Source organism: Podarcis erhardii (assembly GCF_964252035.2).
Source record: "Podarcis erhardii genome assembly, chromosome: 8".
Classification (NCBI taxonomy): domain Eukaryota; kingdom Metazoa; phylum Chordata; class Lepidosauria; order Squamata; family Lacertidae; genus Podarcis; species Podarcis erhardii.
In genome coordinates, this window is record NC_138499.1 from 67441740 (window position 1) to 67513828 (window position 72089).

Genomic DNA, 72089 nt, shown 5'->3' on the forward strand with positions numbered 1-72089 from the left:
GTGTGGTGCAAGCTAGTTGGGCCACATTCACCTCCAACAGTGGTCCGCTTGTCAAGTGCGATAGACATATAAACTAGTGTAGCTCTTAAGAAGACAACTGACAGTGAACTAATTGTTGCATCACAGACACCTTTAGAGAATCTTAGTAAGGCTTTGTTTTATGCAAACAAACCAGAACTGCAGATAGATGTGTACAAAAGGTTGCATTGGGTGTGCCAGGTTATGGAATTACTGGCAGACAGCAAATTGGCTCCAAACTCCAAATAATATTTTACTTTCTGATCCTGTACTAAACCCAGGTATTTCTCCCCCTCCCTTCTGTTTAGCATGACGTAAGGGGGATGGCAGCTCTTAAGACTGTGCAACACGGCCCAGAGGCTCTGAGCAGGTGTGGTTAATAGTTATTTAATGATTCTTCACAATTACATGTATCTGTCTGAACATAAAGGCTGTCTGATCATAATCTCTCTCTCTCTCTCATTCTCTCTCTCCCCTGTACACTTTGTGCTGGCATCTTAGCAACAGTTTTTTTTTGCTATTCTCATCCAATGTTCCTATTCTCAAAATGCTTGCCTGAAGGAACTCTTTGGAACTGCAGAGCTGTGCACCGTTTGGTAGCAATTTATTGTTGTCCTCTTGACCGAAGCACAAAATGGGAATTGCAAAAGGGAGAGGGGTTGCCCCCCCCCACACACAAACAAACAGAATTCTTTTTTTTCCTTCCTTCCTTCAAGATCCATGAATGAGCCAAACAACTCAGATCTCACAAAGTTCTAATTTTGTACTTTTCTCTTGCCCCAGCAGTGACTCATCTAAGTCAGATCTCCACCCGTCCGCATGTTTACACAATGAATACAAACACTGTTTAAGTTGCTAAGAATACAGTTATCAGTCAACAGAGCATGAGCTACTTGCTGAAGCACCTGAACATGCCCCTCCACTGCATAAAAGGGACACGAGATTTTCGTTATTGGCAAAAATGATCCAAGTTCTTCTGTCAAGCCATTCCTATGCTGAGATGGCAGAAAGAACGAACGAAAGAAAGAATGTAAGTCGCCATAATCACTCACTTAGCCTGATATGGCACAGACTCCTGGAGTAATCTCAAAAGTTAGATAAAGTTTATCTGCATGCCTCATTGAAATGAGTGCACACACCCTCCCTGCCAATCTGATCTGAATAAAAACCAAGTGCTGATTTTATAATTGCCACAAAATGCCCCATGTAACGTTGATTAGCCGCGTGCCAAGATGGGAGTGCAAAACCCATGTTGGAACCATGCCTGGAACCTCACAGTGCATGCTCAACTGGGCCACCAAACCATTACACCGCCTCTCTCAAAGATGCAATACAGTACAATTTTAGGGAGCGGGTGGCGCTGTGGTCTAACCCACTTAGCCTCTTAGGCTTGCCGATCAGAAGGTCAGTGGTTCAAACCCCTGTGATGTTGTGAGGTCCTGTTGCTCAGTCCCAGCTTCTGCCAACCTAGCAGTTTGAAAGCACACCAGTGCAAGTAGATAAATAGGTACCACTGCGACGGGAAGGTAAACGGTGTTTCCGTACACTCTGGTTTCTGTCGCGGTGTTCCATTGCACCAGAAGCAGTTTAGTCCTGCTGGCCACATGACCAGGAAAGCTATCTGTGGACAAACGCCAGCTCCCTTGGCCTAAAGTGAGATGAGCGCCACACCCCATAGTTGCCGTTGACTGGACGTAACCGTCCAGAGGTACTTTACCTTTACCTTTTTTTTACAGTGCAGTTTTGAAGGCACAGCAAGGCAGGATCCAGTGAATGACCAGCCACATCCTCCCAGTTGTGCAGGAAGCAGTTTTTCACTGTAGGTCAGCTCCTACAGTCAGCCACGCTTTTCGTGTCAAGAGGTGTGTCCTGCACCAACATTACAAGCTGTTTGACACCAGACAAAGACCTTCATATTTGCTCATGAATTTTAAATTAACATCACATCCACAACATACATTTAAAGCACATGGGTACCTCCCCAAAATCCTGAGAACTGTAATTTGTTCAGTGTGCTGGGAACTGTTACCGCTGTCAGGGCTAAATTACAGTTCCCAATATTATTTGGGGAAAACAATGTGCTTTAAGTGAATGGTGCAGGTGTGGCCTTTTAAAAAATCCTATTCTGCTTTGTTCGGTTTCAAGTTCTTGTTTCTATTTGCCTCTTGGCATATTGCATTTTGTTACATTGGTTAGTTTTTAATTCTATTTATATGTTCACAGAATCACAGAAGGGAATATAAGGGTCATCTAGTCCAATATTTTGCCCAACGTGGGGCTCGAACCCACAACCTTGCGATTAAGAGCCTTGTGCTCTACTGACTGAGCTATCCCCTTTGTGTGCATTGGCTAGGCTCAGACTTTTGTACACCCCCAGAATCCTTTGAAGAAAGGTGGTTGAAGTATATTTTAAATAAAATACACATGCAATCCTGTGGTCTCTTGTGAGAACATTCATGGGGTGAGTAAATAGAATGGCTCTCCCCCTCTGCCCATGGCCAAGGAAGTATGTGAATGGAAAGGGGAATCTTCTCTTCCAAACTCCTCCGATTTGGGCACAGCCCTTGGCACTTTGTTGCCATGGCACCAGCAAAAAGAGGCATTCTGATCTGCTGAGGAAAGATCTGGAGAGTTCTTTGGATCTGCTGGATTTGAAGTTGTCCTGTTGCCTTGACGTGTCCCTAGAGTTTGGGGAAGGGTATAAAGAACTACAACAGCACTGATCAATACTGTATATTGATTATCCTTCCACTCAGACCAATGGGAGGAAGCAATTCATAAATGGTGGTACACACACACACGACTGATGGCTTTCAATCTGGTGGTTCCTCTGTCTTAGATTCCTCCCTCCCCAGAGCCTCCTTTGGATAGTTCTGCCCATAAATAAAATATTCCTCAGGCATTCTCCAAAGTTCCAGAAAGAATATAAGAAGAGATTATGTAATATTGCCTAGACATCTTGCTGATCCACATTTAGAAGGCAAGGAGGAACCCTGTGTAACAACACACTTGCTTTAACATGCTTGCAAAAGCAGGCAGGAGGGAGAAATAAGACTATTGTGCTTCATTTCACTGTTTCCTTCTGCATTTGCATAAAGCAAAATCTTACGCAACTATGGAATTCTGCTGTTTGAGCAATTATCAGAGATACGTTGCATTTGCTATGACTACAGTCATAAGCGATACTGTAACTTAATTCAGTAAAATATGTGTAACATACAAGGCATGATTTCACAACCACACGTAGAAATAGAATGTGATTCTATTTCATAGAAAGATCACCAGGTCAAGGGCAATGTGTCATTTCATAACTTTTAAGAAAACAGGCTTCGTGGTTAAAATATTTATTAAAAATTAGTCATTTTTGCTGTCCTATTTCTGTACAGAGAAGAACCAAGTGCTGGTAGCACTTGGCCACATATTCTGAAAAACTAAATTGCAGTATCTGTGTGGAGATGTTTGTTTTCTGCTTGCCTTCGGCTTTTTGGACCTGCCAGTCATGTGACAATGTGTAATTCAAGTTGCACATCTTAATTATATCAGAGAAAAGGGTGTTCCTACAATTCTGTAAGATTGCAAGATAAGGATTCAGCTCCACTGACGCTTTAGGCTGGGCTCTTTTTCCATTTCTATCCCATCTTCCGACTGCATTTCCTTCCATTTCAAGTTAGGTCCAGCAAATGGCTGACACATTATAGTGCAATCTGCAAACTCGGTGGCTTGTTTAGGTCACTCAGGGCTGCTTCCCCATCGACACACTTTGCTTGGTTGCCTAACTTTTGATGATTCACAGATGGCGATGAACTTGTTCCACTGAAAACCATTGAGCTTGAGGTGATGTAACTTGATACAAAGATCTGTTTCTGGTGCTTGATTTGTGAAGACTCGTTCCCATTTTCAACCACCATCAAGTAATAAACACGCAGACATGAAGTGGACCCTGGACTACAGATGGGGCCTTGTGGTCCTCAGATGTTGCTGGACATAATTTTTAAACATTTGCTATGGTGGCTAGGATATGATGAAAATTCAATGTCTAACTACATCTAGAGGGACACCAGCTCTACACCCCTTCTTTAGAGATGACTCGTGATAAAGCTGCCACAGGTCTTTGATCTGATCTGTGGTTTTCATTATTACTACCTTAGCAATTTAGAGTTCTTACAAGTGAGCACAAGGGACGCGGGTGGCGCTGTGGGTTAAACCACAGAGCCTAGGACTTGCCAATCAGAAGGTCAGAGGTTCGAATCCCCATGACGGGGTGAGCTCCCGTTGCTCAGTCCCAGCTTCTGCCAACCTAGCAGTTCGAAAGCATGTCAAAGTGTAAGTAGACAAATAGGTACCGCTCCAGCGGGAAGGTAAACAGCGTTTCCGTGCGCTGCTCTGGTTCGCCAGAAGCGGCTTAGTCATGCTGGCCACATGACCCGGAAGCTGTATGCCGGCTCCCTTGGCCAATAAAGCGAAATGAGCGCCGCAACCCGAGTCGGCCATGACTGGACCCAATGGTCAGGGGTCCCTTTACCTTTACAGGTGAGCACTGGTGTTCCACATACATGCAAATCTTTTGCAGCATCCACATGATGTCATTGTCATGAAAATGCCAGCCCATATTCCACCACCACTACATAATCTATACTTAGCTTTTCTGGGGGAATCCCTTAAATTAAAAGACAGTCCTATTGTCAATACCCATCTATGGTATCCCAGTGATCTGTTTACAGTATTAGGCCTCTGTCTTGAAGCAACTTTGCAAGCCCTTTTGAAAGAGAGCTGAGAGGCATTCCATCTGGACCAGAGGAATATGGTATCAAATAATAATAATAACAGCCAGATGGGCGGGGTATAAATAATTAATAACAAACCAGAGGAAACCAGATGTATCAAATAATAATTATTCTTATTATTATTTGATACCATATTCATCAGGTTTATTATTTATTATTTATACCCCACCCATCTGCCTGGGTTTCCCCAGCCACTCTGGGCGGCTCCCAACAGAATATTAAAAACACGATAAAAGATCAAACATTAAAAGCTTCCCTAAGCAGGGTTGCCTTCAGATGTCTTCTAAAAGTTGGATAGTTGTTTATTTCCTTGACACCTGACGGGAGGGCCCTCTGCCTAGTTCCCTACGCCCTGTCATCTATAGGACTTCTCAGGATTCCAAAAGGTGAAAAAGTATTTTGACTACTCATTGGGAATATCTTTCTATTCACAATCTAGTTCCACAGATGTAACTTTTGTCTGAGCTGCTTCGATGAACTGTTGGGCTGCCATAATACAGTTCAACATAGTACATCCTCTGGATAGTGATGTGTATTACAGATTGATCGTATCTCAAATAAAATGAAGATGTCACTAGAAGTCTTTTGCGCAAATCCTAAGAGCAACCTAAAATGTTGCCGGAGGGGATTGTTGGGCTGATTATGCAAACCTCGATTGTGAAGGAAGATAGAGAAGAAACTTAATGGGATTGTTTTGGAAGACATATTTCCGTTGCAAAGGAATAAACGTGGCATCAATACTAGGCTGTGATCATAAGCCCATCTGCATGGAACTAAGTTCCACTGAAGTCAAGGAGACTTGTTTTCACACATAATGTTCGGAAATGGGGTACCACTTCCTCTTCTTTTACTTGCTTCTCCTTTTATGAATGTTTTTCTCTCCACAATATTCAAGATTGCCGAAAAACCTGGGGCAATTTTCATTTTAGAACAAAGAACTGAAGATACGCACTCCAACATGTTTATTAAAGGGTGTTTTTTTCTAACAAATAAATACTTATACTATAAAATGGGACATCAAAGTGCTTTTGATGTAAAGTTTATTTAGCAGGCTCAGCTTTTTCCTATGATTGTACTAATCCTCATAGATCCAACGGCAATACTATGTCTATTTAAACTATAACAGGAAGAGCCATGGGGTGATCATCTACACAGCTTACATGAAAGAGCCCTGTGCTCTTCACAGCAAGTTATGATACATGATGGGAAAAATTCACGTACTTCAAATATTGTCTGCTGCTTTTATAAAATCAGTAAATAAAAGCACTTACTTCCATGATACAGGATTTCACCAAGGTGAAGTGTATTCGGTTATTCTATGCAGTATTAGTAATGCGGAACATAGGTCTGAGCAAAGAATTCCAAATTTCCCAAGAATATTAACCAGTGGTGTAGCGTGGGGGGTGCAGGGGGGGCCAGCCGCACCAGGTGCAACATTTGGGGGGGCGCTCGCACTCGCAGCTCTCTGCCCCTACCTGGCTCACTCACTCTCTCTCACTGCAGTGCTGGCTGTGCGAATCCGATCCAAGCTGCCGGGTCGCCGCCCACTGTGGAGGGTTAGGGTGCCAGGCGTGCGTTGCGGTGCGGAGCGGGGAGAGAGCGAGGGAGGGGCTATCTGGGGGAGGGACAGTGCAGCGGCTGCCCAGCGCAGTGCTGAGCATGGGAGAGAACCACACCCGACCAGCCCAGGCAGCAGCAAGAAGAAGCTGGCAGCGGCGGCAGGTTAGGGGTTAGGGGCGCAAATTACTTGCCTTGTCCTGGGTTAGGGGGCGCAAATTACTTGCCTTGCCCCGGGTGCTGACAACCCACGCTACGCCGCTGATATTAACTGTCTGCCATGTAGATGAAGAGAGGAGATATCTAGTCCACAAAAGTCTCATTGAGTTCAATTGGGCTTCCTTATCTAGGATTGCAGCCTTAATTGTGACTTTGTTGTATTTAGATGAGCTGGTGATAAGCAGGTTTTGAGCTTGATTGTTTTAGTGGGACTATAAAAAATAATAACTAAACTATGCAAGAAATTCTTGGCTATAATATACAGTCATACCTTGGATGTGGAACGGAATCCATTCTGGAAGTCCATTCAACTTCCAAAATGTTCAGAAACCAGGGCATGGCTTCTGATTGGCTGCAGGAAGCTCCTGCAGCCAATCTGAAGCCGCGGAACCCGTGCCAGACATTTGGTTTCCAAAAATAGTTCACAAACTGAAACAGTCACTTCCAGGTTTGCGGTGTTCGGGAGCCAAAACGTTCAAGAACTAAGCTGCTCAAAAACCAAGGTACGACTGTACTATAAAAATCTATGGGCTACAGTACAGTTCATATAGCAGAGAAGGATGCTGAACTGGGGACGGGGGCTGAGACTGTGAAAAGGGGGTGGAATGCCATAAACCCCAGCAACAACAAAAAGTCTGTGGTAATTATGGGCTGTGTAGTAGATCAGAAATAGAATAGGAAGGAAGGATGATTTTGAAGGGAAAGGAGAACAATTTTCCCCATTTGGAGGAGATACAGTGGTACCTCTGATTACGTACTTAATTCGTTCCAGAGGTCCGTTCTTAACCTGAAACTGTTCTTAACCTGGAGCACCACTTTAGCTTATGGGGACTCCTGTTTCTGTTGCGCCGCTGCCGTGCGATTTCTGTTCTCATCCTAAGCAAAGTTCTTAACCCGAGGTACTATTTCTGGGTTAGCGGAGTCTGTAACCTGAAGCGTATGTAACCTGAAGCATATGTAACCTGAGGTACCACTGTATATGAATAAATACAAAAAAAATCAGCAAGAAATACTATCCCCAAGTCCTTATGCCGCAGGAAGGTTACTGTTTATGATTTTATTGCAGGTTGTACTTTTATCGTTCAAAATGTGGCTTATTGAATATGGCCAATGTAAATAGTGTGGCCTATTAATCATAATTAAACAATGTGGGGGTAGGAGGGAGAAGGGAATGGAAAAGAGAGAGAAATCTGGAGATGTTTCCGAATGTCAGTTGCCAGGGAACTGCCAAGGGAGATATGGTGATTGCCCTCCTGGTGTCCCTCTTGTGGGCTTCACAGAGGCGTCCGAGTGGCTGGGCTCTGTGGGCTTTTGGTCTGATCTAGGAAGACGTGGCTTACAGGGTAGGAGGAGGGCAGTCAATGGGGGCAAAGGAGCAGAAGGGGAGAGTGAGTGTCTGCTTGTTTGCTGACAACATGGGGTGGACTTTTAGATCCTTTACACAAAAGCTCAGAAGCCAAAGGGGGTGGTGGGAAGTGTACGCTTTAGTCACAAAAGGTGGAAAGGTAATAAAATAAACATCAAAAGGTAGCCTTGCCAGGTTCTCACTTCTCCACTACCACTTACAACAAAAGCAGGAAAGAGGAGGAAACCTACCCTCTCGGCCCCGCCGTCGGGGTTTGAGCACACAAGACTGGGGGCAGGAAGCCTTTCCCTGAAACTTTAACACAAACACAGGCACTTGTGAAGGCAACTGGCGGGGGAGTGGAGGAAAAATCAGATCTCGCTCGGCGAAGTTTAAAAGAAAATGGCTATGAGATGCAGAGGGGCAAGCTACGTGTTGCACATTGCAAACTACCACAGAGAGAGAGAGAGATCACTCCTCCTTTGCAAAATGCCCTTAGAAGGGGCGATGGAGATGGTAGGGATGTGCTTTGCTCTTCCCCCTGCCAGCCAATTTACCTCTGCCACTGACTGCATCTCTACTAATATTAGTCTAGACCTGCATTTACTTCACAGGGAAAATTAGCTAAGGGTGGTGGGTAAACACTCCCCTTGCTTGTACCCTTTTCGGGGGCTTTGCAAAGGAGAAGGGGTGATTGGAGACTTTGTCACATGCATCATCAGTGTAACATGTAGTTTTCCCCAGAGCAATGTCAGTTGTAGCCTGCCTTCCTTCCTTCCTTCCTTCCTTCCTTCCTTCCTTCCTTCCTTCCTTCCTTCCTTCCTTCCTTCCTTCACTGGTCCACCTATAGTGGTTACTCTAAGACAGTGGTGGCCAAACTTGGCCCTCTGGCTGTTTTGGGACTACAATTCCCATCATCCTTGACCACTGATCCTGTTAGCTAGGGATGATGGGAGTTTAGTCCCAAAACAGCTGGAGGACCAAGTTTGGCCACCACTGCTCTAGGACAAGGATGGGAAAATTAGGTTCTTCCAGTTGTTGTTGGAGTACAACTCCCATCATCCCTGACCATGGTTCATGCTAGCTGGAGTTGGTTCCTGAGTCCAACCACATCTGAAAGGCCACAGGTTTCCCATCCATGGTGTACTGGGTTGGACAACTCTGAAACAAGGCAAATGAAATGCTGACAACCACCAGCTCACAAGACTGCAACAGCATATGCCTCAGAATCATTATCTTGGGTTTACTTCTTGCCATCTTTCTGATTACCCAAGTTTCATGTCATGTTTACATGTCAGTGATGGGCATTTAGGAGGTCTCTTGGGAAGGCTACCCTTATGATGAAGCACAGTGAAGCTTCAACATGTAGAGGTCAAAATTTAATCTGAATTAAAAGTAATGTCCCCTAATCTGCCAAAAGACAGCTGCTTGGGGATGAGGCCATGGCAAGATAGTGCTGCAATCTAGATTGGACACATGTCCTAGATTGGGGTGAGGAATGTGTGGTCATCACTGATCATTGATCATGGAGGCTGGGGCTGGTGAGAGCTGTGGTCCAACAACTTCTATCAGCTCCATGACAACATTTGGAGGGGCACGCACAGTTTTTCCACCCTTGATTTAAGGGATCTCATCTATGATTCTTGAACATCTTCTGCAAATCAGAATAGACAGTAGAGAACTGTCTATTCTGATTTGCAGAAGATGTTAAAGAATCATAGATGAGATCCCTTAAAACTAGACAGTAGAGAACTAGATGAACTAATGGCCTGCTATAGGACAGCTTCATGTTTCCTTAAAAATCAGCAGTTAAGGCCGTCCCTACCATGGGGCAGAGTGAGACTGCTAAGTGTGACTTCCATGGAATAGCACTAGATGCTTAGTTCTTTCGGTTATTGTGTTGGATCCTGCTCTCCGAAGCAGAAATCTGTTGCCACTAGCTGGATGCTGCACAGGAGGCAAAAGGGGGCAGAATTTCAGCAATTCACCCTTTTCTCAACAGCTCTCTGTGCCCCTCCAAAAAAAATCCCCTGTAGGATTGGGAGACCCTCTGGAACAGGTAGAAGATGGCAGAGGGGTTCCCGAGGGAGGCGCAAAATTCCCACCCATTTCTTCCACAGTGAAATCTCCTCTGGATCCTAGTCACTTCCACAAATGGGGATTTGTCCTCCCTTTACATCCAACCTCTTGTTTATTTTTGCTGACAAGGATGGAGTGATATGCTTGGGTACACTATGTGCCTTGACCTGAGGGTAAGGAATCATTTGCCGCTCCATGTCAGGTAGCAAGATGCCTTGGGCCAGCCCTAGCTGTGTTGCAACACGGCTCTTGGTTTTGTTTTTTGCAGAACGTGTAGCAAACTCTCTTTTTCCTAGTCAGATCCCTGAGATCTCTGACTACATGTTGTTTCCTCAGTCATACCGATCAACCCAAGCCGATGAGTCTCACTCTGGCATGCAAACAAGCCACCTTGCAAGAGGAAGGAAATGCAAGGACCGCTGTTTGGAGTTCCTTTCACCATTGCAAGCTTCCGAGTCAAGCTGGTGTTGCTTGCAACCATCAAAGTAAGGCTTGATCGAGATTTCCAATACAGCACCACCTACTCAAACACACCCATAACACATTGGCAAGGTTGTTGCTGCTGATTCTTCTGTGATTGTTCCTACAATGGTTTCTTCCGCCCATGTTGTTCGACTTCCTGGTATTGTTTAAGCAAACCACATATATAACGAAGAGAGCCCTGATGGACCAACCCAAAGGCCAACCTAGTCTCACAACCTGCTTCCCCACAGTAGCCATCCTTGTGGCTATGGGAAGCCACAAACAGAACCTCCCTTCCATGCTGTTTATTCCCCAAAACTATTATTAAGAGACATGGAGCCTCCGAACCTGGTAGCCATCAATACCCTTGTCCTCCATAAATTTGTCTAACTTCCATTTTAAAGCCACCAAGACCCATGGGAATAGCCAGGATTTATGTTAGGGGAGGTCAGGACATCCCCCGGACCTATTCCAGAACCAAGGTACCTGTGACACAATTGTTCAGTTCACGGAAGCCACACCTTTCGCTCAGTCAGGTTGCCAGTTGCGTCGCTAGAATGCACCACAACAACATCCAAGTGACCTCAGAGAGCATTTTCAGTTACAAATATTCCAATCATTTCTACTTTTAGTTACGTATTTTTATATATTTGCTTTATTTAGGGGGACAGCTGCCTGCCCCCCGGCTATGCCCATGCCAAGATGGTTGGTGGCCCTCGCCACAACTTATGGAAGCAAGTTCTGCAGTTTCACTGTAGGGTTCTTGAAGGTGATCAGAATATAAAAGCCATCTTTAAAGTAATATTAATGCCACTGTTTGAATGTTCAAAGTGCTTTGAATGCCTTATCCAGGCACACACAGGTCCCGCTAACCAAACACAATTCATTTCCTGTAAATTGTTTGTTAGATGAGTGTTTGCATAATGAGTCAATGGTTTCCATTGATTCCTATGGGAAACTTTCTAATGCATTCCGGACCATGGAATTAGCCATGTTAAGTACACCAGCTAACAAGAATGTAATATTATATGAAGGGTTTGAGTTTGGGACTTCTTGGCAGAATCTGGTTGGTGATTTAGATTGCTGAGAATCTCAGCTTTTATTTACAAGGGTTACATGCAGCCCAAACCTATGCATGTTTACTTGGAAGCAAGACCCACTATATTCAATGGTGCTTACTCACGGATAGGTGTCTATTGCAATGTAAATGACTCACCCTTCATGCTTATAAATCTCTTGTTAAAAAACAGATTGTAACCTGCACAAGTTGTCTGTTATTCTTGAATGCATTCCAAGCATGTTCTTCCTAACCAATATACCGCTCCTCACTTAGTCATACAGTTGCATTTTAAGATATTGCAAATTGCTGTCAACCTATGTGATTAAGGTGGGGAATGCATTCAAGCAAGTATCTGTCCACAAGTCTTTTTTCCCAGGCAAACACACAGAAATGCACACACCATCTTCTGTCATGCCTAATCTCTTGGAATTATCCCTGGCTTGGGTGAAGCATAAATATATAATCCATAGAAGAAATCCAGGCAAATCTGACACCTGAATTCATGTGTTTACAAAGAAATAGCTGGTTTATTAGCAGCTACCAACTACTTAAGCTTTTTTTTAAAAAAAAAAAAAAAAAAAAGAGTGCTCATATTGCTGGTAGAAAATGTTCATATTTGGGTTTTGGATAACCTCCAGCAGAAGGTTTTAAAGCAGGGGTGCTACTAAGCCCACCTCATATTAAGGTACCGCAGACAAAGGATGCTATGGGGAATGAGTCTAGCATAAAGCATATTTACCTATATGACCAGGTATCGTTTGGAAAACTAGTCACGGTCACAGTTATAAATAATGATGTACCTAACACATTATAAATAATGATGAACCTAACACAATGGATATAGGGACGCGGGTGGCGCTGTGGTTTAACCCACGGACTTGCCGATCAGAAGGTCGGTGGTTTGAATCCCCGCGATGGGGTGAGCTCCCGTTGCTTAGTCCCAGCTCCTGCCAACTTAGCAGTTTGAAAACACATCAAAGTGCAAGTAGATAAATGGGTACTGCTCCGGTGGGAAGGTAAACGGCGTTTCTGTGCACTGTTCTGGTTCGCCAGAAGTGGCTTAGTCATGCTGGCCACGTGACCCGGAAGCTGTACGCCAGCTCCCTCGGCCAATAAAGCAAGATGAGCGCCGCAACCCCAGAGTCGGTCAAGACTGGACCTAATGGTCAGGGGTCCCCTTTACCCCTTTACCTTAACACAATGGATAACTTGATGTATGAAACCTATTTCACATTAGTGCTTCGAAAATATGCAAGAAGTGTAACATTTCACAGTATAATCTTGCAAAGAATGTAGCATCTTTCACCAGCAACTTCAAAAATCAGAGATGAACCATAGCCAGTCTTGGGACATCCATCAGAGTTTGTTGGAAATCCACCAGTACAGCATTTGCAGAAGGATGTGTATGTCATTAATTTTATGATACTACACTTATTTTTTGTCAGGGCATCATTTAATAAATTAATTGCTTTCAAATATAATTGAGATTTACATGCAGCCTAAGGATACAATCCTAAACAAGCACTTCTAAACTCAGGTTTCTGAGATTAAGAATCTGGTCCTGTGCCCATTTACTCCATTGATCCTGTGTAGACATTATAGGATTGCACTGTCAACCTCATTCTACTCAGTGGAATGTACTTCTGAGAAAACACGCCTAGGATTGGGTCACGTGAATACTTACTTGGTTGGAATCTCCCCTGAAATTCGTAGGACTTCCTTTCAAATAAACGCACTTAACAGACATATTGCACATTAGCCACAGGACTATTGAAGATGACATCTTTGTACTTAAGCCAATTTCCTGAAATGACATTGCCACTGACATTCTGAAGTGGCAAAAGGCCAGATTCTCTGCAAGTACAGCGTGCAATCTTTGGTTTGCATTAGCGAACATCGCAGTGTCCCCCAGTTTAAGCAACATTCCAGTCTTAAAATGGGCTGCGCTGAAAATTTATTCTCCAGGGGGCAAATCAAAACCTGCCCAAAAGATCAAGAAAGTGGAGGTAGAAATTTCTCTGAAATTTTCAGGAAGGGGTTTCCACTTACCTTAGTTAACCTCATGAAGAGGCAATTTTCTTCTTGCTTTTAAATTATTTTCATTTTTTAAAAAGCTTTTTTCACAGTTTCCTGACAGGTGCACTTCTTAGAATGCCTTAGGAGTTATACCAACACATAGCATGGTCACAGAATCATAGAACTGTAGAATTCAAAAGGATCCCTAGGTTCATCTAGTCCAACCCCCTGCAATGCAGGAATCTCAACTAAAGCATCCATGACAGACGGATGTTTCTCCCAGGGCATGCTGAGTGGCACAGCCAGTGAGAGGTGTAGCAAGGCTCTTGTGTCCCATAGCTTCCCATGGGCCTTACTTCCTGGCAAGAGACCCATTAATGGAAAAGCAACTATGGGAGTACACCAGGCAGTGGCGTAGCGTGGGGGGTGCAGGGGGGGCCGGCCGCACCGGGCGCAACATCTGGGGTTAGGGCAAATCCACGGGTTAGGGGGTGCAAATTACTTGCCTTGCCCCGGGTGCTGACAACCCACGCTACGCCACTGACACCAGGGCACAAGAAGCTGCCATAACACACACTGCTGTAACTTAAGCCACCAAAAGGAGCGTCTCCACCCCCATCATTCTGCCCGGACACTGAGATCCAGCTCCAAGGGCCTTCTGGCGGTTCCTGACTGCGAGAAGCGAAGTTACAGGGAACCAGACAGAGGGCCTTCTCGGTAGTGGCACCCGCCCTGTGGAACACCCTCCCACCAGATGTCAAAGAGAACAACAACTACCAGATTTTTAGAAGACATCTGAAGGCAGCCCTCTTTAGGGAAGCTTTTAATGTTTAACAGACTACTGTATTTTAATACTTTGTTGGAAGCCGCCCAGAGTGGCTGGGGAAACCAAGCCAGGTGGGCAGGGTATAAATAATAAATTATTATTATTACAGCGGTACCTCGGGTTACATACGCTTCAGGTTACAGACTCCGCTAACCCAGAAATAGTACCTCAGGTTAAAAACTTTGCTTCAGGATGAGAACAGAAATCGTGCTCCGGTGGCACAGCAGCAGCAGGAGGCCCCATTAGCTAAAGTGGTGCTTCAGGTTAAGAACAGTTTCAGGTTAAGAACAGACCTCCAGAACGAATTAAGTACTTAACCCGAGGTACCACTGTATTATAATTATTATAAAGTTACACCAGATCTAAACCCCATTCAGCAGTGGGGCTGCTGCTGCTCTGCCTAAGCCTGGCAAAGAGACAACCCTTTTAAAGAGTGTTTTAGGCCAGGTGGCCAGGTCACATGACTGAGCTGAATAGAGTAAGTGCGCCCTATCTGTTCCAGCCCCTACCACCATTTTGAGTGACTTATACCTTCTTCAGCTCAGCTATCTTTGGCTCAGCCCCAGTTGAGCTGGGACAGGGGTGCCAACTTGGACAAAATATTGGGGGGCCCAGGTAAGCCCTGCCCCACATAATCAGTCACATGGTGTGGTGCATGCACACCATTCAAATGACAATGCCTATCAACTTTGGGGGCCCTGGCCCCCTCAAATATTTTATTGGGAGGGAGATAAAGACCTCTCAGCCCCCGGGAGTTGGCTCCTATGATCCAGGATAAACAAGTATCTTTAGCTAAGCTGAGGTTAGGAACTTAAAACGCTGGCTGAGCTAGAGATGCATGTATCCTAAGCTGCTCATCACAGTGATTCTTGCCATAGCGTTCCCTACTACCTCTCAATATTTTTGGATACATTTCTCCCCCATCCCCACCTCACAGGAAAGTAGTAGCAAAGCAGACACTCTTTTCAGAAGTGTGGGAATGTTCTGGGGTGCAGGAGAGGATATATTGACTAATTATATCCTTATCCAACTTGTACTAACAAGTTCCCAAAATATCAGCAGAGTTTATAGACATTCCCCTTTAAGTTCGCAACGGTAACGCTTGCACAGGTTCGCTAGAACCTCTATAATAATTACTCTGGTAATTTCCCCTTTGTTCCCTCTTAAAATACAAGACACGACACAGTCTTTATAAAAGTATAAAAGAGTTTACTCACGTTCTGTTCACAATATGATCCCAGAAGGTAGGCAGGCTTAAAAAGGTTACATGCACTTAGAAACATGCACTTATAGGAAGATAGTACTGTCCTCTCTTGGCTGAGAGCCAAGAGGGCATGTTGCTCCTTCAGAAGATGAAGATGGCAGAGAGGCAAGAGGCAAGAGGCAAGAGGGCAAGAGAGAGAGTGGCTGCCTGCCCTGTGCTTTTATCATTACCTGCACAGGTGAGGCCACACCCACCTCTGGTCACATGCGGAGGAAGTCCGTCCCCAGGAAGTTTACCTGCTTGCTGGACAGACATCCCTCCCCATGTTCTAACATGTACACTCTAGGAATGTTGTCATTGACTGCTCCTGTGTTTACATCCCACATACCCCTTCTCAGGCAATACAACATTATACAAAACATAAACAACTTTATTCAACCACCCAGAGTCCCAGCTTGACACGTAGATTCTGGAAACTCTCTCTTGGTAGGGGTTTCGTCAGGATGTCAGCAGTCATCTCTTGGGTGCTGCAGTAGGATAGTTCCACAAGTCCATCCTGGATCATCTGGCGTATGTAGTGGTATTTAACCCCAATGTGTTTTGTTCTGGCCAGGAACTTCTCACTCTGCGTCAGCTTCAGGCAACTTTGAATGTCCTCTAGCAAGCTGACAGGCCCTTTTCTCACCAACCCAAAGTCCTTTATGAGTTGATCAAGCCAGGCGATCTCTCTGCAGGCTTCTGTTGCTGCAACGTATTCTGATTCTGTGGAAGATAATGCTACACAGCTCTGTTTATAACTGCCCCATGAAACAGGTCCATCACCAAACATGAAAACATGACCACTTGTTGATTTATAATCAGCATTATCCCCAGCCCAATCCGCATCAGTATACCCAACCAACTTAGGGTCTCTGACGGCTGGTAACCTTAATTTACAATTCATGGTACCCTTCAAATATCGCACCACCCTCTTTACACCTGCCCAATCATGCTCAGTGGGAGAATTCACTTTTCTGCTAAGAATCCCCACAGCATTAGCTAAGTCAGGTCTACATGTGGTAACTAAATACAAAAGTTTACCAATCGCCGACCTGTAGTCATTGTTGTCTGGCAACTGCTTCGAATCCTCCTGATTCTTCAGGAAGTCAGTAGCCATCGGTGTAGCGACTGGATGTGCGTCTTGCATCTGCATGTGCTCAATTAGCTCGTGGATCTTCTGTCTTTGGCTGAGAAGAAATGAGCCGTCCTCTTCTCTTTCCACCTGGATCCCGAGGTAGTACTGGACATCTCCTAGCTCCTTGACCTCCACCTCTTTGCTAAGGTGTTTTACTATCTGTGTATAGTCTTTCTCACTTGCTGTGGCAATAATCAGGTCATCAACAAATGCTAAGATATATGAGAATTGTCCATTATTTGACTTACTGTACAAGCACTTGTCAGCGTCGCCTTGCTTGTACCCAAGTTGCGTCAGCATTTTATGCAACTTCTGGTTCCAGGCTCTAGCAGCCTGTTTAAGTCCATAAAGTCCTTTCTGCAGTTTGCACACTAAATGTGCCTCATGTGGTTTCACAAAACCTTTGGGCTGTTTCATATAGATTTCTTCAGAAATCTGCCCGTGTAGAAAAGCGGTAGCAATGTCTATGTGTTTCACTCTCATTTTCTTGGAGGCTGCAATGCTTAAAAGCATTCTTACGCTGCTGTACCTCACGGTTGGTGCAAAAACTTCATCATAGTCTTCACCAAAACGCTGTGAAAATCCCTGTGCTACAAGTCTAGCTTTGTAGCGCTGCACTTCTCCTTCTGACCCCTTCTTAACCTTGAAAACCCATTTACTGCCAATGGCCTTCTTACCGGGAGGCAGCTCAGTGAGTGTCCAGGTCTTGTTCTGATGCAGTGCATCCATCTCCTCCTGCGCGGCCTTCCTCCAGAGACTGGCTTCTGCAGCTGGCATCTCCTGTATCTCTTCCCAAGTGGAAGGTTCTTGTGGAAACGCCGACCCTGCAAAGTAGGACAACCGTAATGGTGGGACACCTTTGTTGGTTCTGGACGAGCGCCTGACCTCTGGTTCTGCGACCGCATCAGCTTCCTCATCCTCCTCCAACGCAGGCATGTCCCCATCTGAGTCCTCATCTTCGTCTCTGGTGCCGCCAGGGTTCTGGTCCTCTGCGTCTTCTGGTGCGTCGCCTGTAGGGGGCGCTGTAACACTCGAAGGCAGATTAGTACTTTGTGGGGTCTCAAAAGGGAAATATACAAATTCTTGAGTCCTTTCTGACTCATCGGAAGAATCCACAACAGTGTTCTTAGTGTCTACCTTTCCATATTCATCAACATAAACCGCATGGTATGCATTTGTCTTACCAGTTTGTAAGTCCATAATTCTATATCCTTTGCCTCCAGAGGCGTATCCCACCAGGATACCTGCTTTTGCCCTGGAGTCAAGCTTGTGTCTGTGTTCCTTGGGCACGTGGAAGTAACACGGACTTCCAAACACACGTATGTGCGACAGATTGGGAGCTTTCCCATGCCAAAGTTGAAATGGTGTGCGCTCTGCACCTTTAGTTGGCAGTCTATTCTGCAAATAGACCGATGTGTACACTCCTTCGGCCCACAGCTTCTGTGGCAAACATGCATCCTTTAGCATGCACCTTGTCATGTCCATAATGGACCTAAACTTTCTCTCAGCTATGGCATTCTGCTGTGGTGTGTAAGGAATTGTGGTTACGTGTGCAATTCCTTCCTTGGCCAGGAGAGCCTGCATTTCATTTGAGCAGTACTCACCTCCATTGTCGCTCATTAACACAGTTGGAGCTCTCTGGAATTTGTTCTTGACCATGGCAATGTATTCCTGGAGCTTGTCCACTGTCTCACTCTTCTCTTTGAGGAAATACACAACACAAAATCTTGAAAAGTCATCCAGAAATATTAAAATATATCTATTCTTTCCCAGTGAGGGAACACTCATGGGTCCACATATGTCAGTGTGCACTATGTCAAGCACTTTGTTGCTTCTTTGTTCTGCACAACGTGGAAATGAAGGTTTTACAGCCTTCTCAGTAATACAGCTTATGCACTTTGCTGGAGCTTTGTTGCTCTGCTTTACCTGCAAACCTCTTACAAGATCTCTTTTCTGTAGATCCAGAATGACGTTGGTGTCTCTATGTCCAAGCCTTCTGTGCCATAGGTCCAGATCTGCTTCATCCTTCTGGCTGGAATGTGCCACTTTTGCAGACTGATTCTCTGAAAGATCAAGCTCATATACACCATTGATTAGCTCTGCTTGAGCAAACACTTTGCCATTTCTAGTCACCTTGCATTCTCCATTTCCAAATGTGATCTGGAAACCTTTCTTGTCCAAAGTGGACACGCTGATTAAATTGCAGCTCAGCTCTGGTACATACAAAACTCTAGAGATTGTGTTCTCAATGCATTCATTGTTTATATTGCATTTCAGACTCATGGAACCTGTACCTTTTGCTTTAACAATGTTGCCATCTGCAATCTCAATTTCAGATCCTTCTTCATCATTTATCTCATTAATCTCATTAAAATAGTCCTTTTTATATGAAAAATGCGAACTGGCACCTGAATCTAAAATCCATTTATTACGTCTATTTTCACGATTCTGGACAATTAAATTCCTTTCTTGCAGTAGCCATGTGCATTCACATTTCCCCTTCTTTTCTCCTTTTGGCTGAAAGGGGTGGGGTTTCTTGGCTTTAGGAGCCCTGCAATTCTTTGCAATGTGTCCTTCTTTGTTACAGTTGAAACAAATCACTTTCTTAGGCATCTCTTTGGACTTTGTACATTGCCTAGATGCATAACTGCTGTCCTTGCTTCTAGCATTTCTCACTGGAGATTCAGCTCTATCTCTGCATTCTTCTTTTAAATAACCAATCAAGTCTTTAAAAGTCAGACCTTGTCTATGATCCATCAAACTTACAAATGCGCTAAAGCGTGGTCCAAGTGATGATAACAAAAATGCTATCTTTGTGTCTTCATCAAAAGCTTTGGGAGTCAGATCAATTCTTTGAATAATCTCAGTAAACTTGTTGATGTGCTCTGTGAATTCCTCTTTTGAATTCATCCTCACTCTGGTTAATTTACACACCAAGTTTCTGAAGCAGTTTATGCTAGATTCTCCATACACGCGCTCTATATCTCTTAAGATTTGAGATGCATCATCTGTACTATTTATTAATGATAGCTGCTCATCGCGAAGTCCACTCAAAATTATGTGTCTAGCTTCGCTGTTCATGCGTTTCCAAGCACTTATCTTGGCTAAAGCTTCCTCAGACGATCCCGTAGGTTGAGGGTTTAAAGCTTCCAAAATGTGCTTATAATCTAAACATGCTATCAAGCGCTGCTTCCAGTGTATGAAATTGTGTTCATTCAGCACAGGCATTCCTAGCTTTGCATCACTATCAAAAGCTGCTCTAGCCATCTTAAAATCCAAAAATTTCAAAATTCTTCAAAATTCTTCAAAATTTCAAAATTTCTCAAAATTTCAAAATCAAAATCTCAAAAATCTAAAAATGCAAAACAATTCTTCACTGCCTTGGGTCACTGTGAACTCTGAGGGAAGGGGGGGGGTTGCTTAATCCCCACTGCACAATGGAACAAAGGACCATGTGCTTACCAGGAAGTTAACTCAGAAAAATACTACTCAATTCAAAATCACAATCCAATGCAATCCTTCAAAAATACGCAGAAATATGCAATACTGGGCCCATAACCCTTTGTGGGAATGTTCTGGGGTGCAGGAGAGGATATATTGACTAATTATATCCTTATCCAACTTGTACTAACAAGTTCCCAAAATATCAGCAGAGTTTATAGACATTCCCCTTTAAGTTCGCAACGGTAACGCTTGCACAGGTTCGCTAGAACCTCTATAATAATTACTCTGGTAATTTCCCCTTTGTTCCCTCTTAAAATACAAGACACGACACAGTCTTTATAAAAGTATAAAAGAGTTTACTCACGTTCTGTTCACAATATGATCCCAGAAGGTAGGCAGGCTTAAAAAGGTTACATGCACTTAGAAACATGCACTTATAGGAAGATAGTACTGTCCTCTCTTGGCTGAGAGCCAAGAGGGCATGTTGCTCCTTCAGAAGATGAAGATGGCAGAGAGGCAAGAGGCAAGAGGCAAGAGGGCAAGAGAGAGAGTGGCTGCCTGCCCTGTGCTTTTATCATTACCTGCACAGGTGAGGCCACACCCACCTCTGGTCACATGTGGAGGAAGTCCGTCCCCAGGAAGTTTACCTGCTTGCTGGACAGACATCCCTCCCCATGTTCTAACATGTACACTCTAGGAATGTTGTCATTGACTGCTCCTGTGTTTACATCCCACAAGAAGGAGATAATGTTTTGGGAGAAGATTTTGTCCTAGCCTTTGTTTTAAAGCACAAAGTCCAAGTTATGCACCTGGAAAGCCAGACTGATTTCAATGAAAGAACTAAGCACGTGCTAAAATCTCTCATGCTGAAATCCAGTGCAGTTTAAAAGTGATTTAACTTTGGCTGAAATGTATGGATCATTTGGAATATACCACTGAAGTCAACTTCCAAAGAGTGGGCACAATTCACACAAATTTAAGCATTTTTAAGTTCTGATGAAAAATGAAGGAAAGGGGAAAGAGTGCAGGGTTGTGCCCGACATGTTTAAGACCGGAGTTTCATTTTTCACAGCTGTAAGAAATGGAGAAAGTGAAAATAAGTGTGGACAATTCAAATAAAAACAGAAAATGAATTGCGAGTTCAGACAAACCACAACACTCTTTTAATGAATTTTATTTTACTACATGAATACGATTTGTAAATTTAAAATATCATTATTTCACCTTGGCACAAAATGGCAGAACAGCAGTCGTGTGTTCAAGCAGCTTTCACTTACAGACTGGCAGTAATAAAGACAGTCCTGGGGACGCTCTTACACATTTGTGGCTTCCATTGTCACTTTGCTGCACAAAAGGGGGGGGCACACCGAGTGACTTCTAAGAGCATCCTGGTTTTTTGGAATCATTGCACAGCATTTGGCTCTCCTGGCTGAAGATGGTGACTCCAACGGAACTGAAGTACAGTGGTACCTTGGGTTACATATGCTTCAGGTTACATACGCTTCAGGTTACATAAGTTTTAGGTTACAGAGTCCGCTAACCCAGAAATATTACCTCAGGTTAAGAACCTTGCTTCAGGATGAGAACAGAAATCATGCTCCTGTGGCGCGGCAGCAGCAGGAGGCCCCATTAGCTAAAGTGGTGCTTCAGGTTAAGAACAGTTTCAGGTTAAGAACGGACCTCTGGAACGAATTAAGTACTTAACCTGAGGTAGCACTGTATTTATCAATAGCAGGTATTTATTTCACTTTACCCCAATCTTCCTCCAAGGGCCTCAGGGCTGACATACATGGCCCTTGTCTCTCCCTCACTACATTGTCACAATGGTCTTGCAAAGAGGTCACGTGGTGAATTTCACAAACCTGGGTCTTTCCAGCTATAGCTGCTATACCACACAGATATAACTTTCAGCAGGACCACAGTGGATAAAACTGCTCTCCCCATGTACACCCATGATTGGGAAATGAACATTTCTTTAAGAATCCTATGAATATGAATATTAAGTGCATCTATACCGTGTCCTTCCTTGAACTTGGGACTCATATCGCATCGCTCACCCCTCTACCCTGACTGGGCTGCCCCCAGCCACTCCAGGTGACTTCCAACATACATAAAAATGTAATGAAACATTAAACAAAAAACTTCCCTATACAGGGCTGCCTTTAGATGACTCAGGGGTCAGATAAGTCCACACCCTCTAACATTTCTCTGATGCTAATAGGGACGTCCTAAGGAAAAGTGGGACCTTCTGGGATTAAATCAGGGGTTGTCTCTGGAAAATAGGGACAGTTGGAGGGTCTGTGTTAGGTAGTCAGTCATTAGCTCTCAGCCCAGATCCACCAGAGAGGTTCAGGACTGAGTGGGCATTCGAATGGACACTCTAATCGCTCTCAGTTCTAATGAATGGTTGTGAATTCAAAGTTCAGAACTCAAAACCTTAATAGGAAAGTGTTGCAATACCTTCTATAGGAGGCTGCGTGCATTTATTTACTAATTGCAAAGTAATTTCCAAGATAGGGGAGGGGGGAGCACCATCCCTCAACAGGTTGGACTCTGCCACCTATAAATCAATTTGCACTTTACACCTGAGAAGAGTAACCTGCTATGCAAAGTGGGAGGAGAAGGGGTGGGGCCTGACTGAGCTCCTTTCATTGGAGGAACCCCAAGGAGAGGGCGGGACTTGGCCAGAGCCAAACAAACAACCTGCCCGCCCTCGCTTTCCAACAAGCTCTCCCTGCCATCGAGGCTGTCTCTCGGGAGATGCCCACCTTTGTCTAGCTTACCTTGCATCTCCACCCAGCAGCCGCGCGGAAGCCTGGCGGGGGGTAGCTCCGCCTCCTCCTCCCCAACTGAGCGTTATAATGGGCTGGCCTGAGAGTAGTGGAGAGAGATAATGACAATGCCACTTAATGACAACAGCCGCTCGAGGGTTGCTATCGCCAGCAGACAGCAGCTCGCAAGCGCCAGGCTCTTCAAGCGGGAGCGCCAGTAACGTGGGGGAAAGGAGAGCAGAAAGACGCGGATTCAGCACATCAGGTTTCCATTTTTCTTTTTAAAATCCTAACCGGAGTCAACTTGCTGCCGATCTTCCCCTGGAAGCCTATGAAGATCTAAGAGTCCACTCCTAGAAAGAGAATCGCACCACCAGGATATATAGTTTAAAAAAAGTTGGCGCAAAGTTTCTTCAGTCACCTGTTACCTTCAGCTTTGCGTCTGAGACTCTCAAGATAAAATACCACCGGCTGCCGGGGAGGGGAGAGCGCGCATCTTCCTCGGAAGGATCCTCCCCCACGCGGGTCAGATACTTATTTTGGGCAGAAGAGAAAAGCCTACCTTCTAGGGATCATCATCCAGGTGGGGAGAGCCTTTGCTCAGCAACGCACCACCCAGGACTGCCGAGAGAAAACGCTTGAAAACCAGCCGGCTCCGCGCGCCCTAGGAGCTTAACGCGCTGGTTTGGATTTCGAAGGAGGAGACTTGGGGTGTGGAAACAAACCCCCTTCTTGCTCAAAAACTAAGGAGGGGGCAGAAAGAGACCTCGCCGCTACATTCCGCCCCGACACCTTTTCCCAAAGGAATTAAGGCTTCGGAAACTTTTCCCGTGGCATTGCTTTTTTTTTAGGGTTGCTAGCGTGGGAACCCCGATTTTTGCTCTCTTCCTCCAGGGAGGCGGAGACGTTGCTCTGAAGCCGCGAGACACATTCCGTGACTCCCCCGTGGAAGAAAGGGAACTGTCGCCCCTTAGGGGAGCCCCCCACCACCGCGTAAGAGGAGAGATGCATCTCAACTTTTGTTAGCGTCCCCTCTCCCCGGAAATCCGAGCCTACACCGCCCCCATTGCTGCGCTCGGAAGGCCCACCGATCATCCCTGGGGAAGAAGAGACCCGCGGGCGGGGGGAGCCGAGCTGGGCCCCTTTGAGGCTGGAGGCGCCACCATGAAGCTGGAGATCTTCGCCCCGCGTTACGAGGACAAGCTCAGCAGCGACCAGGAAAGCAGCAGCGCGGCGTCGCCGCTGCCCGGCGACAGCGAGCTGGGCTCCGACGGTGACTGCGCCGCCCTCAGCCCGGCCAGCGGCGTCGGGGCCTCTCCGCGCCAGGGCTCGGAGCCTTCGCCCGGCAACGCGAAAGCAGCGCCGGGGAAGCCTTACACGCGTCGCCCGAAGCCTCCCTACTCGTACATCGCGCTGATCGCCATGGCTATCCGGGACTCTGCCGGGGGGCGCCTGACTCTGGCCGAGATCAACGAGTACCTGATGGGCCGTTTCCCCTTCTTCCGCGGCGCCTACACGGGCTGGCGCAACTCCGTGCGCCACAACCTGTCGCTCAACGACTGCTTCGTCAAGGTGCTCCGCGACCCGGCCCGGCCGTGGGGCAAGGACAACTACTGGATGCTCAACCCCAGCTCCGAGTACACGTTCGCCGACGGCGTCTTCCGCAGGCGGAGGAAGCGCCTCAGCAGGCCCGGCGCCGCGGAGCCTGCCCAGGCGCACCAGCCCTCGGCCTCGCCCTCTCCAAGCGCCGACCACGAGCCCCAGCCAGCGGCGTCCGGGACAGCCACGACGACGGCCGCCGCCTCGGTTCTGCCGTCGTGCTCCTCGTCGGGCCCGAAATTCTCCAGCTCCTTCGCCATCGAGAGCATCTTGAGCCGCCCTTTCCAGCCCTCCGAGAAACAGCAGCAGCGCCCCGCAACCCCAGCGGGAGAAAGGGCGATGCTGTGGCCCGTCCCGTCGGGCTACTCTCGCCTTCTGCCCCAGTCCGCCGTCTCCTTCGGGCTCCTTCCTCCTCCTCCTCCTCCGTTCCCACCCGCGGCGGCCTCTTCTCTGTATTCCTACAGGCTGCCCGACCAGCTCCTCCTGGAGGTCTCCACGGGGGAGGCCTCGACGTCCGGGGATCCCCACCAACTCTTCCCCCAGAGGACCTCCCTCCTTGCCGCTTCTACCGCGGCCTCGGAATCGCTGCAAGGGGTCCCGCTCGGCGTCGCTCAGCTCTACTGCCCCCTCCGGCTGCCCGGGTCGTTGCAGCAGGTCTATCGGCCTTATCCCACGGAGACCCTACCGGTGTAACCGTAGAACTAGCCAAGCCCCCTCCCTCATGAAGGGGTGACTTGAGGACAGGCGGTGGGAAAGGTCTCTACGCACACTTTTATTTTATTTTTAATCCAGTGACTGAACAGTACAAAGACTCTGTGCCTTAAGGATGGATTTCCCCTGAGACAAAAACCCAAAGTCATTCGATCTGATTTCAACCCGAACTTTCAAATGGACCAGAGTGTGTCTCTCTCCTGGCAATAGTTCCCTGCTGATAGGTTTTGGGGGGGGGCATTCATCCAATTGTTTTTGTTTCCCATTCACAAGACTAGGAGGCGCGCCCAACACGCAGATTTTAAGCCGTTTTTATAGCCGTGAGTTTCCAGGGTGAACTCCTTACTCTGGTATAGTCATTAAAGCGCAGTCCTGTCTTCTATGTTTATTCCGAAGAAAGGCTGCTCAGCGGGTCTTATTCCGAAGTGGGCGTGACAAGGGTGGCAACTGCGATTATCCAAACCGCTTCCTCCAGAACTCTGTATACAGTATGTATGCTGCAAACTTTAGCAGGGTTGCCAACTTCTTGTTGAAGGGGGCTCCTGTGCCTTTAGCAGTCTTGATGTTTGGTCAGACTGCTGTCAAAGGCCCCAAAACTGGGCCAGTAAAAAGTTGGCAACCCTAAGAGCTCCACTGATTTCAACAGAAACTAAATACACATGGAGGGGGGCAGAGATTAAGCCCCGTTTAACTCAAAGGGTCTTGTTTTTTTCGGGAGGGTAACATAGGGTTGTAGTCAATTAACCTTTACTCAGAGTAGACTCTTTGAAATGGATGGACCTAAGTTACCGGTAATCATGGGAAGAGTTAGTTGACTACAACCCATCACACAGCAGGACTGCAGCCTGCGCTTCTAAGCGTACATTAAGTTAGGGATCGACCCATTGGGATTCAGGGGAACTTACTCCTGAGTAAGCAGCCAGCCGTAAGACTGAATTCCGCCGCAGCCACTTAAGGGTAGTCCAAGCCAGCTAGTGGAGTGGGGTGGGAATGGGAATAGAATCACAGGAAGGTGAGTTGTGAACTTGCGTGGGGCGAATCACTATTTGCAATATCCATCGCTCAAAAACGAATAACTTAAAAAGCGCCGCCCCGATTCTAGCGCATATTTACGCAGAGGTAAGCCTGTTTGACTTCACATCTGCGTAGCCTCTAGAGCCAAGATGCAGTGAACTGGTGAGATTCCCTGCTGGCGAGAGATCAGTCCAGAGAGATCTAGCCCAAAATGTACAGGGAGACAGAAAAGACAAAACAGCTTTTATATTTATTTAAATGGAAGCCTCTTTCCGATGGGGGGGGGAGGCGGCTTTGCTGGAAATCGTGAACGTAGGCAATGCCTAACCGAGTCAGGGTTTCGTTCCTAAATTCTTTATACTTCTCCTCTGGTTTCCGAGTACTCCGAATACAGAAGGAAGGGCTCTTTTAAAAATGCACGTGTGAGCCTTCCCAGAATGAGCACTGCGGTGAGCCTTTCGTGGAAGAGGGAGGGGGTAACTTATTTATAACTTTTTTATTGTTTCAGCACATACAGGCTGCCGTCGCTTTTTATTTTATTTTTTCCAATGAAAGGACGAATTTTATATTTGGGGTGTATCCGCGTGAGTCTGCTAAAAGTTGATTCATAACCACCACCCCCGCACCTCAAAAATAAAAAAAATGGGTTTCTGTGACTATCCAGAGATATCCAAGCGGAACCCTGTTTTTTTAAAAAAATGCTGAAAAGGAAGACTGCTTTCAGGAAATGTGTCTGTGGTGATGTGTGTGCGTGTGCGCGCGTTATGAAGCTGTGGATCCTGGTTATTTTCAAATAAAAGTTGAAATTGAAATTATCAAGTGTGTGCTGACTTCTCTGTGCATAGCTCAAGGGGGTCGTGGCGGCTTCACGGAATGCATAGGAGGCCCGGAGAGAGAGATGGAGAGCGCCGGGGTGGGAAAGACATTAAAAGGACCAGCAGCTGGGACCTTGTAGATAGCATCCCTGCTAGTTTTGCAGACGCCCTGTTTGAAATTGACATGGACCACCAAATATTAGACATCGCAGATGTGGAGGTACCGGGTACAGTTCCCTATCTAACCATGCCTGGTGGTGATTATAAGCGCAGGTGCAGAGGACATCAGTTTCTTAAGATTCGTCAATCTTAAGATACACTGGGATAAGGCGATCTTGTCCCAGGCACCCCACTTTGTATACAGCTGGGGGAGGGGTTGGCCTTGGGCGGCTGCGCCAAAAGAATGGCTGAACATAGCTGTAAGGTAAAGGGACCCCTGACCATTAGGTCCAGTCGTGGCCGACTCTGGGGTTGCGGCGCTGAGGGAGCCAGCGTACAGCTTCCAGGTCATGTGGCCGGCATGACTAAGCCGCTTCTGGCGAACCAGAGCAGCGCACGGAAACGCGCCTGAGCAGTACCTATTTATCTACTTGCACTTTGACGTTCTTTCAAACTGCTAGGTTGGCAGGAGCAGGGACCGAGCAACGGGAGCTCACCCCGTCACAGGGATTCCAACCTCCGACCTTCTGATCGGCAAGCCCTAGGCTCTGTGGTTTAACCCACAGAACCTGTATTTGTTGCACTGCTGACTGTAGCCGCTCTTAAAAGACACAGATGATGATGATGATTAATAAATTTGTATACCGCCCTTCATCCGAAGATCCCAGGGCGGTTCACAACAGAAAAATACATAATACATAATGAAACAAAAACAAATCAATAGTTTCCCCTCCCACAAATACATTTAAAAGGGCCTGGGAATGTTAATCAACCGAATAACAGATTGAAGAGAAAAGATTTCTCCTGGTGCCTCTGTCACCCCAGTGATCGCCAGGGTTGATTCTGCTGCTCTGAGTGGCTAGGCCGGTGTCCCCTTCCTCCGTCTCTGCTCCATGTGAGCGCCCCTCAGGAAGCTGCGTGGAAGAGGGTGACCATCCCAAATAGGAGTGTACCGTTCTTCGGTCAAGGATCTAGGATAGCTGCGCTATGAAGGCGCCAAGGGAGTATCCCAAGCGGGAGCATTCCACAAACGGGGAGCCACCGCAGAAAAGGCCATTTTCGTATTGCCCACTCTCCGGACCTCTCCGGGGGAGGCCCACGAAGAAGGGCTTCAGATAATTATTGGAGGATGCTGGTCGGTTCAGATGGAGTGGGGGAGATGGGGGAAGGCGGCAATCCGGCCTTCTCTCTGAAAGGAGGCGTCCACACTTCCATCACAAGCCCTTTCTACTCAAAGCTAAATCTGCAGTAGGCTGACTCAGTCAGCCATACACACCCAACACACTCACACACTTTTGTGTTTGAACCCGAGGTGCTTCGACGCACTGCGCGTGTCCCACGGAAAACAGGGCGAAGCGACTCATTTCCCACCTAGAAGGAGTAGTAAAACTGAAGCCTCGGGGCTGCCATGGCTTGCTGAGAAGCCGGCTGCGGGCCGAGGTGCCCTAGTCCTGCTGAGTCAGCCATTGGCCGGCCAGCTGGCTGGTAGTCAAAGGCGAAGGCGGCGGCGGACAATTGTTGCATTCCGCCAAGCCTAGAACCATTTTTTGAGAGATCTTAGGATGCCTGACAACGGGCATTCCTACACACGTCGACTCAGAAGCAAGCGCCAGTGAGTTCAGCGGCCTTAGTTCTAAGTGTGTACAGGATTGTAGCCTCGACTTCACTCTTACTCAAAATGCAAAATATTCGACGGGGCGGGCGGAGGCGTGGACAGCGAAAGACCGCTTCGCCAGGGACAAGCCAGAGTTGAAACCTAATCCTTTTGTGCCGCCTGCCAGATTATCCAGGAAGGTTGTCGGGGGACAATTTGTTTATGACCTCCTGGGTTCGAGGTGGTGGTGGTGTTTGCGTTTTCAGGAATGCAGTTCAGGCGGCAGGGCGGGTACCTGACCCGGGGAATGTTTTCCTGCTTAGAGTATGTGGTAAATTTAGAAAAATGTACACAGGATGGAACAGCTGAGTCCATCCACAGGCGAATTCCAACGCAGCTACTCCCCATCTACTCGGGAGTAAGTACCATTGATTTTAAAATGAGGTTTACTTTCAGGTAAATAGATTTAGGACAGCAGCCTCATTTTTAACCGATTGTGAAAGGAGATGGTTGCCCCTTTCTTACGCTGGAGGAATTCTATTTAAGTCAATAGAAGGACTCCAACACTGGCTTAATTAGGAACCGGAGCTTTTATGGTTTCAGGATGCAATCCTGTACACAGACATTTGGGAGTAACTCTCACGGGGCTCAAATAGGACTTGAATTGTAGAAGACGTCAATAGGATCCGGCTGTCAGTTCCAGTAATTTGACATTACCTCAGCGCCCTCACCATCATCATTAAGGCAAATCTCTAAACCAACTAGTTGGGGAGCGGGAAATCTGGCCTAAAATTGATTTTTTAAAAAAATGGGAACAGGATGGGAAAGGCAACAGAATTGCAGAAGTTGAGCAAAAACGTCCCCTGCTGATTTTCTGGTTGTTACAAAGACACAACCGTCATTGATAAAGTTGCTATCTTTTGCTCGCTCGCTCGCTCCTTCACAATCGTGTTGGTTCACAACAGCAGCAGTCCGATTCTTAAGGGCATTGTATGAAAGCAACCCTCTCTGAGTTAAGTCAGGAGCGTCCGAAGTATAAAAGCAAAGAGATACAAGCTCTGGAGTTCCTCACGTTTCTTCATCGCATTTCTTCAATCCGGCAGACAGCGGTGCCAAACCTGTGCGCTCCTTTCCCCAGCAGCCATAGTCCGCCTCCCCCAAGAGAACAGGCCACTTTTGCATGTGCAGATTGCAAAAGGACGGCCAGGTCTCATTCGAGGCTGTGCGCCTTTATCAAGCGCAGCATCGCACAAACTATTGAACGAGATTACATTGTGCTCTTAGCAACTAAACCCTCAATCTCGCATTCATTGGCAGGAGAGCTAATTCCATGGAAAGGTGAATATTTCTTTGGCGCCTTTTGTTTAAAAGTTTGCCCTTGTTTTTTGAAAGCGATTGGACAAGCTGAGTGTGAATGGACCGTTTCACGGTGCTGCCTCCCTAGGGGCATATATGATCTCCCTGAGATTTCTGCATTGCAGGGGGTTGAACTAGATGGCCCTCGGGGTCCTTTCCAACTTGACAATTCTATGAATCTATGTGTCGTCTTCCCGTCTGTTTGAGAGCTTTCTTCCCTCGGCTGTTTGCACAACGCTAGCGAAGGAGTGGTGAAACAGTCTCTTTCTTTCTCCGCGAGCAATGAAGCAACATGCTACGATGTATGTCTGTGCAAACGTATCTTAAGGCTCTGGTGCACGAAATACGTGTCAGTCAGTTTTTCTCCTGAGCTTTTATCGGGGCCCTTTGTGAGCGATGCAAAACGAGCAAAATATGAGACGTTCCCTCCCCACAAAGTCCATTTCGCACCAAGTTCGCTTCCAGTCCAGAAATACCCATTAAACACAAGAACGAAGCCACAACAATCTTTAGACTCGCCCAACCTTAGGAGACTATTGTTTCCATTAAAAGTGCTGTTTAGAACCTAGACGCTGTTTTAGGCAAATCAGTCTCCCAATGCCGCCGCCCCCCCCCCCCCCGCGCATCTTTTCCTAGAGATGCTTTTAAGTTGGAGCCAAAATGTTTGGAGACACTTGCGGGTATCCTGTTGAAAACGAATAGCATTCTAAGGCTGCAACCCTAAGAGAACTTACTTGGGAACACCCCCATTGAATTCAATGGGACTTCCATGGGCCATGGCTAAGGCTGCAGCTTGTGTCGTCCATGACACTCTAATTAGGTAGCAGCCCCTTCCCAGTTGCCGTGCCTTTAACAGCCGCGGGGCAGGCAGAAATTCAGCAGGTAATGTTTCCCCACTATATAGATCAGGGGTGCCAACTTGAATAAAATATTGGGGGCCGGCCCTGCATAATCGATCACATGTTGCAGTGCAATGACACTGTTTGAATGGCAATGCCCATCAACTGGGGAGGGGGCTCAAATATTTTATGGGGGAGCCGAAGACCCCCTCGGCCCCTAGGAATTGGTTCTTGTGATATAGATGCAGCAATTGGGACAACTTCACCTGTTGAATCCAGGAGCACAAAGCCTTGCCAGAAAAAACATAAGCAACGCTGCACTCATATGCTTCTTCTGCAGAGAGTTCTCCCGCGGGATTTTATATACCTATATTTATATAAAGCTGTGAACGAGGCAAAATTGCTTTAATGCCAGTTACCATGACTGAAATTGAAAGCATGTCCCATTAATTTCAACCGCCATAATGTCAAAGCCTTGAGTTTGAGTAGGCTGTCATAATCCCTCTCGGTTTCTAAAGGAATCGCCTATTAAACAAGAAAACTGTGTAAATTCGGGCAAACCTATCTGGACTGGAGTGCAGTGCCTTCTGCCTAGTACCATAGAGTTGGAAGGGACCCCGAGGGTCATCTAGTCTAACCCCCTGCAATGCAGGAATCCTTTTGCCCAATATGGGGCTCCAACCCAATTAAGTCCCACTGGGTTCCGTGTGATCCAGCCTGAGGCTGCCACCTTCTGTACTTTTGCAGACATCGCCTTGCCAACAAAGGTCCGTATAGTTAAAGCTATAATTTTCCCAGTAGTGATGTATGGAAGTGAGAGCTGGACCATAAAGAAGGCTGATCGCCAAAGAATCGATGCTTTTGAATTATGGTGCTGGAGGAGACTCTTGAGAGTCCCATGGACTTCAAGAAGATCAAACCGATCCATTCTGAAGGAAATCAGCCCTGAGGGCTCACTGGAAGGACAGATCGTGAAGCTGAGGCTCCAGTACTTTGGCCACCTCATGAGAAGAGAAGACTCCCTGGAAAAGACCCTGATGTTGGGAAAGATGGAGGGCACAAGGAGAAGGGGACGACTGAGGACGAGATGGTTGGATAGTGTTCTCGAAGCTACTACCATGAGTTTGACCAAACTGCGGGAGGCAGTGGAAGACAGGAGTGCCTGGCGTACTCTGGTCCATGGGGCCACGAAGATTCGGACACGACTAAACGACTAAACAACAAACCCCACTGAACTCAACGACACTTAATTCCGAGTAGACAGAATTAGCACCGCTCAGAGCTCTTGGAACGAAGCTTATCTGGCTGCAAGGCGAGGGGTGTGCGTGTGTGTTTAACCAAGGAAGATGGAGGAGCGAGTCTCCCTTTTCTTTCCAGCTGTAAATCAAGCCTGTCAGATGGCAGAGACGGATGGGGCGCCCAGCACCTGCCCAAACACACTCCAGCGGCAGGTAAGCAGAGAGCCAGGATACTTTTACACTGGCGGGGCTGGGTGGAAATTACCCTCTCCAGAACAGAGAAGGGTTTTGTGCGGGGAGACTTTGTCTTGCGAAGCGCTTAATAAATCAGAATGACAGAAAGGGAGGCGCGGAGCCCTCCCGGTGAGCCCTGGAAGAAGCTAGCCAGGGCAGCGTTGCCCTGCGGGCACCAGACAACTTTAGCTCCTCCTCCTCCTCCCTTCTCAAACAAACTAAAACCTGCCAATCACTCTGAATAGGAACAGTGTGCTGGGACTGAACTATGCACCCAAGTTGCCACTATGTTGTAGAAACTTTCCTTATCCTGAGTCAGTCTCGCCCTTGCTTGTACAGTGGTACCTCGGGTTACATACGCTTCAGGTTACAGACACCCATAGGCGCCGACTCCATGGGGCTTGAGGGGGCCCGAGCCCCCTCAAAAATTCGTTTGGGGGGGCTCCGCCCCCCCAATAATCTCCGGCGCCCCTCCAGCAGAGCGCCATCGCCGCCCCTCCCCCAGCCCAAAATGCACAGGGAGGGGCGGGCTGCATGCCTCCTGCCCTCCCTCCCGAGCAAAAGCTCCACCCAATTTCCTTTGGAGCTGATTAATAGGCGCAGCACGCTCTCCCCTATTCGCTCACGAGGAGGCGGCGCCACTTTATTTGCATATTCATGAGCTTATTTATTATTCATGAGCTTTCCCGGGCCCCCCCAATATTTTTTATAAGTCCGCGTCCCTGCAGACACCGCTAACCCAGAAATATTACCTCGGGTTAAGAACTTTGCTTCAGGATGAGAACAGAAATCGTGCTCCGGCGGCGCAGCAGCAGGAGGAGGCCCCATTAGCTAAAGTGGTGCTTCAGGTTAAGAACTGTTTCAGGTTAAGAATGGACCTCCAGAACGAATTAAGTACTTAACCCGAGGTACCTCTGTATCTACTCTAGCAGCAGGTCTCAGAGGCTTCTGTTGCTACCCCAAAATTATTCTCGGCTGCAGGTGCCATGTCCATTCACGCAAAAAACATAGGTTCTTGTTTTATTTACTTGTTTTATTTGTTTTATTATAAATTCTTATGAGTTGGGGGCAGGGGTGCCAGCTTGAATAAAATATTTGGGGGGGCCAGGTAAGCCCCACCCCACATAATGGATTATGTGACATGGTGCACAAACAGCATTTGAATGGCAATGCGCATCCACTTGGGGGAGGCTGCCCCCCTCAATATTTTAGGGGGCAGAGACCCCTCAGCCCCTAGGAGTGGGCTCCCATGCTTGGGGACGTAGGAGGTAGGCTGTATGTCAAGCCCCTTCTAACCCATTGATCCAAGAAATGTTACAACATAAGCCAGGCCTGCTTCCTGGTGAGGTGATTGCCTGGGTGATGGGTCATTAAAGGGAACAAAGGAAAGGGGCTAATTGTGAGAAGAGGGATGTGGGTGGCACTGTGGGTTAAAGCCTCAGCGCCTAGGACTTGCCGATCGAAAGGTTGGTGGCTCGAATCCCCGCGGCGGGTTGCGCTCCCGTCGCTCGGTCCCAGCGCCTGCCAACCTAGCAGTTTGAAAGCACCCTCGGGTGCAAGTAGATAAATAGGGACCGCTTACTAGCGGGAAGGTAAACGGTGTTCTGTGTGCTGCGCTGGCTCGCCAGATGCAGCTTGTCACGCAGGCCACGTGACCCCGAAGTGTCTGCGGACAGCGCTGGACCCTGGCCTCTTAAGCGAGATGGGCGCGCAACCTAAGAGTCTGTCAAGACTGGCCCGTACGGGCATGGGTACCTTTTTAATTGTGAGAAAGCAAATGACTGGCCCTCCCTCAATTCACAGATATTTAGAAAGACTGAGCCAGAGTTTAGAGTTGAGGTTTGCAGTGACAGGTAAAGGTGAAGGACCCCAGGATTGTTAAGTCCAGTCAAAGGGGATTTTATTTCTGCCATGTATGAGCTAGTGGAGGTTCCTGCACTGCACTGGGGTTGCCTTGATGTCCCTCATGGTCCCTTCCTACTCCATCACTTAGCAGAGTGCCAGGAAAAGCCTCACCTGCTTAATTTTGTGTGCTGGGTTTCTGTTAAAAATCAGAACACATTTTTTAAAAACAGAGGCCAGACTTCTCTTTCCTCTCTCTCTAGGCAGGTGTACTGTTGCTAAAAGCAGAAGAAGACGAAGAAGACGAAGAAGACGAAGAAGACGAAGAAGACGAAGAAGAAGAGGAGGAGGAGGAGGAGGAAGAAGAAGAAGAAGAAGAAGAAGAAGAAGAAGAAGAAGAAGAAGAAGAAGAAAAAGAAGAAGAAGAGGAGGAGGAGGAGGAGTTTGGATTTGATATCCCAATTTATCACTACCGGAAGGAGTCTCAAAGCGGCTAACATTCTCCTTTCCCTTCCTCCCCCACAACAAACACTCTGTGAGGTGAGTAGGGCTGAGAGACTTCAGAGAAGTGTGACTAGCCCAAGGTCACCCAGCAGCTGCATGTGGAGGAGCGGAGACGCGAACCCAGTTCCCCAGGTTGCGAGTCCACTGTTCTTAACCACTACACCACACTGGCATGTGTGCAGCAGCAGCATGACAGGTAGAAATCCAACAGGTATTCATGTCTTCTTTATTTCTATCCACTATGCTGCTGTTGATTAGACAATCTGTCAATGCAACTTATTATACCATTGTTAATATACATTATGTACCCCTGGGGGGGGGGGAGCAGTTTAGGATGGTTGTGGAGAAAGATTAAGCACCCTGTCTCCCTTTTACTCTCTTCTCTGCCCTTAACCCTCAGTTTCTGGTGCTGTTTCACCCTTTAAAACAAAACAGGCAGAGAGCTGGAGCACTGCTACAGTCACTAGGAGGTAAGATGCTGGTAGATTCAGGGGCACATGAAACCTGTTATGAACATATGGCAATCCTCATCAAAAGTGTAATGTTCCTGGCACAGAATTCCACTAAGCAAGTCCAGGCCAATCAATGTTTAAAGCTTAAATCATATTCTATTCCCAATACGTGCACAGGCAAACTTTGCAATTATGCATATAACAAAAGTCCCATAGGTATCAATGCTGGGTAAAGGGAGAAATTCCTATTCACTACTAGAATCAAGACAGCAACTGTAATGGACCAAAAGCCTTTGAAGGCCTTTCTAGCCCAGCATCCTAGACCCAACCAGATGCATCTCTGTGAAGTCAACAAGCAGAATAGAAGGGTAATAGCACTCTCCTGCTTTTCTTCCTCAGCAATTGGTATTCCAGGGACCTCTTAACCTGGAGGTAGTATATCCAATGTGACTACAGTGGTACCTTGGTTCTCAAACTTAATCTGTTCCAAAAGTCCGTTCCAAAACCAAAGCGTTCCAAAACCAAGGCGCGCTTTCCCATAGAAAGTAATGCAAAATGGATTAATCTGCCCCAGACTTTTAAAAACAACCCCTAAAACAGCAATTTAACACGAATTTTACTATCTAATGAGACCATTGATCCATAAAATGAAAGCAATAAACAATGTACTGCAGTCACACAATCAATCAATCAGTAGCTGAACTGGGTTCCACACAGTCACAAAAACAGAACGAAAAAGCCACAAAAACAAATACGCAAAATAAATAATAAAAACTGACAGACCTCAGTGTAACACTCAAAAAGGAAGTGTGACACTCAAATTGTCAGCATAACACTCAAAATGGAAGTGTGGCACTCAAAACGGAGCACATTTGGCTTCTGAAAAAAGTTTGCAAACCTGAACACTTACTTTCGGGTTTACAGTGTTTGGGTTCCAAGTTGTTTAAGTACAAAGGTGTTTGAGAACCAAGGTACCACTGTAATAGCCAGAGAAGCTTTATTGTACTAGCCAAAACCATGGCAAAGAAGCACAGGCACTATCAAATGAAGAAATATCTATAAATCTATATATCCACATATAAAAACAGAACCTCTTCCTAAACCATCAGAATCATAAATTGCAGGCACACACAGAAATTAGGGGTCTCCACACAGCATACAGTATTTTTCTATTTAGACCTCAGAATCCCCCTTACAGCTTACTGCAATTTTATCCAGATTCTTCTTCCTAATCTTTCTTGCCGCCAGCGCAAAGAGGGCCACATTATGGGGCATTAATGTCACTGAGCAGCCATAGAACCCTCTCTGCAAGAGAGAGACAGCTTTCCTGGATAAACAAGGGATTTAGAAAGTGTCTCCTAGGTTCTGTGTACAGTGGTACCTTGGGTTACATATGCTTCAGGTTACATATGCTTCAGGTTACAGACTCTGCTAACCCAGAAATAGTACCTCAGGTTAAGAGCTTTGCTTCAGGATGAGAACAGAAATCGTGCAGCAGCAGAGGAAGGCCCCGTTAGCTAAAGTGGTACCTCAGGTTAAGAACAATTTCAGGTTAAGAACGGACCTCTGGAAGGAATTAAGTACTTAACCCTAGGTACCACTGTATAGTGGACAATGTAATAAATAATGCTGATCCTCCATCTGTGATTGCCCACATATAATTTGATATACAGTGGTAGCTTGAGTTACATACACTTCAGGTTACATACACTTCAGGTTACAGACTCTGCTAACCCAGAAATAGTGCTTCAGGTTAAGAACTTTGCTTCAGGAAGAGAACAGAAATCATGCTCTGGCGGCACGGCAGCAGGCCCCATTAGCTAAAGTGGTGCTTCAGGTTAAGAACATTCAGGTTATGAACAGACCTCCAGAACGAATTAAGTACTTAACCCAAGGTACCACTGTACCTATTTTTCTGAACTAAAAAAGGCGCATGTAACTTTTATTTTAGGAGAGCTGCTCCAGATGCCCGATAATTTTACTGATCCATTTCTGCACATTCCCCAGCCCTGCAATATCCTTTTAGAGGCGCAGCAACCAGAACCCTATGCAATATTTCCCAAGGGTAGTCACATTCATGATCACAAAGCCTTCAGAACCCCACCTTTCATCTACAAAAATACCCTCCCCCAATCTTACAAAATAATCAGATAAAAAGGACTTGCAGTTACAATAAAACAATGAATTGTAAAATACCATTTAAAAAGCTCTTGTGAGTAGTAGAAACCGGGCCTGGCATCTAAAAAGATAACTTGGATGACACCAGGAAATTTCCCCCGGGGAAATAATTCAAAAAGTCAGAAACTATCTTCCTTGCTGCCATTCACAACTTCTGAATGCAGGAATACCAATATGGGGGTATAGCTGTGCAGAATCATACCAGGCAGACTCAAATAGGAGAATGCGTTTTTCAGATACCTCAGGTTAAGTACTTAATTCGTTCTGGAGGTCCATTCTTAACCTGAAACTGTTCTTAACCTGAAGCACCACTTTAGCTAATGGGACCTCCCGCTGCCCTGCCACTGCACAATTTCTGTTCTCACCCTGCAGCAAAGTTCTTAACCTGAAGCACTATTTCTGGGTTAGCGAAGTCTGTAACCTGAAGCGCCTGTAAGCTGAAGTGTATGTAACCCGAGGTACCACTGTATTTTAAAATGAGATTCAGAAGCAATGCAAAACACAAGTGAGTGAGAAGATTGAAGATTTTATTCTAAACAGCAAGCAATATATACATACCAAGCATGTGCTTCAATCTGCCACTTGGAAGCCCTCAAGAAGTGGTGAAGTGACTCCTCCAGGTAGACTAAAAAACCTGCCCAAAAATATTCAATTTATAGACAGCTAGCCCATGTGGCTTGCCTGACTGGCTACCAGTCATACATTACTGGCCACGTGCAGATTATTCATTAGCCACCCTCTCCCAGTGCCTCACTTTCTCCAAACAATGTCCAACATCAAAGAAGGTACTCATCACTATCTCTTCCTTCCAACAGATGTAGGACATTAAAGGCTGTTCTCAGCCATCAAAGAGCTTAACAAGAGATAGGGAGGGGGAAGGAACAAGAGGCAGGAAGAGGGCAACCAAGTCAGATCACTAACTCCTCGAAATACAGATATCTTCCGGATAGATTGCCCATACACCAGTATCTTGAATTATGGCTGGAAGTCAACTAGTAGCCAACATTTAGGACAGGGTTGGGAAATCTGGATTTAAGGGTCCTGAATAACCTAGGCACTTCCATAAAAAACACATTCCTGCCCTCTCCTTGCACCATTTCTGGAACTGAAGAAAAGGGCATCTGTACCAGAAGACAGAAAACACAAAGCAAAAGGCTATCATTAAGCAAGCACAGAACTGGAAGGTTGTTTTCATAAATCTGCCTAAGGGACAATGGAATCAAGTGTTCTTTCCCCTCAAGGAGAAGGCACTTGGAAATACTTCTCAAGAAAGAGGATTTTTGAAAAAGTGACCCTAGTGGTGTCAGAGCTAGGAGTTATTTCATTATGCAGAAACAAACCCAGACTTGCCATCTATTGTACTCTCAAGAGATACACTTGGAACAGCTTGGAGCTGTTGCTTCAATCTCAGATACTTGACAAGCCCTATTATTTCTACAATAACATACACATTTAGAAACCCTCATTTGTCATATTCACAGTTTGCTTGTATAGAGCCATGTTTAAAACAACCTAAAAAGACTGGGTTATATTCGGGCAAAGTTAATTATGAAATTATTTTTGTATGCCACAACTGCTGCTCATATTTTGTTAGCTAAAAAGTGGAAAACCCAAGAATTACCAACAATAGAAGAATGGCAGATGAAGATGATGGATTTTTCGGAGCTAGCCAACCTGACCAAAAGAGTCCACGACCAGAATGAGGAGGAGTATCAGGAAGAATGGAATAAATTTAATGATTATTTAGTTAAATTTGTTAAGTTAAACTAACTGGAAATAGCTTGCAGATACTTAATGGGCTTAGGATTTTATTTATGTTAAGTGATGAATTAATATGTTTAATTCTATAAGGTGAAGATTTAAGGGTGTTAATGTTTAAGTTAAATTTCATAAAAATTGGGATTTGGAAAACCGTTAAAAGGACATGCAATGAAATTCAACCAAGGGGAAGCGAGGAAGTCACTTAACAAAGTTAATAACTGTAATTTTTAATAAGGCTATGATTTATGTTTGTTTTATTTGTTTGTCTTGTGTGTTTGTTTTGTGTGTTTGTTTGTTTGTTTGTTTATAATATTGTGAAAACCAATAAATTTTTTAGATTCGGGCAAAGTTAGTCGAACTCCAAGCAGCCTTGGAATAACTTGTAGCATGAAAGGCGGCATGTAAATTATTGTAATAATTTTTTTAAAAACTTTTATTGATAAATACAATACTTACAATCACAAAACAAAACACAAAACAAACTTATTATACATACATACATACACCTCTCAACTTAGATTACAAAAAAAGAAAAGAAACAAACTAAACATGCAAACATAAATCTTGATTTCCTTCCACCTATGTGTGGCTTTCTTTATTTCTTTTCTTCTTCTCACTGTGTTATCAATATTATTTTTGACCATCTCATCTTATACCCATTTCTTCATAATTTTTTACCCTATAACTTTCATTCATTGCATATCAATATATTAATACCAGAACAATGTTTTTTGATGTATTCCTTCACGCAAGCCCACCCCTCTATCAGTTTTTGGTCTGATTGTCCTCTTACCACTACTGTAAGTCTTGCTGATTCTATGTATTCACAAAATCTTATTGAGGAAGTTTTTTCCCCCTTCCAATTTTTTGCTATAATCATTCTGGCTGCAGCGCTTGCATAGAAGAAAACTTTTTTCCTAGTGGCAGGAATGTCAGTCGATATAATTATCAATATAATATAACTCACAGTGCATGGGCTTAGCCAGCGGGGCTGTCCCCCCCATCAAGTAAATAAATAAAAATACTTAACTAAAAGTAGAAATAATCAGAATATTTGAAACTGAAATGCTCACAGAGGTCACTTGGGTGTGATGTGGCACATTCTTGCGACACAATTGGCCATCGGACTGAGGGATAGGTGTGGCTTCTGCCAATCGACCAATTGCATTGCAGATAGCTCAGTCATGCTCCCACTGACATAAATCCTGGCTGCTCTCTGGCTTGCCTGGGTTGCCCTTAAACTGCCTTAAACTTATCCCAGCAAATGGCAAAAGGGTGTGTGTCAGGAGTGGGGAATGAGTATGCTGGGGGCAGGGAAATGGAGAAACAAAGTTGTACTGGATCCTCACTCCCTTCATTTCCTGGTCCCATCCACAGAGCTTGGCCTAACATACAGCACCTTAAATTCAGGGGTAACCAGATTCATCCCATAGGAATCAATGGAAGGGCGGAAAATAACTCCATAGCAGAGCATCTCTTGGGCATGCAGATGATTCTCTGGTTCAGTCCCCCATATTTCAAGGTAAGACTGGGCACGTCTCCTACCTGAAACCCTGGAGAGATACTGCCAGCAAGTTCAAGCAATAACCTAGCTTGATGGATCAACAGTCTTATTCAGTATGTCTGGGTGATCAAGTGTGGTTTAAACAGGCAATGGAAGCCCACCAATGAGGTGGCCATGCATGCCTCAATAGAGAGGAAGCCACACAAGTGGGGTGCAACTATCAAGAAGGCCTTACCCCATGTCCAGGGGTGGAGAGCAGAAGGAAGACAGACACAAGCAAAGGGGGGAAAGTGGTGAGCTTAAGGCTGAAAGCATTTTGAGGTGTGATGTCCTTTTTCTTGAGAACTGATGTTTGGTCGGAGAGTACAGTGGTACCTCAGGTTAAGAACTTAATTCATTCTGGAGGTCCATTCTTAACCTGAAACTGTTCTTAACCTGAGGTTCCACTTTAGCTAATGGGGCCTCCCGCTGCCGCCACGCAATTTCTGTTCTCATCCTGGAGCAAAGTTCTTAACCCGAGGTACTATTTCTGGGTTAGCGGAGTCTGTAACCTGACACGTCTATAACCTGAAGCATCTGTAGCCCAAGGTACCACTGTATACGTTGCTTGGCTTCACCATCTGTATAGTTGTAAATAGAGCAAATATTACAAACAGCTAAAAGCCTCCAATGATCTCACCTGCAAAGGGAAGCCAAACCCAGGTAGGGCTGACCCTGGATCTTTTCACTACTTTGGGAAGTTAAGTGCAGGTAACACCACAATGTGTGAAGAAGGTTTTAACACTGCTAACAAAGGACCCCTGGACGGTTAAGTCCAGTCAAAGGTGACTATGGGGTTGTGGCGCTTATCTCGCTTTCAGGCTGAGGGAGCCGTGGTTTGCTCACAGATAGCTTTCTGGGTCATGTGGTCAGCAGGACTAAACCGCTTCTGGCACAATGGGACACCGTGACAGAAACCAGAGTGCACAGAAACACCATTTACATTCTCACTGCAGTGGAACCTATTTATCTGCTTGCACTGGCCTGATTTTGAACTGTTAGTTTGGCAGGAGCTGGGACAGAGCAATGGAAGCTCACCCCATCACAGGGATTTGAACTGCCGACCTTTCGGTTGGCAAGCCCACGAGCAGGGGTCAGAAAACTTTTTCAGCAGGGGGCCGGTCCACTGTCCCTCAGACCTTGTGGGGGTTCGGACTATATTTTGAAAATAAAAATAAAAATGAATTCCTATGCCCCACAAATAACCCAGAGATGCATTTAAAATAAAAGCACACATTCTACTCATGTAAAAACACGCTGATTCCCGGACCATCTGTGGGCCAGATTTAGAAGGCGATTGGGCCGGATCCGGCCCCCAGGACTTAGTTTGCGTACCCATGCCCAAGAGGCTCAATGGTTTAGACCACAGCGCCACCCGTGTTCAGACCACATCAGCCACCCACTGCCTGCATGGGGGTGTGGAAATGCTGGTGATTAACTGCTAAGAAGATTCTCATTCATGTTCTGCTACTTTATTGCAGCTTGTTTTGTGGGGCAGCCAATAACAGGCAGGGAAATGTCTTGTTATGGATTGTCCAAATCCAAGCCCACATCAATGTTAAAGAGCTACACAACACATGTGCCTAGACCAGTGGCACTTGTCAACAAATGAAAATGCTGACAACTGTGAAGTGCTAACCTTCTCATAACAAAACCAGGCTCTCCTTTGAGCAATCACATCTATTGTACAACTCAAGGAATCTGCCAGCTTGTTCCAGGGAAAAGGCGTGCTTGTCTCATGCAATGTCTCATGATGTGTGGTACTCTCTAAGTGTTCCCAGATGACAGTTCTTAATTAAATTGCAAACTAATGGATCGTTGTGGACATAGGTGGCAAGCCAGGATTTTTCTTTATTTCTTCAGTGAGAAAGAGCTCCTCAAAACCTACAAGAGACCAAAGGGATGTGAGTTCTGTAAATCTAAGGCAATGGGGGCAGCTGGAATAAATGGCGAAGCTACAAAGTTTTTAAGTGAAACATGCAGTTTCTGAGAATTTCTCTAAAAAGCTGGTGTTTATAAGTGTTGTTGTTGTTGTTTAGTCGTTTAGCCGTGTCCGACTCTTCGTGACCCCAAGGACAAAGAGTATGCCAGGCACTCCTACAGTACAATAAAAAAAACAATTCAACTATGCCCTTCATAATCCAGTGATGGCCCTTTGTTAAAGTCAAGGCCTATCTTGTGTCATTTACAGTGCAATCCTAAATAGAACCAATTTCCACTGAGTTCAATGGGGTTCAGTCCTTGCTGGGTTTAGAACTGCAGCCTTACTTGCTATATTTATATAAGACCACCAGAAGCATTGTTCTCTGGACTATAAACAATAAAATAAATGTCAAATGTATTTTAATATCATAAAAAAAACAAAATAAGAACAGTGCTTTCAACTTTTTGAATTGGATTCTTTGTTTTAAAATTGCTTGCCCTCACTTTTTCTTTTATTTTCTTTTTACATCCTCAAGATGTAAGGGTTATAATGCGAATACAATAAATTACTGTATCCATAATCTAATGCCTCCTGGAGTAGACTATGATTCATCTATCTGCAGTCCCTTTGCATTTTTTTTAGGAATGTTGTTCGTGTGGTCCAACTTCTGGCATTTGCTCTTTCAGTCTGTTACAGTCATTCATCAGCCCCGTGACAAAACCCAGCAAAGCTGTTTTCCACAGGTGTGCGGAAAATCAACGCAACACTGCAGCCTGCAGGTAACAATTAAGATAACAGCAGTGTTTCTTAAAAACAACAAATTACTGTAATAACTTCCCAGCTGGAGGGAAAGAGCAGGGAGGGAAGGAGAGACAGACACTTTTCTTCCCTCTTTAGAAAAACTCTCTAAATAAAATTCTGTCCTCAAAAGTTTGGAACGGTTTGCAGAGGGAAGTGCAGTGTAAAATTATACAATGAGCACAAAAGATGTGGCTATATATTTATTTATTTCAAGGGCTACATACAAATGTAAAAAAACACAATGCAGACTTATGGAAATACTTCTTCACACAGCACATAGTCCCACTCCCACAAGAATATGGCCATGGCCACCAACTCAAATGGCTCTAAAAGAGAATTACATAAATTCATGGGGGAGAAGTCTACAATGCCTCTGAATACCAGTTGCTGGAAACCAGAGGAGGGGACCGTGCTCTTGTACTTGGGTCCTGCTTGCGGGCTTTCCATAGGCAGCCGATTGTCACTGAAAGAACAGGATGCTGGACTCGGTGGGCCATTGGGCCTGAGCTAGCAGGTTAGGTTGGCCCCCTCCAAGGGCGCAGGCCTAGGCGGACCTGTCCATCCTGGCTTGGAGTGGCTAGGAGCCTTCACTTACCTGGCTGCTCCTCTGCTGCTCTAGGCAGCCGGGTGAGGTACACAGGCTCCTCTGGGTGCCTTGGAGGGTCCCCTCCCCAGTAAAAGGCGATGAGAAGCCAAGTTTTTGAGTTTCTGGCAGATGGCCTTTCCTGGCTTCAGAGGCACTAATGCAGCTTCTTGCCAATTGTGCGAGGGAGGCTCTGATTTCAGGACACCCACAGTGGGTGCTGCTCAGGGCCGTCTATACCCAGGGCTGCAAGGGGTGCAGGGCACCCGGGTGCCGAATTCTGGGGGACGCCAGGCACCCACTGCTGAAGCCGCCTAAGCTCTTAACTATCTACCTGTTATGAAATAATAAATAATTTTGATCAAGCTAGAAAAACAAAATAAACAAAATACATATATACCTAGGTGTTACCGAAATGTATCTCTACTGTTTCACTAATGGACTTCCGACTTTGTGTGCTCATTGTCAATCACAATGGCGGCGCTTGTCAGACTCAATGACGGCACTCACAACTAAATTTGGGGGCGCTGGGTGGATCTTTACACCCCAAAGGCGCATATGCTAAAAACTGGCCTGGTGCTGCTCTTCAGTTTTGGCACAGTGTGGACAATATTCTCAACTTCTCAGGCCAGGACAAGAGCAGTTGATTTAAGACACTGGCTGCATTTGGTGCCCAGGTCCTACCATATTCTTGTACCACCAGGAACCAGGCTAACAGAGGGCATTTCTCCAGAACGGACTGGGGGCTTGACTGTGGACGTTATCAGCTCCCGGTTTTGTGGGTCATCTTGAGTAAGGCACTCTCTGGTCAGCACCTCTCTTCCACCTCCTCTTCAAGGTCCTTCTGCTCACTCATTTGCTCTCTCCATCTGGGTCTAGTCCATGCAACTATCCAGAGCAGGAGCAGAGGAGAAGAGAAGAGGGGGAAATTCTGCTGCTCCTCCTTCCCTTCTTTGCAGCTTGCCTTCTCAGAGAGGGGAGCAGCAGCAAAAAGGAAGAGGCAGATCTCTGGCAGCCAGTTCCAGAGAGTAGCAATGGACTCCTTATTGAAATGTGGGCCTTGGCAGGTACCCAACAATGCCTTCCCTTGGTGCCATCTCTGACTCTTGCCAGCAGAACTTCTCCATCCCTAGTTTGTGGCATTCAGCCCAGCCTCAAGTTCCCAGTCTCCAGCTCCTCTCCCTGCGCCGCTTTGGATTTACAGAGAATATTGTAAACCAGACACACGCTGTCTTGGCCACCCTTGTGGGCCTGGGGCAAAGGGTGACAAACAGAAATAGCAGCCACATTGTGTCTCCTTTTAGTTTCCAGCCCAGAAGGGTCACAGGAGACTCTGAAAACAATATTTTTAGCCAGGTTTAGAGGGAGGCACAATTTTAGGAAATCCAAACAACCTTCTGGCCCATTGACCTCTAGATAACCCATTCAATAACAATGAAACTTAACAATGCCGGGGGGGGGCATAGAGAAAACAAAAGCCAGCTAGAAAACTAGGCCAACCCAAACTCCCTTCACTGCTGCTCTTCTGTTGATGAGGTTGCAAAAAGTAAACTTGATTGTACAAAGTTGTTCAGATTTGAAGTACAAGCACTTCATTTCAGCAACTCCCACAGCCTGTTTCCCCTTATGAGAATAGAGAGCTGGAGGCAAAAAACTACGTATGTATGTATTTATTTAAAGCTTTTTCAGTCTGCTCTTGGGTCAACAAAGACTCCCAGATCAATTCACAAATTAGCCCCCAGGCTTGCGATCTAAAAGACACAGCACAAAAGGAAAGTGGATTGAGAAGGGAGGAAGAAAACGGCACACTCGAACACCATTTCTTAATTTCACAGTTATTGTATTGAGCAGCTGGAATTGAAAGATTTCAAGGAGAGGAGGGGCCAAATGTTGCTGGTCTTTCAGCAGAGCCGAGGGAGAAATCCCATATCTGAAGAGCAAACTGCTTCAATGGGAGGTTGTTGTTGTTTTAAAAAATGCAATGTGCAAGTGTGGGGGCCCCCATTCCAGATCAAAACCTGAATTAAATTCCAGATTAAAATTCCCCTCTGCAAAACATGAAGGTGTGGCTCCATCAGGCCCAAAACTGCCCCCACAAAAAATGTGCAGGAAAAATTCCCTACAGTTGAAGGCACAGCTACACAGCTAAAGTCACATGTGGTTTAGCCTTGATTCATTGACCTAGCCTTGCCTACTTCCAACCAGTCTCGGTAATTCTGTGCATTCCCATAGGTAATTCAGTCACTGCCAGAGAGAAGACTTGCCATCAGTGGAGCAAGGGCAGGCAGGAATAAAGGCAGGAACCCCTTTATTTCACAGCCCAGATGATGTCATATCCAGGGGCACGATTTGCCAATCTTCTGCATACCAATTAAATAAGCTTTTTTCAGAGAGAAACCCACCACATAAACTAAGCAGGGGAAGAGGCAAGTTGCATCAGCGTGCGTGGCTAAGGTTTTAAGTCCTGGGGTCTCTTTGTTTTGATGAACCAGGATGTCACAAAACGTTTCAAGTCCACCTTTTAAGAAAAAAGCTGGCTTCATACTGAAGCTATAATATCTTCATTGGTCTTTGTACTGCTGAATAGTCTTAGAAGGTGTGTGAGTCACTACAAGGGTTGTCGTGAAGAGAGCCTGCACTTCATAACTTGACACAGCACCACTGCAGTCCACTAAAACCCTGCATAAATCATTCTTCTGGGCTTGCTGGTTTCCAAGAAAGAGTCAAGCTGAGAGTAGGGCTCTTGCACAAGATGATGAGTGTGCGCCATTCTTATTCTTTCATACACTAAATCAACCTAAATGCAACATGAAAATTATCCCCCCCAACCCATTAGTTTTGTCAGTCATTTTTTCTAGTTCATCAGCACATTCACAGTGGTATCTCAGGTTACATACGCTTCAGGTTACATACGCTTCAGGTTACAGACTCCGCTAACCCAGAAATAGTGCTTCAGGTTAAGAACTTTGCTTCAGGATGAGAACAGAAATCGTGCTCCGGCGGCGCAGCGGCAGCAGGAGGTCCCATTAGCTAAAGTGGTGCTTCAGGTTAAGAACATTTTCAGGTTATGTACGGACCTCCGGAACGAATTAAGTACTTAACCCGAGGTACCACTGTACTTGGGAACAAGTTCCATTGAACTCAGAGGGACGTATGGTACTTCTGCTGAGAAAATGGCTACAAATGTCTTCACGTTCCATAAGGAACATTGCCAGACAGGTAGCTTCTGAGATCTCCTTTTTTTAAAATCCTGTACGCTCTTTTTCTGCAGCATACAGATTAAATTCTTCGTCTGGTAGGTAGCACACGTTATTCTGGACCATTTTCGTCTGGTAATGGTCCTGGCTTCGCACCTCCAAGAGTTAGGCTACATATCCATTTGCAGCACCTTAAACACATGCTCTGAACAGACAGTCCAAGAGGCCAGGGAAGGGATGATGATAGCTTCCCACAAAAGAGCATTAGTATCTTAGACAAGAGACATCACCTTGCCGACAAAGGTCCGTATAGTTAAAGCTATGGTTTTCCCAGTAGTGATGTATGGAAGTGAGAGCTGGACCATAAAGAAGGCTGATCGCCAAAGAATTGATGCTTTTGAATTATGGCACTGGAGGAGACTCTCGAGAGTCCCCGTGGACTGCAAGAAGATCAAACTGATCCGTTCTGAAGGAAATCAGCCCTGAGGGCTCACAGGAAGGACAGATCGTGAAGCTGAGGCTCCAATACTTTGGCCACCTCATGAGAAGAGAAGACTCCCTGGAAAAGACCCTGATGTTGGGAAAGATGGAGGGCACAAGGAGAAGGGGACGACAGAGGACGAGGTGGTTGGACAGTGTTCTCGAAGCTACCAGCATGAGTTTGACCAAACTGCGGGAGGCAGTGGAAGACAGAAGTGCCTGGCGTGCTCTGGTCCATGGGATCATGAAGAGTCAGACATGACTAAACGACTAAACATCAAGAACATCTTAGACAAATATTATGTTTGTCTCCTGCCCCCTCTCCCTTATTCCTATATATTGGTTCAGCAAGTTCTTTCATCCGAAACACTTGGATCTGCTCATATTTGCTAAACCCAGCCCACTTTACTCCCAAGTAAATGTGCAAGGGATTGTAATCCCAGTAGCAGGGTTTTTAATGCACCCCAAGACTTTTCCAGTATCATCTACCTGTCTCACAGCCTGAATGTTGAAAAGGCAGACCAGGAAGTTCAGAAAAGGGACCTTGCAAAGCGATTTTTTCTTATATTATTTATAAGAGAAATTTGGGCACGGGAAAGGGAGGAGGCGTTTTGCCCCAAGGTACATTTGCTCATAAATGATCTGGCAAGTGTAAGTACTTTGCCATATGATGTCAGATTTCATTATGTCCATGGGATATTTACAGCCTTGTAAAGCTGTAGACAAGGAAATTGTTGCTGAAATAAAGTCTCAGACTTTTAAACAGAATAATTCTGCTGAGATATTATAGTCTTTATATATATATTTTAAAAAGATTCTGAGGTCCCACTTACTGACTCAAAATCATTAAGACACTTCTCAGAGAATATGTGGTACAGGTTTAGTCCTAACTTTAGGGATGCTTCCAAACTTCTGTTTATCCAATTTCCTCCCAAGACTTCTTCATCCCAAATTATCTGATTATGTTTTTGAGGTGGAATGTGACCTATTCATTTGTTATTTATGTATTGCATTTGTATCACTCCTTTCCTCCAAAAAGCTCAAGGTAGAGTACCTGATTCTCCCCCTTCCATTTTATCCTCACAACAGCCCAGTGACACATCAATGTTGCTCGTGTGTGTGTGTGTGTGCAAACCACATATGCCTGTCTGTGTGAAAATGAACTAACAATACAATGTTATATATGCACATCCAGAAGCAAGTTCCCACTGAATTTGTTCGATGAGGTAAGGGGGTAAAAAAGATGTCTGTCTAAGGTAGATGAAATTAATCCAGAATTGTTTAGTTCAACTCCCTGCAATACAGAAATCTTGCCCACAGCCATCCCTGGTTGGGCTTGAACCACCAACCTTCTGGTTAATAGCCAGATGCATTGACCTATTGCACCACAGTATGGACTCAGCTACATTAGTGAAGAAACAGCAAATTGAATGCACTATAAACATGCAACACCAGGTGCTGCCAGAGAGCAGGAGATTTTAAAACAGAATTTCCCATAGGGATTTCCCCCCCTTTTGTTATAATTTCTGACATTTTTTTTCCTGTGTTTAGATCCACCATAGATCTAGAACTAGACTTTGGTAGCCTTATGCTCCATGTAAACAAGCTGAACTGACCACAGAAATTTTCCCTTGTGAAGGGAAAGAATATATGAAGGTGCTTTATACTGAGTCAGAGCCTTGGCCCATCAAGTTAGAAATTAATTTAATATGGAATCTAAATGGCCAAAATACTCTGAAATCTTAGAGCAAAAAAGTGGCAAGTTTAAACTACAGAGTTTTGAGAAAATAAAGTCCAAGGTACGAGATTGGCTCCATTATTATCAAATAATGGAGACTTTTAAACAAGACAGGAAAATTGGCTTCCAGGTGGAGAAATCGAAACTAGAAACAGAATTGTTAGAACCCAATACTAAGAATTTATCAAGAATGTACAATTTGTTGCTGAAGTGGAACACAATAGATGAGACAGTCAAATCAGCAATGATCAAATGGGCACAGGATATCGGTCATGACATTATGTTTGCTGACTGGGAACAGTTATGGACCACCGGTATTAAATTTACGGCATGTAATGCCTTAAGAGAAAATATTATGAAAATGATTTATAGGTGGTACATGACCCCAGTTAAGCTTGCGAAGATTTACCATTTGCCCAATAATAAATGTTGGAAATGTAATGAAATTGAAGGTACCTTTTTTCACCTTTGGTGGACCTGCCCAAAGATTAAAGCCTTTTGGGAAATGATTTATAATGAAATTAAGAAGGTACTTAAATGTACTTTTCATAAGAAACCAGAGGCATTTCTCTTGGGCATGGTTGGCCAATTGGTGTCAAGAAAGGATAAGACCTTTTTTCTGTATGCTACCACAGCAGCAAGGATACTTTTAGCAAAGTACTGGAAGACGCAAGAATTGCCTACACTGGAAGAATGGCAGGCGAAAGTGATTGACTTTATGGGACGGGCAGAAATGACCGGCAGAATCCGTGACCAAGAGAAAGAGACGGTGGAGGAAGATTGGAAGAAATTTAAAGTTTATCTTAAGAACTGTTGTAAAATTGATGAATGCTAAAATGCCAAGGGAAAGGAAGATGTGGAATTGCAGCGGAAATTACTTGATGAACTAAGATGAAATAGAGAAAGAATAAGTTATAAATATAATTGGACTAAGGGGTTGCTGAAAAACTGTAAAACAAGGATGCAGAGAGGGTGAGGTATGGGGAAGTCGGGGAAAGAAGGTTTATGAAAATGAGGATATGAAACTATACTTGTTTGTATGTTTTTGTTTGTTGATGTTTTGTTTGTTTTAAAATTGAAAATCAATAAAAAAATTATAAAAAAGAAAGAAATTAATTTAATCACATAAATGCTTGGTGTTTGGTGTTTGCTACACTGCTGCTATGATTGAGCACATGGCAGCATTTTCTCCAGAATCACTTTTTAAAATACTTCCTCCTTCTGCAAATTCAAATTGTTTGCATGCTCTAGCTGAGATCACTTAATGTAATGCATTAGATATTATTCCATTTATTTTCATTTTTAAGGACGGGGGGGGGGTTGTGTTCATAATGTTGTGCATGTGAATCAGATGCCCACACACATCACTCAAAACTCCATCCAATATCTTGACATCATGATAACACGCACAGCCTATCAGACTCCACTAGTATTGCAGTGGATGGGGGAAATAAGAAGAGAATCAATTCACAGCTACAGAAAAGGACCACAGCAAAGGCAGGCAGCCAGACTCAACGACAGCATCCTTCCATTTTCAGTGCTTCTTCTGTCACTGCTGAATCTGTCGCTGCCCCTCTCCTGCATCAGCCGCTTCTTGTATCAAAACGGATATTGATGTGAAAGCTCTTGCACATGCTTTGTTTGACAGAGAAACTGGCTAGACAAGATGCCTTTTCATTCTATTTGGCATATTTTGATTACTTGTTGTGAATCAAAACAGACCAGATAGGCTCCGCCTCCTCGGCATCAATCATTCTAGGCAAAATCAAATTTGCTGGAGGATGGATGGATGGCATTCCTCATCTGTTTTCTTTATTGCACACAATGGAACTCTTAGATGTAATTTCTCGAGATTGCATTGACCACTTTTGTTATGGTTTTGCCAAAAATGTGTTTGTGTATGTTGTCTTCTTCTGTCACTCTACATTAGGATGATAATTCAAGGTCTGTAAGCTAGATGAACGCAACTTAAGAAAAGTTGTTGCTTTGAAAGTAAGCGGAAGGGGGAAGGGAAGGTTTTTTTTTCATAAGAACACCAGAAGAGCCCGCTGGACCAGGCCAAAGACTCATCAGAGCCAGCATCCTATTCTAACAGTGCCCAACCAAATGCCTATGGGTATCCTACAAGCGGGATGCGGGTGGTGCTGAGGGTTAAACCACAGAGCCTAGGACTTGCCAGTCAGAAGGTCAGCAGTTCGAATGCCTGCGACAGGGGGAGCTCCCGTTGCTCAGTCCCTGTTCCTGCCAACCTAGCAGTTCGAAAGCACAAACCGCAAGTAGATAAATAGGTACCACTCTGGTGGTAAGGTAAACAGTGTTTCCGTGCACTGCTCTGGTTTACCAGAAGCGGCTTAGTCATGCTGGCCACATGACCTGGAAGCTGTACGCCGGCTCCCTCGGCCAGTAAAGCAAGATGAGCGCCGCAACCCCAGAGTCGTTCGCAACTGGACCTAATGGTTAGGGGTCCCTTTACCTTTATCCTACAAGCAGAGCCTGAGTACAATAGCATGCAGCCCCCCTGGGATTTCTAGCAACTTATATTTCGAGCCATACTGTCTCGGTTCTCCTCACCTGTGTGGGAATGTTGAAGAAAGTAGGAGAGGATATATTGACTAAGTATTATCCCTCCTCACTCACGTTAGTGAGCAAACAGCAGAGCACATTCCCTTGCAGGTTGCTGGAAGCAAGTTAGTGGATCCCCTAGGTTAATTTGAGTTAAGCAATCCAGTCTGGCTTGTCCAGTCTGGATTGTTCCTGGCAAATTTCCCCTTTTATTTCCCTCCTAAAATAATAATAACTTGACAGTCCTGTTTATAAGAGTAAAGTTTTACTTACATTCAGTTCACAGCTGCAATCTGAAGGCAGGTTTTATCTTGTGGTCACAGTTACATTTGCAGAGAAGAGAAGTCTGAGCTAGGCCTCAGACTTTCTACCTTGTGGCTTCCATCCTCTGTAATGGATGTGCTGGCTAAGAGCAAGAAGAGTCCGAAAGGATAAAATGGAAAAAGAGGGGAAGATGGCTTCGTGGCTAACCCAGAGCAGGTGTGACAGGAAGTCCTCCCTGTCTGGAGCAACATTCTCCTGTGTTCCACTCTAGGCAACAGGAATTGCTGTATTTGACTGCTTCAATGATGATACATCCCACATCCTGCACCATCACAACCAGTGGCATAGCATGAGTTGCCAGGGCCCGGGCCAAGGCAAGTACCCCCTACCCCGTGGTTTCTGTCAGGGTTGAGTGGAAGTGGCAATTGTGGTGGAGAAGGGTTTACCCAGCAGGGAGAGGGAAGCTGGGGAGGGGACAGTGGCAGCAACTGTTTATTTTATTATTTATTTATTTATTTATTTAATGAAATGGTTACACCTCTTGATTTTTTTAAAGTAAAAAAACACCCTCAAAAACACCAATTTCTTTTGAAATTTTGCACACACACACCGAAAAGTCACCCTCCCCCCAAAAAATTGCATCTGGGGAAACAGCCCCTCTGCCACTGCCCCCAAAGCTATGCCACTGATCACAACTTTAACTTCTCTGTTCTCTGTCCGCTTACAGTTGGGGCAGGAATTATTACTGAAACAGCCCAAATCTTACTCAGAAGGAAGTCCTGTTGGCTTAGTGGGAAAGCACAGGCCTTGCATGCAAAAAGCATCCAATCTGAAGCCCTGCCAGGTTGTGTGTGCACAATATCCACACCATGCATTTAAAGTGCCTCTAACCAGCATTTAAAGCACAACACTCCCCCCAAAGAATCATGGGAAGCGTAGTTTCCCCCTTATGGAGTTACAATTCCCAGCACCCATCTCAAACTATAGTTCCCATAATTCTTTTTTCTTTTCTTTTTTTGTGGGGAGCCATGTGCTTTAAAATTGGATGTGCTTTAAAAGTATGGTGTGCCTTAGATAATCTGAGTCAGTAGAAGAACCGCTTCCTGCGTTACATGGTGTTTACTCCGAAGTAAACATGCGTAGGATTGCAGCCCTACTTGGCCTGAGACCCAGCCCTTAACATGCTTCCTTGGAAGTCTGAAATTAGATTTACTTCCAAGAAAACGTACTCAGCCGGCTCGATTCCAGCCTCCACACAGAGAGTTCTGTTTATTGTAAGTGCACTTAAATAGATCGCTCTCGAGCGTAGATCCTTGCAAAAGAGACGGGGAAGGCGGCATTGGGTCAACTCTTGATGAGAAACGAATGTCAGCCGCTTCGCTCTTCCACCTACAAGCGCCCTTTGCGCTCCTCCGAGGCTACCACAGACCCTGGCGTTCGGGATGCTGCTCAGCTCTTGCAAAGCCAGATTCTCCCAGCATCCAGGAACAGCCCGAGAAAGTATGAGCGGGGTAAGAAACAGAAGGGAGAGACCACCGCCCTGCTCCTGTGACACAAAAGCGAAACAAAATAAACGGGTTGAAACAGTCCTTCCCACCCCACCAACCTCTCCTGAGACATAAATCATCAGCGGAAGCTCCCTGTTGGATTGACCAGACCCTCTGGCTTGTAAACTTGCCTTCAGATGTGTGTACATTTAAAAAAAATCGACTCAAGATAAGGACACTCTCTCCGCAGCTGAAACAAAATAAAAAAATTCCTTCCAGTAGCACCTTAAAGACCAACTGAGTTAGTTCTAGGTATGAGCTTTCGTGTGCATGCACACTTCTTCAGATACCAGTTGAAGGCTGAAATGGACGGAGATTTATTCCCCCACTTGCCTGGAGGCAGCGACTAAATTTGCTTGCCTGCTATTTTTTGTAAACCGAGGCGTTTTGGGGTTGTTGTTTTTTTGTAAACTAGCATTGTAGCGTTGCTGTTGCCTTTTGAAAACGCAAACTACTTCTTGTTCCGTATTGTTATTTTCTATCGCGCTGCTGCTTTCCCTTTTTTTGTTTTTCGGTGTGTGAATCCTTTTAGGAGACCGGGAGCTTCTTGCTAGTCAGAGGTGGGTTGTACAATCGCGACAACTGAATCACAGAATCGCAGCGTTGGAAGGGACCCCGACCAACCCCCGGCAATGCAGGAATATGCAGTTGTCCCATATGGGAATTGAACCTGCGACCTTGGTACTGTCTTATTATCACCAGCTGAGCTATCCAGGGCCACTATTACTATTAGCATTCTAAATTCAACTCACATTTCTACATTCCTCCAAGGGGCGCGTTGTTCTCCCGTTCCCCTATTTTATCCTCACAACAACAACCCTGCGAGGTAGGTGGGGCGAAAGGAAAGGCCAATAGGTGGTCCAGGGTTATCCAGAGAACTTCGTGCCTGAGAGTGAGGAGTTAAACCCTGATCTCCCAGGAACTAGTCCAACGCTCTAACCACTACACGGCACTGTCTCCTCATGTTCCATTCCCACTACCGTGCTAGACCAAGGGAAGAAGAGTTTCATTCCCACAGTAACTTGATCCGCAAATCAGTTGTGCCTAAAAGGGTAGGGGATCTCGGACTCCAACTCCCATCATTCCTGGCTTTGGGTCATGCTGACTGGGGCTGATGGGAGTTGGAGTCTAACTACTTGGTGGGTGAGGGAGATTTCCTGCCATGACTTAGGAGCTTGAAGTCTCGGGTTCGGCCATGTCCTGGGAACTAGTTACAGTTGAGGCATAATGAAGAGCTAAACTAAGGAGGTAGAATCTTGGACCCTACAACTACGGGCTGAAAGTTTGGGTTTTCCTTATTTTTAATGCTTCCATCCTGCTAATAAAACTTTAAAAATCATTCCTGCATGCAGTAAGCTAGCTCACCCGGCAGAAAGGTTTGGCACAGTCGTCTCCCTGCTGTTCTAGCTTATTACACGCAGGGAGAGATTGGTTTTGTTTTTTTAACGAGATTGAAAGCAGACAAAATGCTTCTCCTTTATAACATGATGTGGTAACATCCAAAATTCTGCCATCTTCCCCCGTGCTAAATGCAGAAGGGCTCAGGGCTTTCCACATTTTCATTTCCCAACCCTTCCTTCCTTCCTTCCTTCCTTCCTTCCTTCCTTTCTTTCTTTCTTTCTTTCATTCATTTATTTATTTTATTGATTGATTGATTGATTGATTGATTGAACCGTTCCTTAAAGCCACAGCAAAAGCCAGCTTCAAAACCCTAAATCTATGGGGGGGGGGGGAGGTTCGGAAAGAAAACGGGACTCGCACAGCGATGTTTTCCCACAACACAAAGAGTTAGGATTTTGAGAGTGTCAACTTTTCTCTAGGGACTCAGAGAATCGCAGCCCATTTAAGACAAGTATTTACTCAGAAGTAAATTCCACCGTGTTCAGTGGGCATACTCCCAAGAAGTGTATACCAGTTTTGCAAACCGAGTTTGTTTTATTTGCAAATTGCAGTCGACAAAACTTTCTTTCTTTCAATGGCACCTCGAAGCGACGACTGCTTCAGGGCGCACCTAGAAATAAATTCCACCTAACTGAAGTGAGCTAGCGAGTGTGTTTAGGATTGCAGTGATCGTGATACTTATTTTGACATCATATTTTTTTTTTATAAATATTTATTAAGGTTTTTTTTATAAAAGAAATGCACAGATAATAGACAACATTAGTTATGTCATAACAAAATCTCATAACTTCTTTGGACTTCCTCACGTCTCCTGCTCCCACTTACATCGTTGAATGATTTTTTCAAGCAAATTATCATCTTATTTACCATCTTATTTCCACTCATTTAAAAATAGTCTAACAATTCTCCAGAGGGTTTATATTTTCCTTAATCTCAATTATCGTCAAATTCCGGTCTAATTTAGTGGTGGCCAATTATTTTATGATCAAGCATCCTTCTTAACATTCAACCAAATTACAATATTTTTGTAGATAAATCTTAAATTTCTTCCAATCCTCTTATTTTGACATCATAGTTTGATACTTATTTTGACAAAATTGACATTATTGCTGAAATTAGTCTGCCAGCCTCAAAGCCGACATTTTATCCTTTCTACCTTCCTAACGACTTTCAGTTAATCTATTGATGTAAATATTATTTGATACGTTTTGAAACAGAAACGTTAGCAGTTGGAACAAAACAAATTCCTTCCAGTAGCACCTTAAAGACCAACTAAGTCAGTTCTTGGTATGAGCTTTCGTGTGCATGCACACTTCTTCAGATACACAGCATGCACACGAAAGCTCATACCAAGAACTGACTTAGTTGGTCTTTAAGGTGCTACTGGAAGGAATTTGTTTTGTTTTGACTATGGCAGACCAACACGGCTACCTATCTGTAACTGTTAGCAGTTGGAGTTTGCTTTTTAATAATCAACAGCACGCGTGTTCGCTGTGTGCTTTGTTCCTAATCGATGCCATCATGTTGGCCGAAACGCAGAGCTCATGCATGCATACATAACTGCGCAGAACACTTAATCAAATACGAAAAACGTCACCTTTCATTTTTTAAAAAGGACATGTGTGCTCCCAGTCCTCAAGATCGCCAGTATAAACTTTTAAAAAAAAATCTCTTGGAAGGAATAATGGGATTCTGTTAACTCCCCCTCCTTGCTTTTAGGATTAGTAATCGCTTAAGGCGATTGAAACATTTTACATGCACAACCCTGGTGGTAAAAAGGATGGATTTGCTTCGCTCTTTCGGTGTTTATAAGACTAGCAGTGCTTCCAACGTGGTTTTGGGCTGCGGTTTGATGCACATGTATAGCCCAACCCTATGCATGTTTACTACGAAGTTTAGTGCCTTCGAGCTCAGAGAGGCATTCTGCCACGTGGACGGACGATCCTGTACACGTCTGCTCAGGAGGAAGTCGATTTGAGTTCGGTGGGGGTTTACTATCAGGGAGTGAGCCCCATTGAACTGAATGGGGCAAACGTCTGAGCCACACACATGCACTGAAATGCACTTCACGTTTGATCTTCTTTATGTATTTCAGTCGAGCCAATCAACTCCCAGCTTCCCCCTTTCTTTGTTCTAAGGCACCCAGATCCCAGGAAGCTAAAGAGCGCGCGTGCTGGGCTTTTCAGCATGTGTCAATGGCAGGGGCGACGCTTCAAGGACCCCAGCGCTCTTCAAACTCTCCGTCCCCTTATCAGCCACTTCAAGGCCTTAAGTGGCTCTGCAGAGTGACGGGAGGCGGGTGGGAGCAAAAACGACCATCAGACGCCGAAGGCGGTGTTGGGTTGATGCCGCGCTCTGGTCCTCGGTTTCCGCAAGAGCCCAGCGCCCCCTAGCGGGAAGGACGAGCCGAGAGACAGAAGCGGCTAGAAGCGCCTCGCGAGGTTTGGGAGATCCTTGATGAACGCAAGAGCTTAGATGACAAAGCCATTCTGATACAGGGAAGTTCCTGGTCGCGCCACCAACGCCTCCCCTCCCTCGCAATTATGTGCAAGGAGTCACTGACCTCCCAACCTTCTTGTCTCTTGCTTCCTCTGAGTGACTATATAAACGTCCTTTCCTGAGTCTGGTCAGTTCGGAGTAAAAGTGTTAGATTAGGAGTATATAGCATTGCAGGCAGACTCTTCTAAGCATAGGAGCCAACTCCTAGAGGCCAATGGGTCTTCGTGTCCCCCCAATAGTTGAGGGGGGTGCAAAGTTGATTGGGCACTGTCATTCAAGTGGTGTGCGTGAACCACATCATGTGATCAATTATGTGAGGCGGGGCTTACCTGGCCCCCCATATTTTATTCAATTTAGGCCCCCTGCTTCTAAGCAATCAGCCTGACCTTTGAGCTATTTCAGTACCCTTGGTAGCATGGGATTAGTCTGGCCAGGATAGTGTTCCACTTTCCTAGGAGACAGGTGCAAACGTTCGTTGTAAGCAAAGTAACGATAATATTGTGTGATCTCTCTAAAGAAATCAAAAAGTTCATGATTTCACTGTAAACAAGAGCAAGGAGGCAAACTCTGTGGTCCTCCAAAGGTTGGTGGACTCTTTATCACCCAGATCCAAGATTCAACTAAGCAATGACAACTGTGTGAAAAATATAGTGGTACCTCGGGTTAAGTACTTAATTCGTTCCAGAGGTCTGTTCTTAACCTGAAACTGTTCTTAACCTGAAGCACCACTTTAGCTAATGGGGCCTCCTGCTGCTGCCACGCTGCCAGAGCACGATTTCTGTCCTCATCCTGAAACAAAGTTCTTAACCTGAGGTACTATTTCTGGGTTAGCGGAGTCTGTAACCTGAAGCGTATGTAACCCGAGGTACCACTGTACTTAATACTTGTATATGTACACTTTGAGTCCAATTGTTAATGGGGAGCAGTTACAGGAGCCTTGTTGTCTTTTGCTTGTGGTTTGTGTAGCCCACATACATGGCTGAGTGTAGCTCTACAGGGCTTTCCTTGACCTGTATTAACCATTTGCATAGCATACTTAGAAAGAACTGGAATGAAACTCTAGAAGGATGGGGAATGAATGGATGTGTCCTGGTGAACATTGTTTGGGCAGTCAAGAGGCCTACATTTGTGACAAAGAAATGAAGTGTTGGTAAGGCTTCCTTTCATCGTTGTGTCTAGCAACAGATAAACCACTCAGTAGTGCTGACATACTTTAATTTAAGCCACTGGTCTTCTTCAAGTGATGAGTCAGGACCCACAACTGGGTCATGGCACGATCTATGGTGGGTTGCAACAGCAGCACTACCACCATACAAATACATGGTAAGATTAAGAAATGCGTCCGGTTTACAGGTTTCTTAATGGCTTCTTATCAAAGTCCTTGTCTTAGATGAGCCAAGGCTGTTGTGAGAGGGCGTTTCAAGGTCCATGTGCCATGCCATTCATGCTGGACCAAGATCTCCTGAACCTTCTGCCTTTTTTCAGCTTTTGCTTATGGTTGATTGGGTACCCTATGAAGCACAGTGGTGGTGTGAACCAGCCAGTCACCATTGTAATTTGGCCAAAAATACATGCAATAGCTCCGTGTTCATTACTTCTGGCTCCCTGGGTGTTCCTATCTGCAACTTCCATCATCCCTTGGCAAAGGTGGTGGAAGTTGTAGTTCAACAATTGGGAAAGGAAGGTTCAAGGCTGAAGGACACTGCAACTGTTGGATGAGATGGCCAAGCAAAAGGTCCAGAAAATCCCATTGGTAGCCTATGGCTTAGACTAATCTTGGACAGCAAGAGAAGCCAAGGTTTTTGTTCTTCGTCTTCTGAAAGTTGGCCTAAATGTTCCATCTATTTATATAAAACAGCATCTGCAAAGCTTATGCAAATCTTAGTCACAGACCTTTGGTCCAAGTTGTTTTTGGTTTTTTAAGTACCTAGCAATGCATCCTTCCAAAGCATACTTCCTGGGAAATATGTTTCATTTAAATCAGTGAGATGTGGTTATGGTGGAAAATCAAAAATCCTGTATATGGGTATTGGAAAAGAAGTCCCACAGGTTTCAGTACAGCTTACAGTACAGTAACCATGTGAGGAAACTGAAAGTCATTCTTGCCTGCCCCAAAATAGCCAATAAAATGGATTTAAAATAACTTATTGTTAATGCCCCACCCCCTACACCTGGTCATCATAGAGTCCAGGAGGGAGACTGGGTTTCCCACAAAGTTATTATCTCAGGACTTGGCAAACTTTTTAGAGGTGCTTATATTTTTTTTCCAAACTATTTTCATAATTCATTTAATAATCCAACACTCGGTAACTCAGCCCTACCTTTGAGCAGGGGTTGTTATATTTTACGGGCCTTGACTTTTAAAGACAAAATTAAATGAAAACCTCTCACGAACAAGGAAAGAGAGAGAAAGCCCCCAAACCTGCTGCTGATTATTAGCACATTTCCAAGTCTGGCTTGCGAACAGCTGGGAGAAGTGCAAAGCTTTCCATAGACTGAGCCAATCGTTCTCTTTGAATATGAATTAATCAATCTGCAATAACAACTGCCACCTGGTTCAGACTGGGTTCACACGAGCAAAGTGAAACAGCATTACTTCTGCAGCCATGACTTGGGCACAATTCATTTTTGGTACTAACTAAATATTATCCATGCACAACTTACTCTGTGTTTTTTTGGGTAAGTAGGTTGCTGCTTAAAGCGAAGGTTTTCCCAGTAGTGATGTATGAAAGTGAGAGCTGGACCATAAAGAAGGCTGATCGCCGAATAACTGATGCTTTTGAATTATGGTGCTGGAGGAGACTCTTGAGAGTCCCATGGACTGCAAGAAGATCAAACTGATCCATTCTGAAGGAAATCAGCCCTGAGGGCTCACTGGAAGGACAGATCCTGAATCTGAGGCTCCAATACTTTGGCCACCTCATGAGAAGAGAAGACTCCCTGGAAAAGACCCTGATGTTGGGAAAGATGGAGGGCACAAGGAGAAGGGGATGACAGAGGATGAGATGGCTGGACAGTGTTCTCGAAGCTACCAGCATGAGTTTGACTAAACTGCGGGAGGCAGTGGAAGACAGAAGTGCCTGGCGTGCTCTGGTCCATGGGGTCACAAAGAGTCGGACACGACTAAACACTAAACAACAACAGGTTGCTGCTGACACACTGAGAGCCATTGTGGTACAGCAGTTAGAATGCCAGGCAGAGAGTTGAGAAGACCCAGGTTGAAATCCCTGTCTAGTCACGCAAGCTCACTGGGTGACGTTGAGCCAATTACGACCTCTCAGCATACCTTGCAGGGTTGTTGTGAACATAAAAGGGTGGAGGGCCATGTACACCGCCTTGAGCTCCTTGGAAGAAAGCTGGCATATACATGCGATCTAAAAAGTACTTTTGGAGGCACCCATTGTGCACAAACACAGTGTCTCTTTTGATCTGTCACCCCCGGTCAAGATCAAGATGGGAAGGACCATGGTTCAGTGGTTAAAGGACATGTTTGGATAGAAGAAGATGCTAGGTCCAGTTGGCAGCGTCTCCAGTTAAAAGTATGTCAGGTCATCACCCGTTTGGAAACCCCAGTGTACGACTTGGAAATTCCCTTCTCTATCTGTTTTAACCCATGCAAACCCTTCTCACCAAGCTGAGTTGTGTTCCACTTCAACAACAATCAAGCTGGTTTCATCCCTGTCTTGCAAGTTTCTGAAGCAATAAGGAAGCATGCAAAACCAACTTACTAAAAGCCAAAATAGGATGCCAAGAAGTGCAATCAAACCCTCTTTCAGTCTCTGGGAAACTAATGCCCATCTCCAGCTCTAGCCATTCTCATTTCAGGCCCATCTTAGCTACACATTGAACTGATTTAACACTCATTCCCTCTTCCCAGTGAATGCTGTGAACTGTGACGAGGGCCTGGAGAGTGCTAAAAGAGAGCTTTCAGCACCCTCCACAAACCATTGAAAAGGAATAGGGGGAGGGAAATATTTAGAATCATAGAATTGGAAGGATCATATAGTCCAACCCCTGCAATGCAGTAATCTTTTGCTCAACATAGGACTCGAACCCACAACCAAGAGATTAAGAGCCTCATGCTCTGCCGAGATCCAGGGAAATGATCCAGTTCCAAAACAAAGGTTGACTTTTCAAGGATGGTGACTAGCAGAAGGCTCTAACTGTAAGCAATCTAACCCCTGCTCATACATGATTGAGGGCATAGTTTATACTGGGGGGGGGGGGCTTTGGCCCTCCTGATGTTGCTAAACTAAAACTCCCATCAGTCCCAGCAAACATGGTAAATGTCCAGGAATGATGGGAGTTGTAGTTCAGCAACAACTGGGGAGCCAAAGGTCCCCCACATCTGGTTTATACAGTGATCTTTGGTGAACTGTGCATGGTCAATGGACCGTGCAGGGCACTCAGAGAAAGACCTGCCATCTATTAGACACCACACGCATAGGAACGCAGCAGCTGTCTTATACAACATGAGACTTGTTGGATCATTTTAGATGAGCTGGAAGGGATATTTTATTTATCAATTATCCTTCCTCTTCTTTCTTGTGTAAGAATGCAAATATGTATTTCAACAGAGTTGGGGGGAAACCACCTGCTTTTCTTTAGAAGCTTTTAGAAATGAGGTTGTGTAGCCTAGAACAATCATGGTATTTAATTATGCTTTGACAGGCTTGGATCATCTCCCTTCTATGTTTCCCTCTTAACAAAGAAATCACTCTCAGACTTCTTGAGCGAACAAGGATATATAAGATTGACTCACATGGAAAGACGTGCCAGTGATGAAAATCAGGCAGGCAACACTCCTCAAAAGTTACAGAAGTCCATTGTCAAGTTCAAAATGGTGTGTGCTCCCTTGAGATCACAGATATCTTTACCCCATCACAGGTAAGAAAAAAGAGTGTGCAGTAACAGGAAGAAGATTAAGTTTCCTCTTCTTCCCTCTCTCGCCACAGGAGGTTAGAGGATGTGACATCATACAGTCCCCTGTTTGTAACTCGCTAGCAATCATGCATTTGTGATTTGGGCTGCAGATCCTCCCACAAGACAACTGCTTCATTTATCCCAGTATTATAGCGACTGACAGCAGTCTCCCCAGGGAGTCAGGAAGAGATATTTCACATCATCTTAAAAGGTATTGTAGTTGCTTCTTTTATATGCAGTAGGTGCCAAGTTCAGTCCCTGATATCTTCAGTTAGCATCTGATGTGAAAGACCCATTTGAGATGCTGGAGAGTCCCAAGGGCCTAATGGACAAATAATCTGACCTGATAAGAGGCCAGGGATTAGCAAAGTGCATGCTTTATCACTCTGCTGTTGCCTAAAATATATTCCTAAAACATATTGGCTGTTTTAGCACAAGAATACTCCAAAACTCAAGGTAAAGGTAAAGGGACCCCTGACCATTAGGTCCAGTCTTGACCGACTCTGGAGTTGCAGCACTCATCTCACTTTATTGGCCGAGGGAGCCGGCGTACAGCTTCCAGTCATGTGGCCAGCAGGACTAAGCCGCTTCTGACGAACCAGAGCAGCGCACGGAAACGCTGTTTGCCTTCCCGCCGGAGTGGTACCTATTTATCTACTTGCACTTTGACGTGCTTTCAAACTGCTAGGTTGGCAGGAGCTGGGACCGAGCAACGGGAGCTCACCCCATCACGGGGATTCAAACCGCTGACCTTCTGATCGGCAAGTCCTAGGCTCTGTGGTTTAACCCACAGCGCCACCCGCGTCCATAAAACCCTATGTACTAGGGTTTAAACCAGGAATCTCTGGGTCTGGATCTTATCCTGGAGAGCCTTCATATCACCCAAAAAACTTTCTGATGGTGGCAATTCAAGAATTCAGCTATGACATACACATGCATGTGTGAATCAGTCCTATACTCCATGACACTTTCACATACAGTATGTGCATTCTGCCATTGGATGACCATCAATGGAATATGTGAGTTACCTTGTTTTTGTGGGAATGTTCTGGGGTGCAGGAGAGGATATATTGACTAATTATATCCTTATCCAACTTGTACTAACAAGTTCCCAAAATATCAGCAGAGTTTATAGACATTCCCCTTTAAGTTCGCAACGGTAACGCTTGCACAGGTTCGCTAGAACCTCTATAATAATTACTCTGGTAATTTCCCCTTTGTTCCCTCTTAAAATACAAGACACGACACAGTCTTTATAAAAGTATAAAAGAGTTTACTCACGTTCTGTTCACAATATGATCCCAGAAGGTAGGCAGGCTTAAAAAGGTTACATGCAGTTAGAATCTATCTTGTAGCAAGATAGTACTGTCCTCTCTTGGCTGGGAGCCAAGAGGGCATGTTGCTCCTTCAGAAGATGAAGATGGCAGAGAGGCAAGAGGCAAGAGGCAAGAGTGGCTGCCTGCCCTGTGCTTTTATCATTACCTGCACAGGTGAGGCCACACCCACCTCTGGTCACATGTGGAGGAAGTCCGTCCCCAGGAAGTTTACCTGCTTGCTGGACAGACATCCCTCCCCATGTTCTAACATGTACACTCTAGGAATGTTGTCATTGACTGCTCCTGTGTTTACATCCCACATACCCCTTCTCAGGCAATACAACATTATACAAAACATAAACAACTTTATTCAACCACCCAGAGTCCCAGCTTGACACGTAGATTCTGGAAACTCTCTCTTGGTAGGGGTTTCGTCAGGATGTCAGCAGTCATCTCTTGGGTGCTGCAGTAGGATAGTTCCACAAGTCCATCCTGGATCATCTGGCGTATGTAGTGGTATTTAACCCCAATGTGTTTTGTTCTGGCCAGGAACTTCTCACTCTGCGTCAGCTTCAGGCAACTTTGATTGTCCTCTAGCAAGCTGACAGGCCCTTTTCTCACCAACCCAAAGTCCTTTATGAGTTGATCAAGCCAGGCGATCTCTCTGCAGGCTTCTGTTGCTGCAACGTATTCTGATTCTGTGGAAGATAATGCTACACAGCTCTGTTTATAACTGCCCCATGAAACAGGTCCATCACCAAACATGAAAACATGACCACTTGTTGATTTATAATCAGCATTATCCCCAGCCCAATCCGCATCAGTATACCCAACCAACTTAGGGTCTCTGACGGCTGGTAACCTTAATTTACAATTCATGGTACCCTTCAAATATCGCACCACCCTCTTTACACCTGCCCAATCATGCTCAGTGGGAGAATTCACTTTTCTGCTAAGAATCCCCACAGCATTAGCTAAGTCAGGTCTACATGTGGTAACTAAATACAAAAGTTTACCAATCGCCGACCTGTAGTCATTGTTGTCTGGCAACTGCTTCGAATCCTGCTGATTCTTCAGGAAGTCAGTAGCCATCGGTGTAGCAACTGGATGTGCGTCTTGCATCTGCATGTGCTCAATTAGCTCGTGGATCTTCTGTCTTTGGCTGAGAAGAAATGAGCCGTCCTCTTCTCTTTCCACCTGGATCCCGAGGTAGTACTGGACATCTCCTAGCTCCTTGACCTCCACCTCTTTGCTAAGGTGTTTTACTATCTGTGTATAGTCTTTCTCACTTGCTGTGGCAATAATCAGGTCATCGACAAAAGCTAAGATATATGAGAATTGTCCATTATTTGACTTACTGTACAAGCACTTGTCAGCGTCGCCTTGCTTGTACCCAAGTTGCGTCAGCATTTTATGCAACTTCTGGTTCCAGGCTCTAGCAGCCTGTTTAAGTCCATAAAGTCCTTTCTGCAGTTTGCACACTAAATGTGCCTCATGTGGTTTCACAAAACCTTTGGGCTGTTTCATATAAATTTCTTCAGAAATCTGCCCATGTAGAAAAGCGGTAGCAATGTCTATGTGTTTCACTCTCATTTTCTTGGAGGCTGCAATGCTTAGAAGCATTCTTACGCTGCTGTACCTCACGGTTGGTGCAAAAACTTCATCATAATCTTCACCAAAACGCTGTGAAAATCCCTGTGCTACAAGTCTAGCCTTGTAGCGCTGCACTTCTCCTTCTGACCCCTTCTTAACCTTGAAAACCCATTTACTGCCAATGGCCTTCTTACCGGGAGGCAGCTCAGTGAGTGTCCACGTCTTGTTCTGATGCAGTGCATCCATCTCCTCCTGTGCGGCCTTCCTCCAGAGACTGGCTTCTGCAGCTGGCATCTCCTGTATCTCTTCCCAAGTGGAAGGTTCCTGTGGAAACGCCGACCCTGCAAAGTAGGACAACCGTAATGGTGGGACACCTTTGTTGGTTCTGGACGAGCGTCTGACCTCTGGTTCTGGGACCGCATCAGCTTCCTCATCCTCCTCCAACGCAGGCATGTCCCCATCTGAGTCCTCATCTTCGTCTCTGGTGCCGCCAGGGTTCTGGTCCTCTGTGTCGCCTGTAGGGGGTGCTGTAACACTCGAAGGCAGATTAGTACTTTGTGGGGTCTCAAAAGGGAAATATACAAACTCTTGAGTCCTTTCTGACTCATCTGAAGAATCCACAACAGTGTTCTTAGTGTCTACCTTTCCATATTCATCAACATAAACCGCATGGTATGCATTTGTCTTACCAGTTTGTAAGTCCATAATTCTATATCCTTTGCCTCCAGAGGCGTATCCCACAAGGATACCTGCTTTTGCCCTGGAGTCAAGCTTGTGTCTGTGTTCCTTGGGCACGTGGAAGTAACACGGACATGTGCGACAGATTGGGAGCTTTCCCATGCCAAAGTTCAAATGGTGTGCGCTCTGCACCTTTAGTTGGCAGTCTATTCTGCAAATAGACCGATGTGTATACTCCTTCGGCCCACAGCTTCTGTGGCAAACATGCATCCTTTAGCATGCACCTTGTCATGTCCATAATGGACCTAAACTTTCTCTCAGCAATGGCATTCTGCTGTGGTGTGTAAGGAATTGTGGTTACGTGTGCAATTCCTTCCTTGGCCAGGAGAGCCTGCATTTCATTTGAGCAGTACTCACCTCCATTGTCGCTCATTAGCACAGCTGGAGCTCTTTGGAATTTATTCTTGACCATGGCAATGTATTCCTGGAGCTTGTCCACTGTCTCACTCTTCTCTTTGAGGAAATATACAACACAAAATCTTGAAAAGTCATCCAGAAATATTAAAATGTATCTATTCTTTCCCAGTGAGGGAACATTCATGGGTCCACATATGTCAGTGTGCACTATGTCAAGCACTTTGTTGCTTCTTTGTTCTGCACAACGTGGAAATGAAGGTTTTACAGCCTTCTCAGTAATACAGCTTATGCACTTTGCTGGAGCTTTGTTGCTCTGCTTTACCTGCAAACCTCTTACAAGATCTCTTTTCTGTAGATCCAGAATGACGTTGGTGTCTCTATGTCCAAGCCTTCTGTGCCACAGGTCCAGATCTGCTTCATCCTTCTGGCTGGAATGTGCCACTTTTGCAGACTGATTCTCTGAAAGATCAAGCTCATATACACCATTGATTAGCTCTGCTTGAGCAAACACTTTGCCATTTCTAGTCACCTTGCATTCTCCATTTCCAAATGTGATCTGGAAACCTTTCTTGTCCAGTGTGGACACGCTGATTAAATTGCAGCTCAGCTCTGGTACATACAAAACTCTAGAGATTGTGTTCTCAATGCATTCATTGTTTATATTGCATTTCAGACTCATGGAACCTGCACCTTTTGCTTTAACAATGTTCCCATCTGCAATTTCAATTTCAGATCCTTCTTCATCATTTATCTCATTAAAATAGTCCTTTTTATATGAAAAATGTGAGCTGGCACCTGAATCTAAAATCCATTTATTACGTTTATTCTCACGATTCTGGACAGTTAAATTCCTTTCTTGCAGTAGCCATGTGCATTCACATTTCCCCTTCTTTTCTCCTTTTGGCTGAAAGGGGTGGGGTTTCTTGGCTTTAGGAGCCTTGCAATTCTTTGCAATGTGTCCTTCTTTGTTACAATTGAAACAAATCACTTTCTTAGGCATCTCTTTGGACTTTGTACATTGCCTAGATGCATAACTGCTGTCCTTGCTTCTAGCATTTCTCACTGGAGATTCAGCTCTATCTCTGCATTCTTCTTTTAAATAACCAATCAAGTCTTTAAAAGTCAGACCTTGTCTATGATCCATCAAACTTACAAATGCGCTAAAGCGTGGTCCAAGTGATGACAACAAAAATGCTATCTTTGTATCTTCATCAAAAGCTTTGGGAGTCAAATCAATTCTCTGAATAATCTCAGTGAACTTGTTGATGTGCTCTGTGAATTCCTCTTTTGAATTCATCCTCACTCTGGTTAATTTACACACCAAGTTTCTGAAGCAGTTTATGCTAGATTCTCCATACACGCGCTCAATATCTCTTAAGATTTGAGATGCATCATCTGTACTATTTATTAATGATAGCTGCTCATCACGAAGTCCACTCAAAATTATGTGTCTAGCTTCGCTGTTCATGCGTTTCCAAGCACTTATCTTGGCTAAAGCTTCCTCAGACGATCCCGTAGGTTGAGGGTTTAAAGCTTCCAAAATGTGCTTATAATCTAAACATGCTATCAAGCGCTGCTTCCAGTGTATGAAATTGTGTTCATTCAGCACAGGCATTCCTAGCTTTGCATCACTATCAAAAGCTGCTCTAGCCATCTTAAAATCCAAAAATTTGAAAATTCTTCAAAATTTCAAAATTTCTCAAAATTTTAAAATCAAAATCTCAAAAATCTCAAAATACAAAACAATTCTTCACTGCCTTGGGTCACTGTGAACTCTGAGGGAAGGGGGGGTGCTTAATCCCCACTGCACAATGGAACAAAGGACCATGTGCTTACCAGGAAGTTAACTCAGAAAAATACTACTCAACTCAAAATCACAATCCAACGCAATCCTTCAAAAATACGCAGAAATATGCAATACTGGGCCCAATAACCCTTTGTGGGAATGTTCTGGGGTGCAGGAGAGGATATATTGACTAATTATATCCTTATCCAACTTGTACTAACAAGTTCCCAAAATATCAGCAGAGTTTATAGACATTCCCCTTTAAGTTCGCAACGGTAACGCTTGCACAGGTTCGCTAGAACCTCTATAATAATTACTCTGGTAATTTCCCCTTTGTTCCCTCTTAAAATACAAGACACGACACAGTCTTTATAAAAGTATAAAAGAGTTTACTCACGTTCTGTTCACAATATGATCCCAGAAGGTAGGCAGGCTTAAAAAGGTTACATGCAGTTAGAATCTATCTTGTAGCAAGATAGTACTGTCCTCTCTTGGCTGGGAGCCAAGAGGGCATGTTGCTCCTTCAGAAGATGAAGATGGCAGAGAGGCAAGAGGCAAGAGGCAAGAGTGGCTGCCTGCCCTGTGCTTTTATCATTACCTGCACAGGTGAGGCCACACCCACCTCTGGTCACATGTGGAGGAAGTCCGTCCCCAGGAAGTTTACCTGCTTGCTGGACAGACATCCCTCCCCATGTTCTAACATGTACACTCTAGGAATGTTGTCATTGACTGCTCCTGTGTTTACATCCCACAGTTTTGATAGCAGTGTTTGAGATAATAATGCTAAATTATACACTGACTGTGGTGTTGATATGGCTATTGCACACATGGAACTCATCAAGCAATGTTGCAGGTCTCATGTGTTAAGCATGCATTTATGAACATATCCTTAGTCAATATTGTGACCAGTCACTGCCAGTCAACCTTTGAAGTGAAAGTCCATCATCAGCTGTGGCTTTTGAGCCTGGCACAAGTTAAACTTAAGATCAGAACTTTAACCAGCATCCCCTGTGTTGTCAGTTTTACCTCCAGGCAGAATTGCTGTGAATCCTCACACAGGAAGGTTGTGGGAGATATCTCAGAACCCAGACAGAATTTCTTTAAGAAGATGTTTCACATAGTTTACTCAATGTCACTTAAATTAGATTAGTTGCTCTTTAAACACACTTTGGTCAGCAAGCAATGTTGATCGCAAGCGATTGACAGATAGATGTTGACTACACCGACAGTAAAAGAAAAAAGATTTTTGTTTTGTTCTGTGTTTTTAAACCAGGTTAATAATTGTAAAAAGAAAAACATGGAGTTACAGTCATTTCAAATTAATGAATACTACCTTGAATTTAAAGCAGGTCAGTTACAGTGTTGGTGATGTTAGGGTTAATAACTTGGATTTGAAGGAGATCTTGTCTATGCACTCTTTTAATTTTACTACTCATAGTAGCCTCTCCAGCAACCAGCGTTATTTCGCATTTACTTTTCCGCAGACGAAATCGTGGCGTTCAAAAGGGCCCCTCCCGCCTCTTTCAAGTCTGCAATCTGCATAGTTCTATATGAACTTTCCGGAGCATCAAAATAGACCCCCCGCCGCGGTCAGGATATAAAGCTGCCCTTGTCAAGGAAACATAACCCTTCCAAAAATATAAAAACTGCTCTGACGTGGCGGGGGGAGCAATCTTTTGTCCGGGCATCCTTTGCCTGTGTAAATAAAACGTGACCGAAGAGCCACAAGAAAACTCACTCCAGATTATATTTACTTGAAATATATGGGAGCTAACCCTCAAGTAAGAGGGTTTAATTGGGGGGGGGTATTCAAGACAGCGCAGGATCCCAGCCAGAGTTAAATAGGTTCAAGGAATAAACCCACACTAAATTCTCCTGTTTAAATCAATGGCACTAGCAGCGCTTTCCCAACCCATGTCTACTCAGAAGCAAATATTACTGAATTCAATGGGGCTTACTCCCAGTAAAGTGAAGCTGGGATTCATCGATGGGATTTACCTCCCAGTAAATCTGTTTAGGATCCTTCAGCAGGCGATTTTAAACTTGGCTGCGTCATTCCCACAAGAGACACGAGCCACTTTGCTCTCATTCGCAGCAGCGGGGGCTTGCGCAGGAGAATCTCCCAAGGAACTGAGCCCAGGGACTAAAAAATGCTATTAATAATTATCCACCGCTGGTTACGATTCCCTCTACTAACCTTGTGGAAGTCGGGGCAGTATACATCCATGCGTCACGACGACGCTATCACGGGCATAGCCAGGATTTATGTTAGGGGGGTAGACTTCATGTTAGGGGGGGGGGCAGAACCGCAGTTAGTTAAGGATTTTTATTCATTTACTTGATGGGGGGCTGCCCCACCCCGCCCCCCTTGGCTAGGCCTATGGATGCTATTCCTACTTTCGATAAATTGGACTGGGCCTGGCAGCAAGTCTGGTTTGATTTGGCCGGAATTTGGAAATACTGAAAGGCTCTAGGCTCTGCAACTTTATCTGGGAAAGACCCCCACGCCACCCCCACCCCCAGATCGATGGAATTTCCTTTACAGGAGACATGTGTTGGTGACCTGATGGTGACACCCGATTTGGGCTCTGATTTAAAGGAACCCTAACTGCACCATGAGAGCTGGACCAAAGAAGGCTGATCGCCGAAGAATTGATGCTTTTGAATTATGGTGCTGGAGGAGACTCTTGAGAGTCCCATGGACTGCAAGAAGATCAAACCTCTCCATTCTTAAGGAAATCAGCCCTGAGTGCTCACTGGAAGGACAGATCCTGAAGCTTAGACTCCAATACTTTGGCCACCTCATGAGAAGAGAAGACTCCCTGGAAAAGATCCTGATGTTGGGAAAGATTGAGGGCACAAGGAGAAGGGGACAACAGAGGACGAGATGGTTGGACAGTGTTCTCGAAGCTACCAACATGAGTTTGACCAAACTGCGGGAGGCAGTGGAAGACAGGAGTGCCTGGCGTGCTCTGGTCCATGGGGTCACGAAGAGTCAGACACGACTAAACAGTTAAACAACAACAATGGATGGGTCGCTCCATTTTTCGGAACCATCTGCCCAGGCCAACAAACTTAAGGACTTCACTTAAACTTACAATAGCTTATTATAAGTGTAAACCGTAACACTATATACAGAACACCATTCCAGAAGGGAAAGAGACTAAACGACTTAACAACAGCAACTGCACCATCCAGCCTCTCCGAGCTCAGTTAAAGCCTGCTGCTGATAACACCAAGATTTGATCCCCACATGGGCCACCTGCATATTCTTGCATTACAGCGGGTTGGACTAGATGACCCTAGGCTCCCTTTCAACTCTACGAATCTATCATTCTATGCATGTGCCCGCTCCGAAGTAAGACCCACTGGATCCCCGTGGGATTGGCTCCTAAGTCAGTGTGCATATAGCATCGCAGCCTTAAACCACGATCCTTTACGTCATAGGTGCCAACTCCTAGGGACGAGGGGTCTTCACCCCCCTAAAATATTTTAGGGGGCTGGGTCCCCCAAAGTTCATAGGCATTGCCATTTAAACGGTGTGTCACTGCCACATGTGGGGCAGGGTTTATCTGGGGGGGG

General features: G+C 45.2%; 1 protein-coding gene across 1 annotated transcript; it reads left to right on the forward strand.

The window, feature by feature from the left end:
- Positions 1-22273: 22273 nt before the first annotated feature.
- Positions 22274-27098, forward strand: FOXQ1 (forkhead box Q1). The gene has a single exon (XM_081873144.1). The coding sequence runs from the start codon at positions 24124-24126 to the stop codon at positions 25249-25251; it is 1128 nt and encodes a 375-aa protein (XP_081729270.1). The 5' UTR covers positions 22274-24123; the 3' UTR covers positions 25252-27098.
- Positions 27099-72089: the final 44991 nt, after the last annotated feature.

What these genes read in the sequence shown, in the direction of transcription:
- FOXQ1 (XM_081873144.1), top strand. Translation starts at nt 24,124, where the DNA reads ATGAAGCTGGAGATCTTCGCCCCGCGTTACGAGGACAAGCTCAGCAGC.